Source organism: Ictalurus punctatus, unplaced genomic scaffold (assembly GCF_001660625.3).
Source record: "Ictalurus punctatus breed USDA103 unplaced genomic scaffold, Coco_2.0 Super-Scaffold_100046, whole genome shotgun sequence".
Lineage (NCBI taxonomy): Eukaryota > Metazoa > Chordata > Actinopteri > Siluriformes > Ictaluridae > Ictalurus > Ictalurus punctatus.
Window position 1 is genome coordinate 5,860,352 of NW_026521087.1, and position 71,927 is coordinate 5,932,278.

Consider the following 71,927-nt stretch of genomic DNA (forward strand, 5'->3'; position numbering starts at 1 on the left):
AAAACACACTGTGACTGTAAACACACACACACACACACATGCGTACATGTTCACATACACTATACATACATTTACAGTCACAGGTTTGGATTTAAAAATGCATTTTATTTCATTTCTGTGTGTGAGTTAATGAATGACCTCATGCTGTGGTTAATGGGAGGAAAATCTCTCTTCTCTTTTATCTCTGGGGTGTGTGTACTGGAGAAACACATAGTTCACCAGCTCCCTCTGCTGGACATGTGTTGCATTACCTCTCTCTTTCTCGCACACACAGTCAGTATATACTGAATTTGCCATGTGACAGGTGTTCCTGGTTCAGTATGGGTGGAGCTTATGTGAATTTTTTTTCAACTTAATCATGTGACATCCGTTAGCTTTTCTTTCCACTTGTTCAGCTTGATCATCTATTTAATGCTGTATAGCGACTGCTGGGTAGATAATGTTAATGTTCGCTATGTTAACTAGTGCTGTGGGTAGGTGACGGGCTAGCACAGCTGATATCACTAAACTATTATACTGTTTAATTATAGGCAGGCTTTTATGCCCACAAATACTAAAGAAATAAAAACAGAAGCTAGTGGTTATACAGTTCAGATTATACTTAAGCTCCGCCCTCACTGACTCAGACACGCCTGTCAATTGGCACAAAAAGCTTGCTATTTAAAAATAAATAAATAAATAAAAAATTCTTAAAATTATTCTAATTTTACTAACTATTTTACAAAATATCAAAATGTGTCCTTTTATGTGTGTGTGCTTCACAATGTGGCCTTATTGGTATCTTCTGTACTCTATGAACTACTGATCTGAACTGTTAAATAAGAGGTGTAATTTTAATCAAATTATAGTGATATGAAAATGTAAACTGTAAATAAAGTCTCTTTTTATCATGAATGTGTGTGTCCACTTGGTCCCTTGGCATGAGCGGGGATATTTATCAAGAGTATCAATTACTATACGAAGTCTTTAGTAACAGCATTTCTCTGAATATGATTTAATGGAGCTTGTGTTTAGAGTGTAACTTGTACTTTAGTTTTCTTCATTTTCCCAAAATTTAACACCAGATACTTCACAGTACACGAATACCACATGGAGATACAAACTTTATAGTTGACGTGAGGGTAACATTGTTTACACAAGGGTAACAGGCTTGACACTGAGGTAACACTGGTTACACAAGGGTAACAGGCTTGACACTGAGGTAACGGGGTTTACGACCTTTAAGTGTAGAGATCTGATTAATTTTATGTACATATGCGTGTTCATGGATAAAAAAACGTACTGTTGTGTCTGCTCAACTTTTTTTTTGATGAGGGATATGCAAATTGAATTTAAATTCACTAGTCTTACTTAAATTTCCTATATTAACTTGTAGATTTTAATTATAAATATATTTTCTAATTATTATAGTCTCTATTGTATCACTGGAACAATGGCCCATATACACTCAGCTAATCATGTGACAGCAGCACTGTACATGAAATCATGCAGCTACAGGTCAATAGCTTTATTAATGTTCACATCAAACATGTATTATTGTGTATGGGGAGGACCGGGTGGGTGTGAGACCCAGTTTCTGTCCCAGTCTGGCCCGGCTCCTTCAGGAAATACTTTATCTGATGTGTATATCAGCTGCTTATTTCTTCTTGGCCTTTACACACAGTAAAGGTTTACTGTGCTGCAGTTCTACATGTCTTTATACTTTTGACCATTAGGGGGTCTCCAATGTAAACCCTTGAGAAATTAAACATTTTCAACACATCTGTAATAAAGCTGCAACTTTTGGGGTTTTGAGGGGGTTTTTTTTTTGGAGAGTTTTTTCAGGTTTGGAGGGTTTGAGGGGTTTTTGGACTGTTTTGGCGTGTTTTGGGGGTTTTGAGTTTTTTAGCATTTCGGAGGGTTTCAGAGGTTTTCTGAGTTTTTTTGGGGGTTTTGTAGGGCATTGGAGTGTGATGATCATGGTGACAATGTTGACGATGTTGATGACGACGACGATGTTGACGATGATGATCATGATGACGATGATGGTGACGATGATGATGATAATAGATGATGACTATGACCATGATGATGACAATGTTGATGACGTGATTATTATGATGATGACAATGACGATGATATGACGGCGATGATGGTGACGATGATGATGATGATGATGATGATGATTGCGATGATGGTGACGACGATGATGGTGATTATGATTACGATGATCAGAACGATTATGATGATGGTGACGACGATGATGACTGTGACTATGATGATGACGGCAATGAGGGTGACAATGATGGCAATGATGACAATGACGATGATTATGAGGACGATGATGGTGATGGTGATAATGGTGGTGATGATGGTGATGATCTGAAGTCTTTATTTTCTCCTACAGAGTGTATGAAGCAGTGCTGCACGGAGCAGATGACGGAATGTCTGGACTGGATTATGGCTGAATGTAAGAATTTGTATTCAAAATTTCTGCAGAGTATGGCGATCTCCTTCATACAGAAGTCAGATGGTTGAGTAGGAGTAAGGTACTTCACCGTTTTATTTCCTTGGTGAGTGAAATTAAGGCTTTAATGGAACTTGGGGGGGGGGGGACACTAACCTGTTGTCTGATGGCTGCTTGATCTTGCATTCTTGGCTGATGTGACAGAGAAACTGAATCAGCTCAATCTTCAGTTACAAGGTAAAGACAAAACCATATGTGATATGATCAGTGCTGTGAAGGTATTTAAAGCAAAACTGTCATTTTACCTTCAGCAATTGAAAAACAAAAGATTGCAACACTTCCCCTCATTGGTAAAGATAGAAAGAAAGCCATGCAAATGCAACCAAAGTTTTGGATGTACTCGAGTATTGTGACCTCCTGTCCAGGCTTGGGCAGGAATCTGAGGAAAGGTTCAGTGATTTTGAAAATCTTGAGATATGTGTGGCATTTGTTGCCAAGTCTTTCATGGAGATAGACATGGATCACATTTCAAAGCAGATGGCTGAACAAAAGTTTAACTATGTGCTCTTCTCATCAGCAGACCATAGGCAACAGCTAAAGGGTGTTTCTGTCGTGGTTTCTGTAATGTAGTGGTTGTCACGTTTGCTTCACACGCAAAAGGTCCCTGGTTCGAGACTGGGCAGAAACAAGCTAGCAATTTTGAACTTTGCTTTAATAACTGACCGGTTGTCATCACCGTAGGATCAGGTCCTCTAGGAACAGCCGGAAAGCGAGACCTTGGACAGAGCAGATTTCCTTCTTTTGTGCCTTTGTAGCAAAGCAGTTAACATTTGCTTACAAAATGAAAGGGAGTCTCTGGTTTTCTACAGAAAGTGGAAGCCTGGCTCTTTCGTTGCTCAGTAAGACTCTGTGCGTGACTGGAAAATTTTCCATAAAGTACTGGTCGCCAAGTTCACCTATCAGCGAGAGGTCTACGCCCGAAAAAGGCTGGGAGCGGTTTCCCTTCCATTGAGCTTTTGGTACAAGGCAGATAACAGCTGCTTGCAAAATCACAGGCAGTTTCTGCTTTTCCACTGAATGTGGAAGCCTGGCTCTTTCCTTCAACAAGAAGACAAGAGTAATGATGCGCTTGATTCGAGGGGTAGGGGTAGACATGGCCAGGGAAGAAGAGAAACAATACAGAGCAGCAAGTAGTTACACAGACTCCTGAATGTTCTCAATAACCATACATTTCATGTAAACATCAACCAGAAAAACTGAAAATATATGTACACACTGTATTTCACAATAATTAACAATGGTCAAGTCCATCAATAACGCAAATGTCCAAGTCTGTTAAGTTCAGTACCCCAACTAAACTTTCTAAATCTTATGGTTCGGTCCCCATTTGGGCGCCACTCTGTAGCATGGTACCTTATGGGGTTTGGACGCCAGACAGTTCAAATTAACAGTCATTTATAACTTATAATTTGGACATCACTCAGAATAAGGCTACTCAATTCTTACAAAATAAGTTTATTATTATTTATGCAATAAACATAAGAAAATACAGATCGTTTCAGTCATAGAAACTGAAATAATGAAAACCAAAAAGTTCCCCTACGTGGGATTAATAAACACACCCATAAGGAAACAAGGCTCTATTCATAAAAGAAAATTTTCACACACAAAAGGCAGAAAATAAAACATTTAACCCCAAAATAATTCTTAACCAAAACAAAAAAGTTGTTCACTTTAAAAGTTGCACTTCAATGGCGGTGATTTAGGCGTACGGGAGTTTGTGAACCCGAAAGCATGGGAAAGAGCAGTCAGATTCCGCTTAACACTCGGAGTTCTTTACAGACAGTAACATCCAACGATTTAAACATACTGGTTCTCCACAAAAGTATTAAAGAAAGGATCTCAAACCCGTGATGTGCCTCCGAACCCTCAAAACTCCGCTCGCTCGTTTATTCACCTTGGCAGAATATTCCCGAAGTGTTCACCAGCCTCCTGAATCAATATCCACAAGGTTATAATCCACAGTAAGAGCATTAGCATGGTCCTTGGCAAACACACACCATCAGTTCCGCCATTCTCACCTGGCTTTCATTTCCGCGTCCCGCTTTCTCTCACCTAGTCACCTGTTCTTTTTATTGCTTCCTAAGACCACACCCTTATCTTCATCTCTTTTTTTACTTCCGTTAATTAAAACACCATGGAATGGAATGGACTCCGCTTCTGTGTCAATAAATGGTAAAATGGTAAATGGCGCACTTATATAGCACTTTACAGTGTGTCTCATTCACCCATTCACACACCAATGGTATCAGAGCTGCCATGCAAGGCGCTAACTTGCCATCGGGAGCAACTTGGGGTTCAGTGTCTTGCCCAAGGACACTTTGGCATGTGGAGTCCTGCTGGCCGGAAATAAAACAGCCAACCCTACGATTAGTGGACAACCCGCTCTACCACCTGATCCACAGCCGCCCCTGTCACTGTGCAGCTATCTGTTACAAATGAATGGGAAAATATCCTTGGCATCCATGCAATTCAAGGATGTTGTAATTGGTAAGTTGTGATGTCAAAAGTATCTGTACCAAGTTGATACTAAAATTTTAAAAAGAATGATACAATAAGTTTTTTTTTTCAGTATCGGCTGTACCAAGTATTCTTCTGCTTTCTGATTGACTTTCTTTTGTAAGTATTAATTAACCGTGATTTCCACTCAGCCATCTTACTGGAATTTGTGTAGGTTAGGAATAAGACTGAGGATGGAGTTGTACAGTTTTGTAGTGTGTATCGTTTGTAAATATTGTTAACTTCTTTACCATAGCCATGCTGAGGGAGGTGTTGACTAAATTAGAGATGGTGCTGGACCAACAAACCAATGAGATTGCTTCAACTACAGGTGTTCCAGGTGCAGTCTTTGGATATTGATGAAGATTTACTGCCCTGCAAGATCTTCCTCAACTGCATAGTCTGGAACAAAGGATGCAACAGAGCCCAGATTGCAAGCAAAAACTGTGAGAATTTTTTTCCTTTTTTTGTTAACAATTGCTTGCACAATTACACAGCTACTGAGAGTGTTTGTTTTCTCAAGGTGACACACTTTGATATGAGGGAACAGTTATGACCTAATCTTTGGTAGAGGAGCAAAACATGGAAAGCACACAGGGCAGGGTAACTGCAGGAGTAGTGAGAAGCACTGACACAGTTGACAAGGCAATACATGCTTATTAATTATTTATATTTTATATTATATTATTGTTTTAAAAATCATCGGTTTCGGGTAAACTGGTTGGCGCTTATTGACGGGGTGTATGTGCGTGACTGCACCTGGCGCATATTGAAGAGAGTGATTGCTAACTCCCTGGCAAAGAATCTCAATTGGAGGGGAGTCGATGGAAAGACTTCACTGGCCACTCTCCAACTCGGAGAGGTCGTGATTGGTAAGTATATCTGTTTACATACAGAATTAGCTGTCTCTCTCAGATGATATGTAAGGGGTAATCCACAGCTAGATGTGCATTAAACGATTTTAGTGCATGATGTGGAGGAGAAGAACCACTCGTTCAAATCGTCACCTAGCCATGGATTACCCCGCTTATACCATGGTCTTTCCACAATTAATAAAGTTAAAGCTGTCATTGATATTAGAAGTTTAAAATGACAGTTAATTTCTATTAGTTAGGTCGTTAGATCTGGAATTTTGCCCGATATAAATCAGACACAGAGATAAAGTAGTGATGAGATTACATTTATTTGAATGAATTGACAGATATCTATCAGAGACAGAGAGATTAATCATGTATGAATTTCCTGCATCATGTGCCTCTCAGCAGTCAGTCAGTCAGTGAGTTTACATGGACCACAATAATCCACTGTTAACCCGATTTAGACGATACTTTGATTAAGAAACTACCATGTAAACAGCAATTTTTAATTACCTTAATCTGATTAAAGTCATTACTGGAAGTAAGCACTAATCGAATTAAGACATGTAGTACTCCTGTTTTAGTCGCATTATCAACGTGTATTACAGACATGTAAACACCTGAATCACATTATTAACGTTGTGTGATTTTTCACCGCATTTTGCGACAGGACACGTACACACATGGCAGTGCTCAACATTTTATGGCGAACAAGAGAGCACGGCTGCGTCCCAATCCGCATACTTGCCTACTATAGGCCTGTAGTGGGGAAAATACATCTATCTCGGCTACTATATAGACGCTAAGTGCACGGTTTGTGATGCAGCTCACGGCTTCAAGCAGTTGTCTATTTGCACGTACAGCATGACAAATAAATAACTGCGCTTAAAGCGTTCATAAAAAAATTAAATAAAAACACCCAAAACTGTATACTATACCATAACGAAGACGAACTGTATGTTGATATGTGAAATTCTGGAGGGACGTCGGACGGCGTGGCGCGACACATGTAAACACCTTATTCACGTTATTATCTTACTCAGAGTAAGGTCAATAATTAGATTACTGCTGTCCATGTAAACATAGTCAGTGTTGCGCAGCAGTAGTGTAGTAAAACTGAGAGTTGAATTACTTCACAAACAGTGATGGTAACACCTCATTGCTGAGAAATATAATGTAACTTTTTACCAGCAAAGTTATTTTTTTTGTTGCAGACAAAGTTGCAGACAGCGCCGGCAAGAAGTGTCTGTGTGTACGAATGTGTGTTCACGAATGTCTCTGTATGCTCGAGTGTCTGTGCGTGTGTGTGTGTTTGTGTGTGCATGTAGGCTGCGCGTTGATTTAGAAATGCTCACAGTGATCAAACTGACTGGAACTACCTGTGCAATAAACGGTTATAATGCACACCTTCCAGCCATTCAGAATCCAATATTCACACTGACCATGGTATAAACGTAATTAATGCTTAGGATTCATAATAAGCTTACGATATGCATTGCTTTCTTCCAATGTTCATAGAAACCTCTTCACGGCTAAAGCTGCAGAGATGGAGGTTGAGGGGACCATGAAGAGGTGGCTCCAGCTGGCATCAGATCGAGAGTGCGGGCGCAAGAGAAGACTTTTGAAAACTTTTGCAAAAAGAAGGTATTTAGAGTGTTTTAACTGTGGTGTCTTTGTTAATTTGTTAAAATGTACATATTGTAGTCTATTTTTGATTGTTTATAAAAGTCCTTGCTGTTTTTAAATGGTTGAATTTTTGTGTGTGTGTGTGTGTGTGTGTGTGTGTGTGTGTGTGTGTGTGTGTTGGTAGCTGGGTGGGTATACAGTTGCGGTCGGAAGTTTACATACCACTTGCAGTATCTACAAAATCTTAATACTCTTTACAAAATAAGATTGATCATAAAAATCCTAAGTTTCTAATTTAGTAACGCCATGAATAAGCTATTTCACATAACAGATGTTTACATATAGTCCACAAGATAATAGCTGAATTAATCAAAATTACCCCATTCAAAAGTTTACACACGTTTGATTCTTAATACTGTGTGTCGTTACCTGAATGATCCAGGACTCTTTTTATGTGTTATGATAGTTGTTCATGAGTCCCTTGATTGTCCTGAGCAGTTAAACTGCCCACTGTTCTTCAGAAAAATCCTCCAGGTCCTTCACATACTTTGCTTTTCCTGCATATTTTAGCCCTTTCCAGTAGAGGTTATATGATGTTCCGATCCATCTTTTCACACTGAGGACAACCGAGGGACTCGTACACGACTATTCCAAAAGGTGCAAACATTCACTGATGCTCAAGAAGGTAACAGCATGCATTAAGAGCTTGGCTGTAAACGTTGTAAACAGGATGATCATGTAAATTGTTTTGTCTTCTGGGATACTTCTTCTATGCTGTATTAACCATCTTTTTGTAATAAACCTTTTTCACCTCAGAGGACGAGTCTGCGAGTGTTATCTAATTTCACAACTAATCACAACTCAGTTTTTATATTTTTTTATTTTATTTTTAAGAAAATAATTAAAATTCAATAACCTTTTGACTGTATGAGGTACCCGTAAATGAGAAAAAACATAGTACTACTTTCATAAAATGTCATGTGCAGCTTGATGGTAATTATAGTAATGTATAGTAATTCTGAGTCTTGAACAGTAAACTCTCAAGTGTCATTGTCATGTCACAGCAAACCAGCGACTCCGTTTCCCAGAATGCACCTCAGACTACAAACATGGCAAACACAAACTACAACTCCAAACCAACACACCGACATTGTTAACAGAATACTAATCAGACAAACCTGTTACCAATGAAGCTACTACATTAGAGAAGGAAATACTGGATGTGAAGTGTATTAGTGCTAGTGTGTGTGAATAGACTGTCAGTTTAGATACTGACCCAGAACACTACTAACATGCAGTGCTTTCTTGGGGTGGTGATGAAGTTGGAGTTGAACCGGTAAGAAAGATATTAGAGAGAGGCTTCCTTACACTCCTGAGGATGTTCAATTAGAGCCTGCACCAAACTCCCCTGATTCAAGTCATCAGCTAATTAAGCGGCCTGCACGAGCTCAGGTGGGTGCTTTAGAGCAGATAAAACACCAAATGTGTTAGATAAGAGTTCAGAGCCTGTGTTCTAGACACATGATTTAGAGTGGAGACTTAGGCTTAGACCTGAGCTTTGGAGTTATTCTGATTATAGGTTTCAGTGAGGAAGTGACTGAAGTTAAGGAGAGGAACTGTAAATAAAGTTATAGTCTTTCTGAGTAATCAGAATAAGGCTATATTATTGTTACCGGGGGGGGGGAGAAACTCATAGTAGCGCTGATGAAATACATATACATGACAAAAACTGCTAGGAAAAAGATCTCAGAACATTTGCTTAGCCTAATACGTTTTTTTAAGAAGAAGAAGAAGAAAGATAGATTAAAGGGTGAGGAGTAAAATCAGTATAAAGTGGGGCTGTTTTGTCTTCAGCAATAATATCTAGTGCCAATAAATAATTTGTCAACTACATTGTATATACCTAGTGCCTGGTAATCAACCTCCTCACCTGGTGAGAGGACAGTCCACTCATCCTGACATTTCACACAGTATGAATAATAATGATAACAAAAGGAAGTAAAGCTAAATGAATGTTTTAACTGAGAGTAATACTTTGTACCCATATTTCCAATTGTATAGTAGATTGCACACAGTTTTTGCTTGTTACGTTTAGACCCGAGGGGATTACAAACTTCAAAAGCACCATCGTCATTGCACCATCGCAAATGCTGAGGATCATCAGCCATAGTCCGTTGTAATACAGTGTCTTTATGCTTTTGGTAAATATGACATCTAAAGGACTCATACTTTGAAAAGGTCCTCTGACAGTCATTAAGACCACAAGTTATTGAAAAATTTGCCTCGTGCATGAATGAGACCAATGTGCTGGATTAATTTGACAATCGTTCTCCGAGAGCATTTAGGACAACAGAATAGACGAGGCATTTTTGGCAGATATTACTGTAAGAGGTTGATTACTCTGGTAACTGGAGTAGGTAGAGGCTTGTCACCATCCACAGTAAGTTTCAAAATATATTGCTGAAGAAAAATCAGAGTAGTGTTCAAATTAGATTGATATGTTGAATTGAAGACAAAATAAGCACAAAATGAAGTAAGAGCCCTTTCATCCACACCGCTAGCCCAGCAGATCTCTATGCCATCGACTTTGATGACTGCAGTGACTCTTCTTGTAAACACAGTTTTGCAGTCAGTGACTTCTGGTACTTGCAGTGGTAACAGCAGACTTTCTATGCCAGCGACCTGCCTTCGAGCCTCAGCTTCATTAACTGTTTTTTAAAGGATTGGGTTTTTTTCACTGTAGAAGTTCACTACAACTGTAGAAGTTGTAGAATAAATTCCCCATGAACAACACTGACTGGAGCACATGCCAATTAAGTTGATGGACTATTAGCAAGTTATTGTCATGCATTCATATAAATCCAACAATTATGTTTTTCACTATTTAGCTGTCTTTTTACTTTAAGGATCTAATAAACTGCATATATGACATGATTTTATTTACAAGTATCATGTTTGTGATTTTAGGTTATTCGTCAAATAGTACAGCTTCTGACCATTAAATCAAAACAGACTTGTGATTTGATGACATAATGCTTATTTATTTAGAAACAGAAGTACCTAAATACAAACATGCTAAATACTTTATATTTTTATATATAAATAACCAGGTGAAAAAGAAGACAACCTTCCAATTGTGAAACTGGTTATTAAAGCCCTTAATTAAGTGTATTGTCCATGCAGTGTGCACAGATGTCCTTCTCATCTAGGGATAAAATGTTCCGCTGGCCCTTTAAAAAGCAGGAATGTGAGTTCCCGTTCTGCCCAGGAGTATCGCGAGAGTTCACCTGCGAGCAGCGCGATTTACAACGCGATGCAGGTGTTTCTTATGAAGTGTGAGAACCGGGAAGTTCTTGTGCATGAAGCAAGACTTTAAGTTTAAAGTCACAGTGGAGCCACTGAGCAGTGAGATTAAGCGTACTCGTCAGGCTTACATCTGAAGACCAAACATCTGTGGTGAAGTTCATCGCGGAGTGGTTATGAAGAAGTTCGTGAATATGATCCGTCATACGGTTGTATAACTCCGGTAAGTAGACGAATGTGAAATAACGCCGCCTCGGTAAAGTGTAGCGAGACTCAAGGTGTTTTTCCAGTCGCTGAAATTCCATGTCCTTCACTACAGAGCATGGTTGATCATCAAGCGCCATAAACGCCAATACTTTCTGAGTAATTTCTAGAGTTTTTGTGCTGTCGGATTATCAGATATTTTTAAATTATGGATAGATGAAGAATAGCCTTTCGGTATCGGCCGATACATCGGTGCATCTCTAGTTAAAACAAGAATATAATGGGTAATTGCATATTTCATTTTAATTTACCCCCCCCCTTTTTTTTTTTTACTGAAGCAGCCTTATATGGTCTTGCATGTGTACAAATATTATATTTGTATGTGTATGTTGCATTTCCTACTGTCGATAAGGAAAGGGAAAAGGAGACAGACTTATATTCTTGGTTGTACAAAACCACGGTGTAACTTCAATTCAGTTCCATTTTATTTGTATAGCGTTTTTTAACAATAGACGTTGCCTCAAAGCAGCTTTACAGAAACATATAAACACGGGATACAGATTTTAAATGTGCGACAGTCAACACTGGAACCAGCACCAGACGGGTCATTACAAAAATATGGATAGACAGAATGTTAGAAAAAGAGCAGTAAAAAAGTCAATGTAATGCTCACTTCATTTGGAAGTCATTTAGGAGAAAATGATCTTGGTGCTGCAGTGCAAGATGACGAGATAACTTCATCTAATATCCAAAGTGTTGCTGGTGGCACATATCATTATTTTGGTATTCTTAAAGCTTTGTCCAAAACCATGGAAAGAATCTGGTCTATTGTTCTAGAGAAGTATGAATTCGAACTTCAACTGAACATGGATGTCTTACCACTGTTTAAAAGTTCGTCTTTGTAGTTTTGGCCAATTATAGGGTTACTGCAGGGTTATACTAAGAAACCAGTTGTCATTGCTCTGTTCTGTGGTAAATCAAAGCCAACATCACAAACTGATGAATTTGAAAGATCTAGTCAGTGAACTGCAAGGGTTAAGCAAGGGATTTGCCATAAATGGGAAGCAATTTTTCCTAAATGTCACATCTATCCTGTGTGATGCTCCAGCTAGAGCTTTTATAAAGGGAATTAAATCACATACTGGTTATTCAGGTTGTGACAAGTGCATCCAGTCTGGTGTGTACATCAACCATAGAATGACCTTTCCTGAGATCAACAGCCCACGTAGGACTGATGAGTCTTTTATCAACATGTCTGATGAAGACCATCATACTGAAACATCTCTTTTAAAAGCTGCAGGAATTGGCATGGTATCATGCTTTCCACATGATTACATGCACCTTGTATGTCTTGGTGTTATGTGAAAACTGCTGGACTTATGGCTTGCTTCAGGGCCTTTATGTTGTCATTTGTCTGCTCGCCAAAGTGTTATAATCTCAGACACACTTGTTAGCTTGAGACGTTATATTCCTGAGGACTTTGCTAGGAAACCCAGGCAATTCTCAGAAAGACTGAGGTGGAAAGCAACAAAATTGCGACAGTTTCTGTTATACACAAGTCCAGTGGTTCTTCTTGATGTGCTGTCATAACCAATGTACAGCAATTTTAATTATCTGTTGCTATCTTTATACTCTCCAATCCACTCTTTGTATAATTCTTAATGACTTTGCTCACAGTTTGCTAGTGTCATTTGTAAAGCATTTTAGTGAGTTGTATGGTCCTGAATTTGTTAGCTACAATGTACATGGGCTAACCCATCTTTCTGAGGATGTCAAAAAACATGGAAGCCTTGACTTCTTGTCTGGGTTTCTGTTCGAAAACTTCCTGGGATAAATAAAAAAATTTTTTTGAGAACTCCACACCATCTCCTATAACAGGTTATACGGAGACTTTCAGAAATGGACTGTTTCATGGTAATTGCTGAACATTTGGATATGAAAATTGTCTTGAAAAACAACATGAAAATGGCCCAATTCCACCGGATTTTAATAAAGTTGATCAGTTCCAGGAGGTTGTTCTAGGTAGCACTAGAGTTCATCTATCATGTATGGGAGAAAACTGTAGGAATTGGAGGCTGCTTTGGTGTAGTAATGAATATTCTTCAATGTCAGGAGAAAGTAAAGTGCTTAAAACACTTATCTAAATGAAAAGCTTACAGCACCTAGTAGTCCCATTCAGTCTCCCAACCAAGAACTAACCAGGCCCAACTTTGCTTTGCTTCTGAGATCAGGCTTTGTCAGAGTGGTATGGCTGTAAGCAACAGATGCCACCAAATGGGGCCTATTTAAATAGTATAAGCAAACATCTGACTGACTGATTGACTGATTGATTTATTGATTGATTTTCCTTCATTTCTACACAATCAGTCTGACTGTGAATTGGTGGAGTCCATGCACTTCTTCAAATAAGACAGGGTGCCAGACATTGCTGGAAAGAGGAGGCAACGTGAGAAGTTTGCGACGAGGATGGGATTCGAACCCACGCATGCAGAGCACAATGGATTAGCAGTCCATCGCCTTAACCTCTCGGCCACCTCGTCCGAGGCCCGCCCCGTTTAACGAAAACTATGCAAATGAGGGTTTCATGTTCGCCGACTAGATGACTGCTTCTCAAATAGATTTGATTCAAGTCTTGGGGTATGAGCTGTGCCGTCATATAAACTGAAGGGTGACGATGCGGCGAGACGGCCCAAAGGTCTCACAGAACGGGACAACTCCATAGTCGAGCCGTCGCAATGCAATCCAATCCTTGGGCGGCTAGGTACCGACTACCTATGGACTGCCCGTCCCAGCGAGTTAAAATTTCTTTGGAAAATGTAACTTTTACCCGTGACCCTGAGTAGGATTACGCGGTATAGAAGATGGATGGATGGAAATGCAACTTTTATCCTTACCTGGATATACACAACGACTGTGGAGAAGGGGGGCATGAATTGCAACGTTCGTGAGGCAGCATGCTACGTGGTGTATAGCATGAAAGCGTGGGAGAAAAACCTGCGCAAAGCCTTTGGAGACGAGACATCACCCACCGTAAGCTAACGACCGTGGCAGCGGTGGGATTTGAACCCACGCCCCCGAAGAGACTGGAGCCTAAATCCAGCGCCTTGGACCACTCGGCCATGCTACCCGCAGGCCGGCGTGGTGGTAAACCCGTTCGTGGTAAGAAGGTGACCGGGTCATTCCGCCGGACAACAAGAAATCTGGCATGGGCGCGACAAATGGGCTGTTGCGAGACTCAAGTGCCTTTCGCTTAACCGGCTCTGGCGGAGACATCTAACCATTTCCAGCTGAAGACAGAGCTAAGGCCTGGTCTTTTGGACGCGATTCGTCTAGGCTTAAGACCCCATGCTCCACGGTCACATCGGTAGTGTTTGCGGAAGAGCTCTTCTGCCATGACCTTACATCCCACTTACGGTGGTGCTTGAAAGTTTGTGAACCCTTTAGAGCTTTCTATACATCTTCATTACCGGGACCTAAAACATCGTAAGATTTTCACACAAGTATCAAAAGTAGATAAAGAGAACCTAATTACAGAAACCAGACAAAAACATTACAGATGGTCAGTTATTTATTGATGAAAATGATCCAGTATTGCATACCTGTGAGTGGCAAAAGTATGAGAACCTTTGCTTTCAGTATCTGGTGTGACCTCGGTGTGCAGCAACCACTGCAAACAAACGTTTCCGGTAACTGTTGAACAGTCCTGCACGTCAGCTTGGAGGAATTTTAGCCCATCCCTCATTACAGTACAGTTTCATCTCTAGGATGTGGGTGGGTTTCCTCACATGAGCTGCTTGCTTCAGGTCCTTCCGCAGCATTTCTACTGGATCAAGGTCAGGACCTTGACTTGGCCATTCCAAAACATTGACTTTATTCTTCTTTAACCATCCTTTGGTAGAACGACTTGTGTGCTTAGGGTTGTTGTCTTGCTGCGCGGCCCACTTTCCTCTTGAGATCCAGTTTACGGACAGATGTGCTGACATTTTCTTTTAGAATTTGCTGGTATTATTCAGAATGCATTGTTCCATCAATGATGGCAAGCCGTCCTGGCCCAGATGCAGCGAAACAGGCCCAAACTGCAACGCTACCACCACCATTTTTCAGAAATGGGATACGGGTCTTATGCTGGAATGCGGTGTTTTCCTTCCCCCAAACATAACCCTTCTCATTTAAACCAAAAAGTTCTAGTTTGGTCTCACCTGTCCACAAAACGTTTTTTCGAGTAGCCTTGTGTCTTGTCCATGTGATCTTTAGCAAACTGCATGCAGGAAGCAATGTTCTTTATGGAAAGCAGTGGCTTTCTCCTTGCCATCCTGCCATGCACACCACCGTTGTTCAGTGTACTCATTATGGTGGACTCAGGAACATTGACATTTGCCTACGCGAGAGAGGCCTTTAGTGGCTTAGAAGTTACCCTGGGATCCGTTGTGACCTCGTGGACAATTACATGTCTTGCTCTTGGAGTGATCTTTGCTGGCTCACCACGCCTGGGGAGGGTAACCATGCTCGTGAATTTCCTTCATTTGTACACAATCTGTCTGACTGGGGATTGGTGGAGTCCAGGCGCTTTAGAGATTTTTTTTTTTTTTTTGGAACTTTTCCAGCCTGATGAGCATCAACAACTCTTTTTCTGAGATCCTCACAAACTTCCTTTTTTCATACCATGATACACTTCCACAAACATGTGTTGCGAAGATCAGACTTTGATAGATCCCCGTTCTTCAAATAAGACAGGGTGCTCACTCACACCTGATTGTCATCCCGTTGATTGAAAACACCTGACCCTAATTTCCCCTTCAGACTAACTGCTCATGCAGACGCCAACAGTGTCTGCACCATGCACGCTTCCTTTACAGAATGCGCTTAAGCAAGGTCTTTACAAGAAAAATAGGGTCCAAACCCACATGGGCTGTGCACAGCGGATTGGCAGCTCATCACCTTAACCTCTTGCTGACATAGCTCACGCGTATGAAATTACATCCCGGTGTGTGGAGCAAAAAAGAGGTTTCGGTGCAGGTTCTTTGCCCCTGTCGTCTGGACTGCGGAATGCGTTCTGCGTTGACGGACCTCCAGAGACGCAAGAGCCTTACACAAGCTGTGGCCAAAAAGCATTGAAATACAGCTCACGGTCGCCACAGTGCTAGCTCTTCACATTTCTCCACCCTCTCTAGTGCTAGCTCAGGGACCTGTACAAAGCTTCCCAGTTGTAGGCCTTGTAGGTGTGAGACAGACTGCAACAAAGCCAGACATTGCTGGAAAGAGGAGGCAAAGTGAGAAGCTTGCGACGAGGATGGGATTCGAACCCACGCATGCAGAGCACAACGGATTAGCAGTCCATCACCTTAACCTCTCGGCCACCTCGTCCAAGGCCCGCCCCGTTTAAGGAAAACTATGCAAATGAGGGTTTCATATTCGCCAACTAGTTGACTGCTTCTCAAATAGATTTGATTCAAGTCTTGGGGTATGAGCTGTGCCGTGTTGGCTCGAATTTAGCCTATTACCCAAAAACATTTAAAATTCAACTTAGAAGCCAATACTCACATCTACCTCTGAGACCAGTTGGAGATAGAAAAAATACACCAGCCGTGAGTGAGAAGAAGCAAGGGTCCAGCTTTATTGTTTCATTCCACCACACGAGATCCACACCGATGAGAATTCTCAGAAGTGATCCCCATACCCTGAGCTTAAGCTCCAGTATTTATACTGTATTTACACACTAGATAACCCATAGGTTTCCAGAAAAGGCCTATTTCACTTACCCATAGAATTGAAACCAGGGGTTTTAATTTACACATAAAATCAGAACCCAGGCATTTCCAACAACCCAGGAAACAAAAACCCAGAGTTTCTAGTTACCTAGGTTGTCAAAAACCAGGATTCTCATTTACCTAGGTTCTCAAAAACCAGGATTCTCATTTACCTAGGTTCTCAAAAACCAGGATTCTCATTTACCTAGGTTCTCAAAAACCAGGATTCTCAATTCCCTAGGTTAAAAAAATGACGTAAGCAAGACGACTAAACAACCGGGAGGGACCTTGGTCTTATCGTTATCTCGAGGGGGGGGGCAGCCACCCTTATAACTGGCTTTCTTCATGGTTCTCTAAAAATTAAGGCTTTCCTTGCGAGACGAGAATCTTCACCATCTGAATCATGAGTAAGTTATATTTTCCTTTTTTTTCCTGTATTTCTCGTTTATAATTTATTTTCATATTTGCACTATATTTCTTAGTTTATATATATTTATACTACTTGAAAAGCGGTTTACTGTACTTCCAACTTCTTAATATCATTACAGGTCTACTGTCCTGCATATCCTACTATTCTGTTTTTTTATAGAGTTTCTCTATTACTATAAGATATTATTAAAGTTATTCATGTGTGTTTATGTATGTTGTGTCTACTTGCCCGCCCTTGACTGCACGAGTGTGTGTGTGTGTGTGTTTTTAGCGCTCCTCAGCTCGTACACTTCTTTTTGACTTTTTTTGACTATTACTGCTCTTAAATTGCTCGTAATTCCAATCTGTCAATGTCCGCCTAATCCCGCTTCTACGTGTCTAGGTGCCCGTTTTTCCTTCTTCTCCCTTATGTTTATTTTATGACATTTTTTATCCACAACAGTTTCCTTCACGTGTTTCCTGGAGGATGCAGTAGAGGTGCGTGTGTGATTTCCTGTATACATATATACACTTATATAAAATATACATATATACACACGGTTGTGTAGTTTTAGAAACATCTGGGACTTGAATTTTCAGTGTGCACATGATAGATGTGCTATATAATGTAATTTAGAAACAGGTGGATTACACTAATATTTTACACTAAATATGAAACTTATTCACTTCGACTGAACATTAAATGAATCTCAGAACTGAGACAGTGTTAAACAGTCAGTAACAGAGGCCCCTGTGAGAATCAGAACCTCAGGTTTAATCAGTGTTGTGGAATGTGATATGATCAAATCAACAAGTTAGTATATTTTACTTGTAATCTAAACCGGTTATCTAGGAATCATTGTAGGGGAAAAAACTACTTGAGTCCAGCACTTTCCTTTAACTGGAGCTGAAACTTGTTGTTAAAGCGTTTTTGGCCTTTTGTCAACCCTACAGTGCACGTCCCCGAGGCGCGTTCACTATTCACGTTTTCCTACAAAATGTCACCTCCTGTAATAACACGAGCACTGCTTTTTATTTATTTAAATATTTTACATATACGGATTATATACTTTCTGTACATTTACAAAAGGCTGGTGCAGATTTAAAACGCTCTGAAAGTTTTCACCAAAGGCACAGAAATTATCATTATTAATTTTTTAAACTGGTTTATGATGCTCGTGAGTGTGGCTCTGTGACATTTAACACCTTCAGCAAGACTTTAATGCGAACACGCTTTAAACCGGTATTTCCCGTCACAGCACACGCACAGGTTTGTTTAAGATTAGCACACGCACACTTATAATATAGTCACTACAGAGCCCATGGAAATTAATGCTACTTTTAAATGGTTTTACTCTTCACCTTATAAATCTGAATTTCCTGCAGACGATACTAAAGTGAATGCATTTCTTCAAGACCTTTGTACCCCTGTTATTGATTCGAATACTGCCATGCAACTGGACTCCCCACTCTCTTGAAGAAATTTGAATTCAGTTAAAACTATGCAGTGTAACAAAGCTCCTGGCCCGGACGGGTTCCAATTGAATTGTTTAAAGCATCTATTGGAAAATTAGCTCCATTGCTTTTATCTGTGTTCAACGAATCCTTGGAATGTGGGTCTTTGCCTCCTGCTCTGACACAAGCCACTATAGCTCTCCTTCTTAAGGAGGGTAAGGATCCGTCCTCCTGTGGTTCTTATAGGCCGCTGTCTCTGCTTAATGCAGATGTAAAGGTGTTGGTGAAAGTAATGGCATCTCGTTTAGAGAACGTTATCCCTTATATCTGAAGAGCAAACCGGTTTTATGCGCAAAAAAAGGAATCCACAATGGATTGTCCACCAATCGTAGGGTTGGCGGTTCAATTCCCGGCCCGGGTGACTCCACATTTCGAAGTGTCCTTGGGCAAGACACTGAACCCCAAGTTGCTCCCGATGGTAAGTTATCCCCTTGCATGGCAGCTCTGCTACCATGTGTGTGTGAATGGGTGAATGAGAGACAGTGTAAAGCGCTTTGGATAAAAGCGCTATAAGTGCGACATTTACCATTTACATGTATTTTCTAGTATTTTCCCCCAGAAGTTTATGTAAATACTAATAAAAGCTTCTCATTGTTGCCAGATTGAACAATCGAGTGCAATTTGAAACATGTTTTTTTTTTTCTTCTGTGCATTAATTAGTTCATTATGAATTTAGTCACAGTTTGCTATGATTTATTACTAAAATATATTTATTACTAAAATAAAAAAGGAAATCCAGTAGGCAATGATGTCAATAATTAATACATTTAAATCAAATAAAACTATTTTAGTATTTTCCTCCAGTACACTTAAAAAAATAAAAAATAAAAATAAAAAAGTAAAAGACAAAGAAAAACACAGCTTCTCATTGTTGCCAGATTGAGAGACTGAATGCAAATTACATATAAATAATTTTATTAGCTCATTATTTGGTTACACTTTGTTCAGATTTATTCCCAAAATGGAAATAGGAATTTCCCTGCTGAAAAAAACAAAACAAAAAACAATCACAACAGAAACCCCCATAGAATCTGTAATGTCCCTGTAGGTCTACTGGTAATTTGTTGCTTTGGTGGCATGTTGTGTCTAGTGGATACCATTAAGAACCAATAATGGCACTGGTTTTAATGGTTAACAAATTAACACGCGTTCTCCGTTTTTGATCACACGATGCGGATACTTTAATGATAGACGTGCGATTAAAGAAAATGACCACATCCTCAATCCTTACATCATCAATCAGCATGATCCGGGGTTGTGTAGAAAGCGGGCTTGTATGAACACAGGTGTGTGTGTGTGTAGTGAGTGGGGGCCACGCTGCTGAAGCGCACTTTGTGACTCACGATGAGGGTTGCTCAGTCAACGATTTTCATTATCGATTATCATCAACTATTATGGATTAGTTGTTGCAGCTCTATTTGCAACACATTATACTAAGCATTGTGTGGTATTTGAAGATGTTTGTTCAAGGTAATGCAGTTAATACCCATTGCAGTTCATTATACTTCGGGTTATTACTCAGATTATAAATGTATTTGAGTGAGGACATTTATCACCTGTGTGCTTTTTCTGCATTGTTATTAGCATATGTACTGTATGATTTAGTAAAATAATTATTAGAAATTACGTTGTTATTCTGATTACTCTGGGTGTGTGTGTGAGTGAGTTCATGCTCTTGGGTGTGTGTGCTGTGTGCTGCACTTCCTCTTTTTGGTCAGGCCCTAGGGCTTGCTGTAGTTAACTTTTAAGAGACATTGTCTATAAGGAAGAGAGCGTGACTCTGTTCTTTCCCTTATTCTCAATAAATTCTCATTCTCCAGATTTTATTGCCCTTGTGTTTTATTTCTATCAAAAATCTTCTCCAACATTTTCTAATCTATCTAGCGCAGAGGTGCCCAAACTTTTTCCTGTGAAGGGCCAAGTTTGGCCCGCAGACCCTAGTTTGGGCACCTCTGATCTAGCGTGTAGCGGAGCGTTGATTCGGTTGCCTGATTGAGTTCTATCGGATCAGACGGTGATCCAAATCTAACTGATGTCTGTGCGAGGTTATTGATGAAGCTCGGTGCAGTAGCTGATGTGAAAGTACATTTTATGCGGTGGCGAGGTGGAAATATGATCCATACGTATCATGAACGAGATAATGATCGGAGACAACTTCAGACTGTGGAAGTGTTACAATGTTTTCTATATTTAATCCGTACGTATGAGGTCAAGAGTGTGACCATTATGAGTAGGTCCGATTACGTTCTGATTGACCTCTACTGAATCTAAGATGGACACAACCGCTGTTCTCAGAGGGTCTTCTGGGTTATCTAAAATGAATATTAAAGTCTCAGACGATTAATGCTTTATCCACAGACACAACCAGGTTTGAGATAAAGTCTGCAAATTCACTAGGAAATTCAGTATATGGCCCTGGGGGTCTGTAAATAATAATTAGAGGAATTGACTTATTTTTTGTGGCTACATAAGTTATGCTGGTATAAAGAATTTCAAAAGAATTAAATTTATGACTAGGTTTTTGTGTCACGCCTAGATTTTTACTATGGATGAGACCAACACCTCCTCCTCTACCAGTTGAACGAGGCTGATGTACGTAACTGTATCCAGGAGGACTTGCTTCATTTCATGCTATGTACTCGTTTGGTTTAATCCAAGTTTCCGTTAAACACATTAAATTACATTCCTGATCAGTAATGATGTCGTTAACAATAAGAGCCTTAGACGCAAGAGATCTAATGTTTAATAGTCCTAGCTTCAGATTAAAGGTGCTGGATGTATGATCTAATTTTAGGTTAACTAGGTTACTAAAACAAACATTCTGAAATTGTCTATGTATTTGTATAGCTCGGGGAACAGACACAGTCTCTATAGAATGTACTACAGGTGTTGGACTATTAATTGAACATTGCTTATGATGAACATTGTTATTGTAGATGATGTGCTTACGGTAGACAGTCACTTGGAGTGTAGTGTCTTGGAGATGTTGTCAGACAGCAGTTCCGCTCCGAGGCTGCTGGGGTGCAGGACATCAGGACGAAACAACCTAGGACGCTCCCAGAACAGATTCCAGTTATTGACAAACAGCAGATTCTGTTCATTACACTGTGAGGGAAATTATTCATTTTTACTTTGTAATAAGTTTGTTCTTGTTCTGTTTCATTCTCATGTGAGGATAACGACTCAGAAGGCCATGTGATGTCACTGAGATCAGAATGTTTATCTGCTTACAGAGACACAAACATGTTCTTCTGTTCAATGTTCGTCTAAACATCATCTAAGATCCTAAAACAAAGCCTGTTTGAACTGCCTCAAACTGCTTCTTATCGGTACACAGAATGATGTCATGCTCTGAGTTTCATATATTTAGTAGTGGTTTAGTACAAGGGCTTCAGAGCGCTCTCATTATTCTGTCCTGCTTTAATCTATAAAAAAAAATGAATAAATTGCACTTACACCTCTACTCTGCACTTTGCTTCTTCTGGAATTCAATTAATGGATCTCGTATGGTAGCACTTATTGTATTGTTCTCTGCTTGATATCGCTTTGCTTGTATCTTTCTCATTTGTAAGTCGCTTTGGATAAAAGCGTCTGCTAAGTGCATAAATGTAAATGTATTCTATCCTGTATTAACCATCTTCCTGTAATAAACCTTTTTACCTTCAGAGGACGAATCTGTGAGTGTTGTCTAATTTCCATGACAGGAACAACGCACTACAATGCACACAATGAACACCTAAAGCCCTGTTCACACGGGGACGGTTCAAAATGGTCTGTTTAACACCCCCTGTCGCTGTCAATGAGTTTTCACACTCAGGCATAAAACACGTGGCGGAAAAGCAGCAGAAACTGGCCGCCCAATGAGTTTCGCGCTTTTGTTCACGTGCCCGGAGCCGGTGAAGTTACATAAAAGTACCACTTGATGGCGCTCAAGTACACCACTGTATTACAGACGAAGAAGAAGCTGAACAAGAAGACGCAAGCACCCGCCATTTTAATGAGCAAGTATGTGCATAAGTGACCTATCAAAAGTCAAGTTATTGAATTTAGTAAAGGCACATGCAAACCCTTCTGCTCTATATGTACATTTTACACAATATTTTAAAACAAATAACTACTAATTACAGATTTAAATATAATAAATGTTGTTGTTTTTATAATTATTATTATTTAAATATAATAAAAACGTTGTTGGGTTTTTTTTGTTTTGTATGGAGAGCAGAAATGAGAAATGCTAACTCTCCAAACACTCGTTTTAGAGGAAAAGCCAAACATACACACAGATTTGAACTGATATTAAAGTGTAAAGTTCAAACAAATAGACAAATAAAACCATTGAGCAGTACCTTCTAACCCCCTGCGGAAAGATGGCGGTGACTCTCCAGATGAGCAGTAAACACCATTAACACTCTTCTTCCTTGCTTTTTCTCCCCCAGCTCCTCCTCCTCTTCTTCTTCTGTGCTGAGTTGTACATTACCGCCACCTAGGGATCAGGTGTTGCAATGATGATTGATGGAAGTGCAATATAATACAATACAATACAATATAATAACATACAATTCCCTGTGTAGGCTGTTGCTATAGAAACGATAAAGTATTAGAGCATGTTCTGGAGAATTCGAAGGCGGTGTGGTATAACGTGAATCAGCAATAAAGTTCTCAGCTTGAGTTGTTTTGTTTGCGTGTAAAGTAAACAGACAGAAGATATTTCACTGAGATTGTGTTAATGAAAAGGATGTGCCTATTGTACAGGATTGTTGTGATTGTCGTGCAGCTCTTGTAAGATGTGGTAAGGAAATTTGTGAAATACAAACACAAAGAAGTGGTGGTTGCTTCGGATTAAGAAGAAAAAAACCTGCCAAATTGATACGAGTGTAATATAAACAAATGTTTGTGATGCCTGTGAAAGTCTTTCAAAAGTGAATCTGTAGGTCGTTTCCCTTCTGAAGACTGGAGCGAGTAAACACTCCTCAGGCACTGCAGAGTTTTTGTGGAGTGTGTGTACATTTTTGGACCAAGTGTGCCCTTTCGTAGCTGACGGGTTTCTCCCTTTCTCAGATTGTTTGCAGTTCCTCCGGTGTAAACTATAACACGTTAAAGACTTAACGATCCTTGCTATTCAGTAGACGTGTGCCAGTAATCAATTCCTCAACATATCACACTGTTTAACACGCACAATAAAAAAATAATAAAAATCATCAATACTCCTGCTTTCAGTTCAGAAAGGGGCGGTCTCCACAGCAGCGGTGGAAGATCACAGCAAAAAGATATCACACGTGTGTGTGTGTGTGATAAAATTATTACCTAACTTGGAATAAAAATAAGTTGGAATGAACTGAATGTAGCAATACTTGGTCTAGCATTAGTGCCATGTTTACATATCTGATTATTAAACTATGATTTAAGACTTTTGGCACTTCCAAAATGAAATTAAACAAAATCCAGACACGTAAAAAAAATCCACTGGTATAAAATAGCTCAAATAAAAACAGAGTGTATAGTCGAATAATTTAAAAACAAAACCACGATCTGACTGGCTCAAAATTATGAAACAAACATCACTTATTATGAAATTCACAGTTGTGCCTAGTTTTAGTTGATCCCTAACGACACCATACCGACTTAGAATTGGCTAAATTCATTCAAATAACGAGAAGATATTATTATAATCGCCTACTACCTAGGCAGCATTTTTAAATTTGTTTTTCAAGCTGAGCTTCTAAGTAATTGTCACATTTGTAAAGTTAAGGAAAAAGTCCACAATGTCACGTCAATCTACTAAATAGATTTTTAAAAGTTTTGCGCTGTTTGATATAATGTACCATATACATTAGCGATATGAAAACTGAATATTCGCACACGCCCACTGTGCGGTTCTAACCAATCCCATTAATGTACAAACATAAAATGGTTAAAATGACCTCACATGAGCCATTTGAGAGAGTAACAGAAACACAGACAGCAGACTCAAAGGAAGGGCCTCAAATGTAAAGCCTTGAACTCAGAGCCTCAGACGGACCGCCCCCACACCTCAGACGTGCACAGCCACACACGTAGGTCCTCAGACGCAGAGCCACAAATGTACAGTTCTAGACAAACAGCCTCAGAGGGAGATCCTCAGATGTACAGCCACAGATGTACAGCTTCGGATATACAGCCTCAGATGCAGAGACCCGGACATAGAACCTCAGAGGTAGAGCCACAGATGAGAAGCCTCAGACGTAAAAACCTCAGAACCTCACATTCTGCTCTGGATTTGAGAGTTAAGAGTTTGTCCTACACTAGTGTGACTCTCCACTTCCCATCAGATTTAGGGACACGCATGTCAAAGTTCCAGTAATGTATTTTGTTTGGTCCCATAAGGCGAGGCAGAGTGTAAATCTACGTTACTGAAGTACACTAGTGACTGTAACTCGTCTGATGCTAGGCACAATTCGTTAGCCGTTCTCTACACCATCCATTAATGGGAAGGAAAACTGATTAGACCATTAGGGTTCATTAGGGTGGTGGAGCGTTCTCAGAACCACAGTGACACTAAGATGGCAGCGTGTGAGGTGCTGAGGATACAGTATTTTTCTGGGATTTTCTCTGACTCTCCACTGACCCTTAATTGACCTCTCGGAGTTTCTTCCTGTAGGGAATAATGAAATACAAGTTTGCAAATTTGCAACATACACCCCCCATTATAGTCAAGGCATGTTTGGTGTCTGACTTTCAAGTGAAAAACTAAAGAAACAAAAACCAGAAACAAAACACATCTTGGGTGCCTCTGGGGTGAATTGCCTCTGGGGTGAACTGTGTAAATTTGATCTGAAGACAAATCATTTGTTTAAGAGTGATTAAATGCATAAATTGTCACAGGTTAAGAACCAACATGGGTTATGCAAAAACCAAACCCCTGCTCTAACTCAAATGAATGTAAAAATAATGTAAATATTTCTCCGCTTCCTGTTCCTCCTAACCACCAGGTGGCGACAGTGAGCGAGTTACAAGTACGCGTCCTCTGAGCTGTTAATGCTCTGTCTGGAGTTGCGCAGTGTGTTGTTTTTGTACTCGGGAGCAGCAGGAGAGTCGTGGGTGGCAGGTGCGTTGTGCGTAAGCAGAGGGCTTGAGTCTGTAGATGGATCCAAAATGGTGGCTGAGTTTTCTGTATTATTAGGGAGCTCATCATGGTCAGCTTCTCTGGATTGGACAGAAGGACATTTCAACAGGTGAGGACGCCACGCTGAAGGTGATCCGTGTACAGGAGCAGTTAGGAGGGACAGATGTTGCTGAGGGATAGATTCCGCCAGTTTCTTATCGATGGGGGAATTCGAGGACACTGCACGGGTCGCTCTGTAGAAGTGCTCGTCTCTTTGACCTGATTTTCCTGCATTGTAGGGAGCCGTGGTACATGTGATGGTGGATTTGGAAGTGCAAGATTTCGATTTTCCTGGTTCAGAAGCTGTATGTCCAATATCTGACTAGGTTTAGACTCACCAGGTAGCGCGTAGGGGTTAGTAATGAGGGCTTGGTTTTTCTTCAGGCTCCCTCTCTTCTTCCCGAGGTTCGGCTCAGACTTCTCCTCAGGGACCGATGGGTACTGGACCATAATGGTGGGTTTCTGGCGGAGGTCTTGGTCTGTATGAGGCTCGGTGGCCATGATGGCGCGAGCACTGTGCATTCTCTGAGGGAGTTTGCTACCGGGCTCGCCGTGCTTCTTCTTCCAGCGCTTCAGCTGCGTGCGTTGCTCACGTTCCACGTCCTGTGCCGATACCTGCAACTCCAGAACCTACAGCAAAAATCAGCAGTCAAAAAAACGTACTGGAATAGAATGTCATTCTACTGTACTTAATGTGTTAGAATGGGCTTCATTACAACGTCATGTAAAAGACGATGATAAATATTTATGAACGCTAATTTTGTAGAAATACGAAGGTGATGATGGATAAAACATGCTTGATCACCATGGCATGGACTCGCATAGTTACAGTAATGACAGGAAATGTTACAGTAGTGAGAGACCCATCCTCCTCCTCCTCCTCCTCCTCCTCCTCCTCCTCCTCCTTCTCTCTGTTGTGTTACCTGGAGCACTAAGAAGCCCTCCTGCATGTATCTGGACTCAATCGCTCTGAGGACCTCCATGGTCTCATACTGACCCGGACAGGCGTTGAGCTTATCCCGAGTACCCAGCATGGACGTCAACAACTCCAAGCCCACACGGAATATCATTTTCACTCCTACACAAAGAAAGAACGAGAGAGAGAATATACATTTCAACAGGAACGACTCAACACAGAAAGAAAAGAAGGACAAGTGTGTGTTTGTGTCTGACCGTCACACAGGAACATGTCCCACACTCGGAGGTCCGAGGCCCAGGGCAGAGTTCTGGAGAAGGCGCACATGAACCACTCCATCATGTAGAGCACCGGCTCGATCTTGTGCTTGTCCAGGTGCCGATACGCCACAGAACACACTCGCTTCAACAGCGCATGCAGGATCTCTCCGTCCAGCTGAACCACCTCCTGCACACATAACAGTTCACAATAAGCGATATAACTTGCTGTTAAAAACACAAAACAACTGTTCTCCTACACAGAGAAGCCCTGTTTCTAATAATACACTGTGCAATGCAGAAATCTGGGAGGAAGAAATAAAACACGTAAAATTACAAAACAAAACTACAGCTCACACTAAAATACATAAACACACACTCACAATAATATAGAACATTAAACCTTAAAGAAAAAACTAAGCAAAACTGCCTCATGAACACAGCAACACATACACACAAACACCAGATGGCAGTGTTGAGTCGCCTCGTACAGCGGAGCAGGGTGGGGTTTGTAGCTCCGATATATAATTTCTAACAGAGCTTATGATCTGTGTGGCGTTACAAAACTAAATTACCGAGTGCGAATGTTTCCTCTACAACTTCAGACTGAACTGAACTACATTCGCTTCAGTCAGATTTCAGTTTTTCACTTTTTCACGCCTGCAATCCACGGATACACAACTATAGTCGTTTTAAAAACGTGCATTCAGTCCGGTTTCTCGTTTCTACTGTACTTCTATAATCCAATTTATTTAACTAGGCCTGTAAAAAAAAAAAAAAAAAAAAAAACACTTGGCAAATGGTACTTCTCAGCTTAATTTGATTGGTGAACAAATACAGTGATCTCAGTTGATCCTAAATGTTTCTTTCCCAACAAAATAGAAGGTTTAACAAAGAAAAAATTTAGTTCTCAGGAAGTTATTCAATAAACTAACAATGAACTATTTTGGCCCTTCAAAGCTATTCAGTGATGAATGTAGCCACCCTTCTTTTCAATAACCGCCATGAGCCTTCCATCCGTTGAATGTCAGTTTCTTGATCTGATCATGATCAATTTTAGCTGAATGGAGCATTGCCCTGCATAAAGATCATGGTCTTCTTGAACGTTGCTGACTTCTTCCTGTACCATTGTTGAAGAAAGGATCTTCTACAAACTGGCAGTAGATTTGGGAGTTCATTTTCAGTCCATCTTTAAACAGATGGAAAAGGTCCATCTGCTCCATCTATAGCCACTCTTATTTCATCGGTCCATGAAACCTATAAGGAACGGTCTTCAGGTATTTCTTGGCCCAGTCATGATGCTTCAGCTTGTAAGTCTCATGCAGTGGCGGTTGTATTTCAGCCTTCCTTACTGTAGCCATGTCTCTTAGCACTTGCCACCTTGTATTTCTGGACACTCGTGGAAGGTTGCAGTTCTGAAACATGGTGGCAGTGCTGGCTAATGGGTTCTCTCACGTTTTATTCTTCTTAGTCTTTTGCAGTCAACTAGCGCCTTTTCTTCTCTGCGTTTTTTTGCCCCCTGTCGAGTATTCATCACAAAGCATTTTTGTTGGGAGGTCACACCTCAATAATTTTGCGATCGTCAGTGTGCTGCAGCCCCCTGATTTTACAATTTCTTACCTTTTTTTTGGCCCATTTTCATGAATTGGAGAAGCTAATAATAATGCAAACCTTATATAGGATGTTAATCACTTTAAGGTGTAATGTTTCTATGTGGTGTTCTCCCAACAGGTTATTTTGTAGACCTCGATTTTGTTTGATAACAAGCTTTGCTTTCATTGGTTGGCTTAAAGGAGGGCGGGATCATGAGTATTCTACTTTTTTCCCCTTCTTCGCACTCTTTTTGATTATACTGTTCTATCTGCTTTTCATGCACAAGTATGTCCCTGTACTATTAAGGGGAAAAAGTGCATGTGCAAGGAGATGTACTACAAATATAATCTAGAATATAAACTTACACACATTTTTAACCAGACAACACCACAGGCTGTCAAAATGGCTGACGTGGCCAGTTTTCTCCATGTTGGGCAGAAGGATAGACTGTTATCGTAACCATAATGCAAAGTGTGAATGAGCGAGCAAAAAAACACTGATAAGACCGATTTGAAAACTTTCCAGGCTGATATTCTAACGAGCACGCTTGACCTTTGTTGATGTGAGAATCTCAGCCTGCTATGGTACTATTTGATTATATCTTTTCATGTGACAACACTGAAGAAATGACACTGTGCTACAATGTAAAGTAGTGAGTGTACAGCTTGTGTAACAGTGTAAATTTGCTGTCCCCTCAAAATAACTCGACACACAGCCATTAATGTCTAAACCGCTGGCAACAAAAGTGAGTACACCCCTAAGTGAAAATGTCATTTTACAGTTCAAACTCTCCTCCAGCCCCCCAGTGCTGAGCCGCCCACAGAAGACAACGTGATGTAACCTGTGATACATCTCCCAGCCTGAAGAGGGAGCACTGCTCAACGCATACATGCTCTCAGTGGGGGGAGGGGAGGGACATCTGCTTTGACTAAGTCAAACTTTCTGTGAATATTTAACCGTTTGTCCTCATTCTCACTAATACGACTGTTTACAATATTATTCATATGAAGTTGGAAACTGTGCAGAGGTTTAATGTGTTTCTAACTGAAAGTACAAACTCTGAGACAAACTATTCATGCATTAGTGCTGCTCCAGCTTTTTAGTGTCCATCACACTTTTGTGTGAAAGCATCGCTGTGTGCACCGTTAATCCAGAGTCTGTGATTAGATTATCCACATCATGTTCAAATAAATATTTCTGTAGGAAACGCTTTAGAGCGGGGAAGCCTTACTGTGGTCCTGTAAGACTACAGTGCAGTACAGTTTGGGAATTTTCCTGAATCACACCCGATTTAAGTCCTCGGGTCATTAGGTAGGAGTGTTAGATGAGAAATCATCACACTGTGCATGATTACAGGAATTCAGGACCAGAGCCAGGCTCCCCTGATTTATAAATTAATTGTTGATGACCTTAAAGTAATTCCCAGTGAAGATTTTTCATCTTTGTACAAGCATCCTTTTCACATTTAAGAAAAATAGAAATCGCAGTGATTTGTACATTTGTGCTCTGCATTTCTTTCAGAGCCGTGGGACTGAATTGTCGTGTATATAGGCAGTTTTTTTGTGCTCTGAAATTGAACAGGACTTTTGAGAAGATAGCTGCTCATGGTTTAATTCACTTTTAAAAAGGTTCTGTCAATATGAAGTGAGCGTACGTGTATAAAAAGGTGGTTGTGTTGAAGAAACCTTGTTGACTAATCTTTGCTAACTTGCTCTGTCTGTGTGTGTGTGTTTACTGGTACAACAGTGGTAGCAGATTTGCAGAGCCGAGCTTACAGTAACGAAGACGCTCAAGTGTACTTGTTTGGAAGATGTAGAAACTCAAGTCTTACATGTTAGCACAAACATGTCTTTTTCCTTTATTAGGGAATTTGTGCTTTTGGACATTTTTGAAAGATATCGTGCTTGTGAAATGTGCTTTGCGTGTTATTCATGTTCAACTGGTTGTATCGGTGTATCTTTATATACACTTGTAGCAGTGTAGCTACAGTACAATAGATTTCGTTAGCAGTCATATCAATGGTCATATGAAGTGTTTGGACTTAGATTTGTGTCTTTTTCTAGCTTCGGGCCCAGAGGTTTTTGGGGTTTGAAGAGGAGGCGATAAAAGATTTGGAACACAGCCCTGTTTTCCTTTCCGAGGTTCCCCGGCTTTTTTCCGTCACCCGTCACCTCCTAACCGAGCTCAATTCTGCTGCAGTTTTTTAGCCACAAGCTGCTGGTGCTTGACTTCTGAGGCCTTATCCTGTTAAGCGGCCGCACTATGGCAAAAAGGAGAGTTCAGTATGCTGACTGTATAAGCTTCAGTTGAATGTGTATGTGGTCGAACTCTTGGTAGGACAGTCCTGTATATTACAGACGATCACAGACAAAAACATCCACAAGGCTTCTACTAAATATTGTTGAATGTCCACTCGTATGCAACTCTCCAACAATGTCACGTCCTATCGAGAGTTTCAGTCGATGTTTATAATCTAACCCAATGGGATTTTTTTACTCTGGTGTAATTTTCTTGACCACTTTAACGCAGCATCTCTGGTGTTACTTTCGTCAAAAATGTAGAACACCAGAGACGAGGCAATGACGATGTGATCTCGTTCCTTCGTGTGTTTAAATCAACTGGTCCATTTCCGCTGCACGGTGGATTTGAAGGATGCACTGTGATCAGTGTGGTGACGTCTGGGAATCGAGTTTCTGAAAAGGCCACGAGTTGGAGGGTACATTTAGTTTCTAAGGACATCTGGGCTCTTGGTGTCTTTTGGATAGGAACTGCAAAACTTTTTCTATAAGGGTGAAAACAGATGCATGCTTAGATTCTTTAGCTGTAGACAGTTTATCTTGCTTACTACATTGACGTATGAAGTTTGGATGGGTTCTGTAGAAAGAGATTAACATGAAGGGGGAAAAAACAATAAAAAAAAAAGACTGAAAGTGAATTTGTCCTGGATTGTTTTATTTATTTTTTTCCATTGGGATGTCAAAAGCTTCTTCAACTTGGCCACAAATCTAACAAAGTCAGGTACATTGTCAAGTATTGCCTCAAAATACCTCTATGGTAGATGGATGTGCTCACTGATCACTTGTACATGTGCTCATTCATACAATTATCCAATCAGCCAATCATATGGCAACACCACAGTGTACAACATCAAGCAGGATCAGATGAAGAGCTTCAGTCAATATTCACATCAAACACCAGAATGTAATCCAGTGATTTTATCCGTGGCATGGTTGTAGATTCTAAATGGTCTGGTTTGAGTATTCCAGAAACTGTGGCTCTCCTAGGATTTCCACACACACACACACACTTGTGTGAAAAACATCCGGTAAGTGGCAGTTCTCGGGGTGGAAACACCTTGTTGATGAAAGGAGAATGGCCAGACTGGGTCCAGTTAATAGGACGGCCATGGTAACGTCAAATCACCTCTCTTTACATACATGGTGAGCAGAAAAGCATCTCAGGATGCACAGCATGCCAAACCTTGAGAACAGTAGAAAACCTCATTGGATTCCACCCGTGTCACCCAATAACAGCAATGGGAGGCTACACAGACTGGGAAAAGAGCCGGTTATTCGAGTCTTCAATAATCCCGTTTCGGTGAACCCCGTATGTCGTGCTGATGTTACATGCTTTCAAAAAAAGAAATGAAAAGTTTTTCAGTGTTCATTAAATCAGAGATTCCATCGATCTTACACAGGGTCACCCTGGAGTCTATCTCAGGGGACTCGGGGCACAAGGCGGGGTCCATGGTGGACGAGGTGTAAGCCCATCATAATTGTCATGGACAATTTACAACGCATGTCTTTGGACTAGGGGAGGAAACCAGAGTACAACCTGGGGTTTGAAGCAAAGAAGCTAACTACTAAGCCACTGCGACGACCCTGATACTCCAAAAACTGCATTTTTATTACAGCCTCTCTTTAAACTTGATTTTGCCCATTTTCTAAAATGTAAAAGCGTAAAAACAAAAAGATTTATAGGATTATAAAGAATTATTGACTGGTTTAACTGCAGTTAATATTTTTGCAGTCTTCTCTGAGGGTTACACATTTGGCTCCCTTAAACAGTACGAATCTCCCCATGCTCTTCAGCAAAAAACTAAACAAATAAACCAAAATAAAAACACCTTTATCCAGCACAACACGTGAAGAAACCAATAACTTCCGGGTCATAGTCAATCGAAAAAAATGAATGAAATGTTCAAATGAAACCTGGACATTTGACCCGTTTTCTAATGGCTTATTTTTTACTTGAGCGTGAGATTGAAAGAACGGAAAATGACTTGTTTGTTTTTTTTCTCTCTGTTTCCTTTTGGATCTGTAAATGAATAATAAAATAACAAGCCATTTTTCCATTTTCGGATAAGTGGATAATTGAATATGAAAAGAACGAATGATATGATACATGGATTCTATTAATTCAATGGTGTCGTCAATCAGTAACGACACTTCATTTCCAGTTTGATTTATTCAAACGATACCGGTGAAAAGTCCACGGGGCAGGAAAGGCCGTACAACTCAACATTTTAACACCTTCATACAAAAACATGACAAATTGACTGTTTATTCAGTGCTTCCATATATTAGCAAGGTGAAAGGCAGGTCTGTGAGAAATGAATAATACTGACATAACTATCACGCTTCAGTGTGATGACAGAGCGGACATAAAATGGAAAGTAACTAATAAAATACAAAAATAGATGGATGATTCACTTTGGGGGGAAAAACAAACAAAAACCTTCAAGTATCTAAAAACTGTATTGAAATGTTAAAAGATGAAAGGGAGTTGGCACAGAGGAGCAAATGAGGCCACAGGGAAAGATGAACATGACGTGTAAGGACAAATATATGAATACTTCTCTTTTTTACATATTTACAGGTCAAATACTAGATCGTAAATACTATGAGTTCATGCTGCAGACATGCTGACTATCATTCCAAGATCCATTTTTAATTATTAATTATTTATAAAATGTGACACTAGGTTACTTCTCTATAGTTAAAAAAAATTGCAAACAGGAATGTGTGTGTGTGTGTGTGCGCGCGTGTGTGTGCGCTTGTGTATTTAGACGGCAGTGTGAAGTGGTGTACCACTATGTGAGGAGGGAGAAGTATGCTCTGAGGATGAGGAGATGGAGCAGGATGACGTGGCCTCTCTCTGGAGCTCCTCCACGTTCTTCACCAAAAACAGTAACTCTCTCAGATTCTGATGGAGCGGCATCTACATAAGAATCAACAAAGCACACAAACATCAGTTTCGTTTTGGGACACCGATTTTCTAAATCATTCCATTCGCATTCTATTTATTTATGTATCATTATTAAAAGATCAATCATCAAGCCGGTGTAACCTTAATCTTTATCGCTAGCTGCTCCTGAAGTGTTTTGGAAATCGTTTCAGCCACATCATGTTCACTCACCGTCCACTTTATTAGGAACACCTGTACGTTCATGTAGTTTTCTAACCAGCCAATCATGAAATATACAGGAATATAGAGGAATCACAAGAAAACTCCATTTCAACACATTTAAAAATAAATAAACCTCACAATGTTGGATTTGAGTTTGTAATGCAGTGAGCACAACCAAGGAGTGCATTTTAAAAAGAAAACTACAATGTTGTTGAAGACTGAAACCTGTACCTACAAACTAGAACTGAAAATGGAACCACTGAAGAGTCAACAGTGTCAGAGATCCTCGTGTGTCCAGTTCCACTGTGTACGCCACTTCTAATGCTTACCGACCCATTACTCCAGCTTTTGTGTTTTTTTAGCTGTGTGCTGATACAAATGGTTTAGTTTTTTTAAACCAAACTTGGTGTTAAAACCCAGAAACATCTAGTAATAAAAAGGGACATTCATCATGTGTCTGAAGTGACACTGTTCAGTTATACAAGTAACTGGGTATTTTGGTATATATTGGAAGCACTATTTTTGAGCATTTCCCCATAATTTCATAGAGTGTGGTTTGCAGTATAAGCACCAGTGGTCTCATGCGTGGGTTCCAGCGCACATAATAACCCACCCAGAGCTCCAGATGTGTGAGACTGGCCAGTGGATACAGCACCTGGTTTTTACAGTCCACATATAAAGGGTTAGTGAAGTCCTCCGGCTGACCTTTTCCCTTCTCTCCTGCTCACTGCTGCAGAGGAATGTACCAAACAGGCAGCTGTAGGGGTGATCCAGGATGGGGATGAGAAAAAGCTCTTTGAACTCAGAAGCAGAAGGAAACTGAAAGAAAGAACACAAACACTGGGTTTAACAGTGTATAGTAAGATGCTTAAATGTGGATCTGCACAATAACGCCTGAACAGATAATCAGTCTTTTGTTCAGTACGGAAATTATATTTAATTCTTACAATTAGAGTCCTCTTCAAAAGTATTGGAACATCAAGGACAATTCTATTGCTTTTGCTATAAGAGATAAAAGACGAATGTGAGACGATAGATCAGAATTTCAGCTTTCATTTCCTCATATTTACATCTAGACGTGTTAAACAGATTAAAACATGGCAACCTTTTTGAAGCCATCCTATTCATTAACTGTTCAAAAATACTGGAACGAGTGACTGATGGGTTTTTCTCGCTGCCCTGGTGTACCTTGTTAAATGGACTTTAAAGAATGAATAGCTCTGAATGTCTTCTCTTGGTTTGAGCCCTGGGTTTCACCTGTGGAGACAGCATTTGTTGTTAAAAAGAATAAACCGACATGAAGACCAGAGAGCTGTCTATGGGAGAAAAGCAAGCCATTTTGAAGCTGAGAAAAGAGGAAAAACCGGTCTGAGCCATTGCACAAACATGGGGCATAGCCAATACAACAATTTGGAAAAGGGCTCCAGGCAAAAAAAAATAATCTAGGAACCGTTGGCTCCTAAACCCAAAATATTTTGGCGCCAAATCAAATTTTCAGGATCCAAAATATAGTGATGTCATATGACATATGATGATATCATTGTTAAATGGCTACCTCATGCTGCCTTTTCTTTCCCCTCTGTACTGTCTGCCTTTGTTTACTCTGCCTCCCATAGTTTACACAATGTATTCTTTACATACACAATATGTGCAATGTTCAGTACATCATATTGAATCATATTACCATAAATACTTAAATGTCCAGTCATTTGATTATTTTTTTTCACTTTCTTATTCTACTATGTACAATTAGTTGTTTCCTGCTTATTCAGGCTCAGAATCATGTAGGCTGCATTGAATTTTATTTTCAATTCCCTCATCTCTTTTTCAGTGACTTTATCACTAGCACGTTGCACTGCTTTCACGATTGGGGTGGCACGAGGGGCAGACCTAGCAATGACACAATCCCTGGCGTTCTTATATTTTTTAATGTCAGCATGCTTCTTTACGGTTTCTTTTTTAAAATGACTCGAACTGGTAATGAACTCTGTTTTACCAGCAATATCTTGTCCTGCTTTAGCACAAATGGTGCAGTACATTTTCCCTTTGTCATAACGTAACCAGGCGAACTCTTGTAGCAAAGCTGATTTAAACTGTCTTGTCGGGATGAGAGCCGCAGGGACGGGAGAAGACTCAACTCGCTGCGCTTGGCTGTTATCATCTATAAAAGATTGCACACCGATTGAAACGGGCTGGGATGACTCAAATGTCACTTGAGAACTTTCACTGGTCGAGTTGGTCTCAACATCGTCGGCATCTGATGTAGAGGAGGCAGGGTTTGGACAGGCAGGGAATGAGGAAAAGTCTGATATTTTTCTTCTCAGCTGGCCAACGTTAGTTAACTACGCAGTTAGCTAGCCTACATATAACAGATACAGTCAAATTCCAATGAACCAAACCACATCAAACTAAATTAAACACCTTTAATAAAGTTCACTTCCAACTTTTTAAGCCGATAAACGCGACGTTAAACCTGTTTCTGTTCATCTATGGAAACCATACAGGAGTGCAGGCGCTGGGGCAGGTACACGCATGCGCAAGAGGGGATGTGAGTTCAGTAGCCTAACACAACAAGACGTATAGTCATTTCTATTTAATTCGTTTTTTTAATTTTGTTTGAGGGTAACGATGGCCACTGGCGACTGGCAGAAAAAACATGGTCACAAAATTAAAAAGTTGGTCGCATAGCGACCATTTTAGTCGCCATCTGGAGCCCTGTGGAATGTCCTGGAAAAGAGAGTTACTTAATTATGATCTCTTACTTTATAACATTAAAATAAAACAATAGTTCCCTCACAAACCTCTCTTATTTCCCCGCCCTAACTCTTGAAATTAATAAGACTTGCAATGTTACTGAGAAACTGGAAAGTGCAATGTCCTCTCTGCCGTGACACTGGAGACTACTTCCATAAAACTTCCATAAATAGATAACTTATAAATCTTAACTAGATCACAATGATCATACGTTTTTTTCTTTAAGTAACATGTTTATAATATGTTTACGATTAAACTTAGACTATGTATTGTGTACGCCATACTAGACCCTGTCAATGAGCTGTTACTATAGGAACGAGAACGAGCACATCACTATAAAGCTGTAATTTCCCTTGCAGCTGGAATCAGAATCTTGCTGTTCCAGAAATGTCTCCAACGCCTTCTGACCAATCAGATTGGAGAATTCAACAGTGTTGTGGTGTAAAGCATCAGTAGCTGACCTGTCTCATCATCTGCCACACATAGTCGATGAACTGCACAAAGAGAGGGGATCGTTCCGAGTTGGCGTGATTCTCATCCCCAAGGCCGAAACATTGGTTTGATGTTGTTGTGCATGCGGAGATGCTTTTCTGCTAACCACGGTTATAAAGAGTGATGATATGAGTTACTACAGTATATCCTTCCTGGCAGCTCTGACCAATCTGGTCACTTTCCTCTGATCTCTCTTATCAATTGATGTGAACATTATGTAAATTATGGTGAATGATCTGTATTTTACACTTTATCACCCCATACAGAAGCAAAACAGATTCTATAAGGCTAATTTCCTATGAGGTTCATATATATATATATATATATATATATATATATATATATATATATATATATATATGTGTGTGTGTGTGTGTGTGTGTGTGTGTGTGTGTGTGTGTGTGTGTATGTTTACCCTGATATACTCCAGCCAGTGAGAGTGGCATCTGTGTCAGAGTACCAGTGAAGTTCTTCTGTGGTGGGGTAGACTGACACAATTTACCCCATTTAAATGCATTTTGTAAATTGTTCCACATGGCCTTAAAGTGTGAATATTCACTGTACGCCAAATAAGTATACAATTATAAAAGATGATGCATCAGGTACAAAGTATCAGCCCCCCCCCCCCCCCCCCCCCCCCCCCCCCCCGCTTAATCCCCCCCCCCACCCCACCACGGTTGCATGACTTTTGCTACACCATTTCCACTGTGTGTGTTACAAAGCATTTGAGGTAAAGTACTGCTGCTGTGAAGCCCTATTGGATCTGCTCCGTTCTCTGGCAACGAAGGGGTGTGTGTGTGTAAAAGAATAACATGCATGATGTATATTATGATCAGATCGTATACGTGATTATAAGCAGATTATACCTCTAATCTTATAAGGGATTAAAAATGGAAACCGAGCTTCGGCACGGTTTCCATCAGTATCAGTATCAGTAATAATAATAATAAGTGGTATGACGTGATCAGTGGATCGATGAGGCTCTCTCTGAGTCACTCAGCGTTTCGTCTTCTCTCCACACCGTCATGTGTCTTTCCTTTTCTCCCGTCCGTGGCTCCGAGACGTGTTGACGTTCAGGTTTGGCAGGATGTTCCATGATGGACACCTCCAGGGGAGTCAGGCTGATCGAGTACAAAGTGTTTGTGTGCTAAAGGAAAGAGATCTGTGTGTACATAATACGGGAACGCTTTAAGTGACCATTCCCGTAATATGGTTTCTGAGGCCCTCATTGTATCTGCATTATTATAAAGTATTGCACTGGGGAGCTGTTTACCAAACAGTCAGTAAACCCTGCTGGAAGGGTTTTTTTGTTTTTTTGTTTTTTATAATTTTTTTTTAATTTTTTTGCCCCCTATCACTTTCTGTGCGAGGGTGGAGTGAGTGTTTTCAGTCCTGTCTCGGGCTAAACCATCACAGCTCTATTAAAATTGTCATCAAGTCTGAACATTAGAACCCAGCTTCCTTTTTTTCCAAGAACACACTATGGCCAAAAGTTTGTGGACACCTGACCATCACACATGTACAGTATACGCTTGTTGAACATCCCATATCATGCTTATGCTGCAATGAAGATTCACTGAACTGCAGGCTGGTGACTGATTTCAGCACCAAGGACAGCACCAGCTGAGGCCTGAGTCACTATGAGAGCCTGAGAGAAACAAGTCACTCTCTCTCTCTCTCCATTTCTTTCTCTTTCTGTCTGTCTGATTGTCTTTCCGTCTCTCTCTTGATCGGTCTCTGTCTCACTCTGTGTATGTGTGTCTCACTGTCGTCTCTATCTTCGGTCTCTCACTTTCTGTCTGTTATTCTCTCTCAATTTCTATTCTCTCTCACTTTCTTTCTGTCTGACTGCCTGTCTCTATTGATCTGTCTCTCTCTCTCTCTCTCTCTCTCTCTCTCTCTCTCTCTCTTTCTCTCTCTGGGAGTGCGTGCGTGGGGAGGACAGAGCGCGGTTCTGAGACAAAATCTTTTCAAAATGTTTGGTAAACAGAGCAAATGATGTACTGCACACAATCATATACAAAGACCAATCATACTGTATAAAAGACATCTATTACAGAGAATCTGCATCTAGTAAGGCACTTGTATGACCATGCTATGACAACAAGATTGAAATGGGGTTTTTACCATTAGATCAGGAGAAAGCTTTTGACCGTGTCAAACATGTTTTTCTTTTTAACACCCTAAAGGCTTTTGGTTTTGGTGAAAATTTTATCTCAATGATGAGGCTATTATACTCTGAAGCTACATTTATGATAAAAGTGGCCGGAAGCTTAAGTACTGCTGTGAAGGCTCAGAGGGGTATCAGGCAGGGCTGCCCCCTGTCGGGCCGACTTTACAGCATAATTATTTAACCCCTGCTATATAAGCTTAGGAAAGAATTAACAGGTCTACAAATCGACACTCTAAACTGTCAACAACCCACCAAGTTATCTGCATATGTGGATGATCTCACAGTTTTAATTAGATGTTAAGGTGGTAAAGTACGCTCTGGAATGTTATGGAAAAGCTTCATCTGCAAAAGTCAACTGGCATAAGAGCGATGTGGTGTGGTCAATTTGTTAAAAGTCCATCACTTCCTGGCATCATGGACTCTTGGATCTTCCAGCATGGACAACGATCCAAAACATACCTCAAAATCAACACACAAATGGTTTACTGACCACAAAATCAACAAATGAATAAAACACCACAGAGTTGTTCTAGGAAAATATATTTACTGATGGGGTGGCATGTTCTTCAGCTCAACGTGGAGTTAACAGAACATCCCAAAGTGTTTTATTCCACTTGCAACACCGCAGCTTGGCAGCACTAACAATTTGTTAAAAAAAATAAATAATCAGCCATAACATTAAAACCACCTGACTAATGTGCAGGTCCTCCTTGTGCTGCTAAAACAGCTCTTACTCGTCGAGGCATGGACGCCACAAGACCTCTGAAGGTGTGCTGTGGTTTCTGGCACCAAGACCATAGTTCCTTTAAGTCCTGTAAGATGCAAGGTGGGCCTCCGTGGATCAGACTTGTTTGTCCAGAACATCCCACAGATGCTCAATTGCTCAAAGAATTTGGTGGCAGTCAACACCTTGAACTCTGTCATGTTCCTCAAACCATTCCTGAACCATTTTTTGTAGTGTGTCAGGGAACATTATTCGGCTGAAGGAGACCACTGCCATTAGGGAATTTTGTTGCCATGAAGAGGTGTACATGGTCTGCAACAGTGTTGGGTAGGTGGTACGTGTCAAAGTATATTAACATCCACACAAAAACCAGGACCCAAGGTTTCCCAGCAGAACATTGCCCGGAACATCACACTGCCTCTGCTAGCTTTTGCTCCCCACTCGCATCAGTGAGCCTTGGGTGCCCTTGACCCTGTCACCAGTTCACCAGTTGTCCTTCCATGGGCCACTTTTGGTAGGTACAAGACCTGCCGTTTTGGCAATGCTCAGACCCAGTTATCTAGACGTCACAGTTTGGCCCTTATCGAAGTTGCTTAGATCCTTACACTTGCACATTTTTCCCCATCCATTCGCTTGGTGCCTGATATACCCCACCCCTTCACTGGTGCTGTTGTATTCGAGATAATCAGTGTTCTTCACTTCACCTGTCAGTGGTTTTACTGTTGTAGCTGATCAGTGTATAGTTGCATTTAATGCTGTAGAATGAAAACACATTCCTGTTCTCACTTGTGTTAGCATGTTGTAACAGCTGTTCTTCCCTCACCTATTGTGTGGTGTGTTTGTTTATTTATTTTTATTTATTTATTTTATTTAAAAAAAACAAAACTTTTTTTATATATAAAACAAAGCAAAATGCTGCTTGTCATGTTACCGATAGGGCCACAGAAATGTCCTCTGTGCTGATGTCTTGGCTGTATCTGAAAACTTATAGCTTTACCCCTGACTTTTACTGTGTTGACACTGGAGATTCCTTTCAGAAATGCTCCATTAATGTCTCCTAACATAAACCCACTAGGACTAAGATGATTTATGCATTGTAGCACCAAACAAAGGTTTCAGTCACTTTTCTGTCTGTAGATTGTCCATCACTGTGTATGGGGCCATAGTCTTGTGTCCTTTATTCATCTCCGTAAATAGTCATCATATTAACCTGTTGACTGGTGTTTATCAGACAGGAGCCTGTGGTTTCCTACTCTGAACGCTGTTCGAGCCATGTCGACTTCAGGAGGTCCCACTCCACCCTTCACCACCCTGTCGGTCACCTACTCAGCCAATCACATCACTCCTGTAGAGCTGCACCGACCAGAGAAACACAACGCCATGAACAAGGCCTACTGGAGGTATGTTTTTTCATCAAATAAAGGTGACCAGTACCAGGTCGGTTGTGCCTTCGTCAGTGGACGTGCACTTCTTGGTTGGTCTGCAACACTTGCAGTCTTTTTAATTTGTTAATAAGTTTGGAAACTGTGTTGTATGTTTGCTGTGTTCGCCATGTTTCCTGTTAGTCCATCGCAACCTTGCCACAGCTTCCTGATCTAGGCATGAGAATGATTTCAATATGTTCTTCTCTTGTCAAAAGCGTTCTTAAAGGCTATCTGGGGGGGGGGAATTAAAGTATGAAAAAAAAAAAATTTGGAAGACATTTAGGTAAAAAAAAAAAAGTGTTAATTTCCCCCATGTATAATTCTGCTTTGTTGCATTGGATGTCTTTGTTTTGTTATATAAGGTGTTGGCTTTATACTCCGTTATAGGCAGCTTTTTTTCCCTACAGTGAAATGATCGAATGCTTTAATCAGATTGCTGAAGACTCAGAGTGCCGTGTGGTCTCGGGTGCAGGGAAAATCTTCACTGCAGGTACAGCAGTATGTCATTTTTTTTCAGAATTGGGAATATGCTTTAATTTTTATGTGGGTTTGCAGTGCTTTTACTCTCATAGCTGTTCATTATTATAATAAGCAATGGCTCCATGAGCTAAAACCACAACACTAAGTGAAGTTCATTTAACAAGCATCCTTATTCTTTCCTAGTGCAGAATGTATTAATCTTCAAGTTTAGTAGTTAATAGTTTTTCTAATTAGGGATGTGCCAGGTATTCGAATACACATTTAACCTTTTGAGGTGCCATTAGTTAAGTCAAGTAGGTTTTTATTGTCATTCCTCTATATAGCTTGTATACACTGGAACAAAGTGACATTCCTTCCAGACCATGCTGCAACACACTTTATGTAGTCTTGCGTACTGTTCTGTGTGAGACGAGTGCAACACAATAAAAACACAAAACAGCAAATACACAGGACAATAGATACACAGGACATGGACTGTACACTGTAAGCTACTGTGTAATGTAGCAGCACATGTATTGCAGCAATACTGGCAGCAGAAATAGTTCCCTAGTATAAAGTGACTGATGCAGCTATGTAGTCTTACTGGGTTAGTGCGGTGTGCAGTGGTATGAGTCTTACTGGGTGAGGTGTTTGACTAGCCCAGGTGAGCACTGTAATCTGACTGTCTCAGGGAAGAAACTGTTGCAGAGTGTGCTGGTGGTGGCACGGACACTCCTGTACCTTCTGCCAGATGGCAGGAGGGTGAATGGTCTGTGAAAGGGATCGTCCACAATACTGGTGGCTTTGCGGATGCACCGGTAGTTGAAGGAGGTGTGTGGTGAGTAGAGAGACCGGATGATCTTTCCAGCTGTCCTCACAATTCGCTGTAGGGTCTTGCAGTTGGAGGCAGTGCAGTTTCTGTACTACACCGTGAGACAGCTGGTCAGGACGCTCTCGCTTGTCCCACTGTCGAAGGAGCATATTACTCGAATATTCAGTTGTCTGGGTATTGATTGTACCCTTTATTGACATGAAGTCAATGAGAAAATCTGGTCAGGTCTAGCAGAACAGTTACCCCAGACATTGTGTAAGTTATAGGTGTTCATGTGCACTAGGGCTGCATGATTATGGCCAAAATGATAATCCCGATTATTTTGATCAATATTGAGATCTCAATTATTTATCACGATTATTAATTGATTTTAGTGACAACATATTTTTTATTGCACTTTCACATTTAAGTTTTCTCATGCCACAATACAACACAAGTAGGCATGAGAACTTGAGCTGGTCAATTATGACAGAATTTAGGAACATCGTGTGAGCGGTGACATTAATTTACCTTCTGATAAACTAAATGTAATATTTTCAGTTAATTTTACAGACTGTATGCACAAAACAACTGTGGACCTGTTTGAAGTCTGCTCCTCTTAAATATATTTAAAGCTGCACTATTAGACTTTTCCACTCTCCTGGTTCTGGGCTGGAGTCAGTTCTCGAACCGCTCTGTGTGTATTGTGTAGATATCTGAATAATCTCATATAGGATATGATTGGGTGAGTTCATTTACCTGTCAGATGCAAAGCGCTTTAGTTTAATGGTGTTCATTAGGGACACTCCGATCAGGATTTTTACAGCTGATACGATCCAGATACCAATCTTTTTTTATTTAAACTTTAATCAGGAATTCTGTCATAAAGAGTTAAATGTAATCTCTCTGCTCATGGTCACTGTTAACTGAATAAAATAATGGCAATGAGAAATACTGTTGGTTAATTGATAAATATACAGCATAAAATATTTATTTTAAAATATCTTGAACAATAAAGAGTCCTAATTAAGAGTAGACTAAGAACACAAAAATGATCCATATTAGGAAAAAGGCTGATAGCTTTCTAAGGAAGTAGTGATCTAAGGTTAAGGTCAAATTGATATTAAATGCAACCCATAGTAATTAAACATTATTTCATGTCTCGTTTTATTTATATTTTATGAAGTTATTATAATATCTATTTTTTTATATATAAAATGATTTATTTACCTGCACATTTATGTAACTAAGCACATTTTCTGTCTTTACATTTTAGTAGTTTTATTTTTGTTTATCAGTTTTAGATCGGTTCCCCAGTGTCCATGTCTGCTGATAATATTGTGTTTTGGGGGGATAAATTAAAACATGGAAACTGGAGTTGACTTTTCTAGTGATATCTGGCAACCGTGAGTTTAAATGAAGTGAATTAGAGTTAGTGAAGGAGAGCTGCAGTGTACTGTATGTTTACAGACAGAACAGTTCTACTCTTGATTGTGATTGGTGAGGAATTATTTAATAAAGAAGTCTGAATTAAACCCACCTTGTAGCGTTATTATTAATTTACTCCGCCTGAAGCCGCTGTGTCTACACGAGCAGGTGAAAGTTCAGGTCATTTTGCGGGATCTATAAAAGATGGCGGTTGTGAGATCGGAGAGTTGAGAGAAGCAGATAATGTAGAGTCACTTCATCATAATGGCTTCTTTGCAGTATTTCCACACTTGTACAGTGGACTGAGGAGATGAAAAGCAGTGTGAAAGTAACTGTTGCGCGGTGTAGATGTATTTTGGACTTCCTGTAGTTTTAATTCCGATTGTATTATACAACTCCGAACAGGTCACTTGCACCGGTGTGAATAAATATTTATTCACAGTCGCACAAAGTACTTTTCAGTCACAAATACGAGTGAAATGGTTGCACCGTAGAGCCCCGAGTTTATCTGCAAAGTTTGTTTCCCACTCAGCGTGATTAGGTTTAATGACCCCGACAATCTCTGAAGTGCTATTTAGCATCGTGCTAATTTCATGATTACCCCTCGCTCTGGAGCTCGAAGCGAAGCTAGCAACTCGAGGGCTGAAATGCTAATTCCGTTTCGGGGTTTTGGCACTACAAAATGACTTCATCCAGGCGCCACTCTATGGTGATTGGCTGTAGTGTAGGAGCCGCTTGATTTGATCTGCAGTGGAGTTTTCTGTGAGCGGAGGACGGAATTTAAATGTCAATATCGCAGTCGATCATGTTCATTTAATCGTGGGCAGTCAAAATCCTAATCGCGATCGATATTCCATTAATTGTGCAGCCCTAATCTGCACTAAAGAAGTTTTGGGAGCAAGCAGTTCACATTTTCAACTATGAAGTCTGCAGGACAGACAAGTGCTACAGTGCATTTACAATAGCTCTCAGTATAGCTCCATTCAAATATTCAGCAACAATGGACACATCAGCCACCTTGCGTTTGCAGATTGAGCTCATTTTAAACCAGACACTAGAGAGAGACATTAGCTGAGAGACATGCTCCCTGGTTTTTGTGGTGCGTTGTGGGGATTTTTTAGGGAGTGAACGTTCCAGTGCACTGGAAGGATTTTGCAATTGAGACAACACTTAAAATGGCTGACTCCCTGGTCTCTTGAACCCATACCCTAAACTTAACAGGAAGTCAGCATTTTGATTTTTCTCTGAATTTTTTCCTCCGTTTTTTGCCATTTCCAGGCCTCGTACTTTAACGTACTCCTCCTGGAGCTTTCATCAGATCGGCATCACATTCGGTCAGTCTCATCTACAGGCATTGACGATGCTAAATTGCGAAGCTTTTGAATTTTTGCTGCTCGCCGTGGGCGTGGCGCTCTCACAAATTTAGAAGTTTCACCATGAAAAAGGAAGTTGTTATAACTCAAACATAGAATGTCCAATCTAGGGATGTCACGATACCAAAAATCTAGTAGTCGGTACCAGCAAAAATACACGATACTCGATACCACTTTGTGTATAAATAAATAATACTTTTAACTCCTTTATTTAAACATGAGCATTATAAAAAACAACAGTCACATAATATAAAAAAAGCAATTACAAAATAGATATATAATAAATATGTAGGCATAAAATGTTTTTTCTTCGAGATGTTCTGAAATGAGGTCTGGTTTCGGTGTATAGTTTGGGGATCTCTGTATACATGAAGTAATTTTTGCCTGGTACCTGGGGTTGAACCGCTGAAGCAGAGAGAGAGAGAGAGAGAGAGAGAGAGAGAGAGAGAGAGAGAGAGAGAGAGAGAGAGAGAGAGAGAGAGAGAGAGAGAGAGAGAGAGAGAGAGAGAGAGAGAGAGAGAGAGAGAGAGAGAGAGAGAGAGAGAGAGAGAGAGAGAGAGAGAGAGAGAGAGAGAGAGAGAAGAAATCACATTTTAGCCCAGAACCTTTAGCTTGCCTTTGCCAGGAGGTTCAGACTTGGCTTTCAACAAGATAAAGAGCCAAGCATACTTCCAAATGAACACCAAAATGCTTTAAGAAACTCAAAATCAGTGTTTTACAATGAGCTTAAAATGTCCTCCATGGTGGCATGGACCAGGACCCCTCGGTCTGCAGCATTACAGGAAGATTTCAGGTTAGACATTACGGGAAGAGTCTCGGTGCTGTTATTGTCTCTGGGGCAGACATCAGTTAATCCTGTGACCCCTTCCCTGGAGAGAACAGCATTACAATTCTGAAAACAGTTTTTGTAAATAATAATTCACTACTTAAAGAATGTACCCGAGCTCCTGCTACACAGTAACTAAAACTGTCTTCAACTCACGTGTTACTTCATTCTTTAGTTCCTTCTCTTAAGTGTAGAGCCTCTGTCAGATTGTGTGATTGATAAAGAAAAGCACATAAATGACAAAATACCGGTTTGAGTGCCTAGTGGTCTAATCAGGAAATGCTCTTTGGAAGCTCAATATATGCACTTAACCATTTGCATTTTGATTCGGCTGTTAGTGCTGAGGATGTCCTTAAGGTGATGTGCTGCTTTTGGCAGATTTAGTAATTCTCTTTAGTCACATGAGCACTAATGTTTTTTCTAAATTTTTATGTAGTTTATATTGGATACAGGCAGAGGAAGCTCAGCGAAAGCTTAAGAGACAGAATGGAGAGGACCAGGTAAGCTATTTCTTCAGTGATTGTAGTCATATCTGAAAATGATTGGTCAGTTGAATGCAGATTGCTGAAGTGTGAGTGTCTGTGTGTGTCGTAGCCCTGCCTCCATTCTGCCCACTGTTTGCCAGCTTGGGAAACATTCTGCAGTGTGACGTGCTGCTTGGCATGCTGGGAGCTGTGCTGCAGTGGGCTATGGAGCCCAGTGGAGGACACTGGTCTGAGTCCATGCTGCAGAGGGTAAATGTTTGGATGTTTTGTTAAAATGACATGATAGTGTAGTAAATTCAACAAAATTCCACTTGCTATGCTGTGTTCATGAGCATCACTTTTTAATGACTGAGTAGTGTTCACAATTCTGTATGTGTGTGTTGGTACAGGTGCTGCACTTGATAGGCATGGCTCTGCTGGAGGAGCAGCAACAGCTAGAGAACATTGGGGATGACGATGGAGTTACTTTCAACTTCACCCTCAAAATCTCCTGTAAGTTTTGTACATCATCTCACACAATCTCAAAACCTCAAGCCTGTAGTTAGATCTGTGGTTCTTGTATCACAGGTCCCGGTGAAGCCCCCGGCAACACTCCAAGCATCCTGGCTCTGTTAGAGACCTTGCAGTGCACGCCTCACTTGGAAGTGCACAAAGACATGATTCGCTGGATCCTTAAAGTGAAATTACATCTTGAATATGTTTGCAATTTGCCTTACTCTCTCTATGCGTGCACCTAATATGTCCACCAGGTGGCAGCCTAGCATGTTTTACAATTCGCTCACTGAAGGTAGGCACAACATACAAAAGATGAGCGTTTTTACCATGAAGTTTAAAGCAGTGCTGCATCATCAAGACCTGTTTGAAATCCAAGCAGTGCAACACCGCTCAAGGTGGCGTGGCTGGTAGGCAAAGCAGCACCTCTCACCACGGAGAAGCACAAATGCTTCACTGTCACAAAGCGGTTTTGCTGCTGATCATCTGTAGGTGGCCCTTGGGGTGTTTTGATGTGGCTTATTGTGCGTATTATTTAAAAGCTGTATGTCAACATGAATATTTAAATGACATGTAAGGATTGCTTACTACACAAACTGAACTTCCATGCACTGTGATGTGTGCATTTTATCTTCCATATAGTGAAAACTGTCAGGACACCTGCACCAGGCAGAACATGTACATATGAAGGCCATGGTGTAGGCCAAGGCTAATGATGTATTGTAGTATGTACTTTGAAGAGAAACGGGCAAATGAAATGTTAGTAAAATTGTAATGCATCTTCAGTATTTAATGGTATGGTGTGTGTGTATACGTTTTAGTGCACAAATGTGTTCTATTGAACATCTGCTTAGTTTTGCAGACTTTGATTGTGTGTGCATGTAGTTCTAACTGCACTGCTGTATCGTTTTCTTGTAAAAGTATTTTCTTAAATTATGTGTCTTTTTCTACACAGATGGTGGTTAGCATTAAAACGATGCGTGAGTGCACAGCTGCTGCACCTCCCTGTGAAGGAACAGGGCACTGTCACAAGGAGGTCAGAGTTTGAGCAACTTTCTATTCCGCGCACATATTAACCATTACCCTTTAAAGTGTTGAAGAGCTTAAATCTACGTGTGTGTGTGTGTGTGTGTGTGTGTGTGTGTGTGTGTGTGTGTGTGTGTGTGTGTGTGTGTGTGTGTGTGTGTGTGTGTGTGTGTGTGTGTGTGTGTGTGTGTGTGTGTGTGTGTGTGTGTGTGTGTGTGTGTGTGTGTGTGTGTGTGTGTGTGTGTGTGTGTGTGTGTCAGACTGTGTGGGACAAAGACAAAGCGGAGAGAAAAAGGAAAGCTGAACTGTGCTGGAAAAAGACCATGACTCAAACATTAGAGAGCCAGAGTCATTTTATCAATAAGTAGATCTGCTCACGCAGGATTCAGAGGATCTGGATGCCTCAGCCTCTACATCAGCAGAGCATAGGTACCTAAGCATGCTCGTAGTGACGCAGCGTTCTTAATAAGTCAACTTGTATTGTATTCTCAATATCCAGTCAGTACATTTATGTCAGTAAATGCATGCATCAACACTTCCTTGACTTTGCTGAGTAGTTGTCTGTTCTTTGTCCTAAAAGTTCTTGCATATAATGGTGGTCTTCACATAACATAAGTAAATTCCCATCCTTAAACTCTTTATCTTGCATATTCATTTAGAGCATTTTCTGTTGGGGTAAATGAGTAGAGAGGATCCTAGGCCATTTTTAGCAATTTCCTGGTGAGTAAAAAAAGATGAACCCATTTATTCAACATTGATTATTTTAACAAATTCAGAGGTACCTTAACATAAAATTAAGGTTATAGTGTACTTGTAACCATCCATCTCTGCTTGGTACAGCCCCAGTTCATGTGACGGTGCTCTGGTGTGTGTGGGACCTCGTCGTTGGCGTGCCAGAGGAGGAGAGAGGAGGCAGATGGAGATGTGTATCCTGTGTCACGAAGCGCAGGAGATCCTACCTGATGGCACCGCCATGGTGCTCGCTGCCTTTGTCCAACGCTCTACGGTCATGTCCAAGAACCGCAAAAGACCCCCTCACAATCCAGGTAAGGTTATGGTTTACAGTGTGCAAGTCAAGTAATTGGATAGGTTTGAGTAGCCAGTGTGCTTATTTCTGGAGGATACATGTGTGTTCCAGAGAGCTATAATCCCCTCTTCATCCATCCTGACCTGTCCTTTGGTACCCATACCGGCAGCTGTGGCCACATCATGCACTTTCACTGCTGGCAGAGGTGAGGAGTTGGGCAAAATGTTACTTCTAGACAGCCTTCTACTTAATCCCAAATAAAAAGTTTTGCTGCTTTCAAATGTTTGTGGATATAGGCAATAGAATCAGCAGCTAACAGTAAATAGTTTGTCTAGAAAATAATATGACCTCTATATGAGCAATCACAATAAATTAGCTAATATTAATCAGTCAGTCTGGATGTTTTGTGACTGAAAAGTCAAAAATGTAATCTGTGATGTACAGGAAAGTCTTCATGGATGTGTGGTGATCGATAAGATGTAGATCCAAATTGGATGTGTTTGGCTTAAATATGCGATCTGCAGATATTTATTTGTTTTTTGACCCAATACAGTGAGCTGATCATCGACACAAAGCATGAATCAAAGCTTGCTATGTGCACTTGACTGTTTTTTAATTATTTTACCCCCCAATGCATGCAACCCACACCACACACACAGTTCTGCCAGTTTCACATCCACCTATTTATACATCGTGTTTAATTTCTGTTCATTTAGAATCTACAACCATGCCACGGATAAAATCACTGGATTACATTCTGGTGTTTGGTGTGAATATTGACTGAAGCTCTTCATCTGATCCTGCTTGATGTTGTACATTGTGGTGTTGCCATATGATTGGCTGATTGGATAATTGTATGAATGAGCACATGTACAAGTGATCAGTGAGCACATCCATCTACCACAGAGGTATTTTGGGGCAATACTTGACAATGTACCTGGCTTTGTTAGATTTGTGGCCAAGTTGAAGAAGCTTTTGACATCCCAATGGAAAAAAATAAATAAAACAATCCAGGACAAGTTCACTATCAGTCTTTTTGTTTTGTTTTTTTCCCCCTTCATTTTAATCTCTTTCTACAGAACCCGTCCAAACTTCATGCGTCAATGCAGTAAGCAAGATAAACTGTCTAGAGCTGAAGAATCTAAGCATGCATCTGTTTTCACCCTTATAGAAAAAGTTTTGCAGTTCCTATCCAACAGACACCAAGAGCCCAGATGTCCTTACAAACTAAATGTAACCTCCAACTCGTGGCCTTTTCAGTAACTCGATTCCCAGACGTCGCCACACTGATCACAGTGCATCCTTCAAATCCACCGTGCAGAGGAAATGGACCAGTCGATTTAAACGGATTTTTGAAAATGTACATTGTTCAAGGCATTTGTGAATTTGAAATTTCGCTACAAACAGAGTCTGAACAGTCGCCAGAATCTGAGGCAAAAACACACGAAGGAACGAGATCACGTCGTCATTGCCTCGTCTCTGGTGTTCTACATTTTTGACAAAAGTAACACCAGAGATGCTGCGTTAAAGTGGTCAAGAAAATTACACCAGAGTAAAAAAATCCCATTGGGTTAGATTATAAACATCGACTGAAACTCTCGATAGGATGCGACATTGTTGGAGAGTTACATACGAGCGGACATTCAACAATATTTAGTAGAAGCCTTGTGGATGTTTTCGTCTGTGTTCGTCTGTAATATACTGGACTGTCCTACCAAGAGTTCGACCACATACACATTCAACTGAAGCTCATACAGTCAGCAAACCGAACTCTCCTTTTTGCCATAGTGCGGCCGCTTAACAGGATAAGGCCTCAGAAGTCAAGCACCAGCAGCTTGTGGCTAAAAAGCTGCAGCAGAATTGAGCTTGGCTAGGAGGTGACGGGTGACGGAAAAAAGCCGGGGAACCTCGGAAAGGAAAACAGGGCTGTGTTCCAAATCTTTTATCGCCTCCTCTTCAAACTCCAAAAACCTCTGGGCCCTACAGCTAAATCCAGAGCTGAGGAAAACAACCGTTCAACTAAGAAGGCCTTCTCAAACACAACGTTTGAGCGAAGGGAGGAAATGATCAAACACAGATCAATTGGAACATAGCCCATACAGCAAAACCGTAAAAAGGTGCCATAGAGTGTAAATGATTCAAAAAGACACAAATCTAAGCCGAAACACTTCATATGACCATTGATATGACTGCTAACGAAATCTATTGTACTGTAGCTGCACTGCTACAAGTGTACATAAAGATACATCGATACAACCAGTTGAACATGAATAACACGCAAAACACATTTCACAAGCATGATATCTTTCAAAAATGTCCAAAAGCACAAATTCCCTAATAAAGGAAAAAGACGTTTGTGCTAACATGTAAGACTTGAGTTTCTACATCTTCCAAACAAGTACACTTGAGCGTCTTCGTTACTGTAAGCTCGGCTCTGAAAATCTGCTACCACTGTTGTACCAGTAAACACACACACACACAGAGCAAGTTAGCAAAGATTGGTCAACAAGGTTTCTTCAACACAACCACCTTTTGATAGACGTACGCTCACTTCATATTGACAGTCCTTTTTTAAAAGTGAATTAAACCATGAGCAGCTATCTTCTCAAAAGTCCGGTCAATTTCAGAGCACAAAAAAACTGCCTATATACACAATAATTCAGTCCCACGGCTCTGAAAGAAATGCAGAGCACAAATGTACAAATCACTGCGATTTCTATTTTTCTTAAATGTGAAAAGGATGCTTGTACAAAGATGATAAATCTTCACTGGGAATTACTTTAAGGTCATCAACAATTAATTTATAAATCAGGGGAGCCTGGCTCTGGTCCTGAATTCCTGTGATCATGCACAGTGTGATGATTTCTCATCTAACGCTTCTACCTAATGACCCGAGGACTTAAATCGGGTGTGATTCAGGAAAATTCCCAAACTGTACTGGACTGTAATCTTACAGGACCACAGTAAGGCTTCCCCGCTCTAAAGCGTTTACTATAGAAATATTTATTTGAACATGATGTGGATAATCTAATCACAGACTCTGGATTAATGGTGCACACAGCGATGCTTTCACACAAAAGTGTGATGGACACTAAAAAGCTGGAGCAGCACTAATGCATGAATAGTTTGTCTCAGAGTTTGTACTTTCAATTAGAAACAAATTAAACCTCTGCACAGTTTCCAACTTCATATGAAGGGCTCTTTGTTATGGCAACCTGAAGTGTCACTGAGGAAGCAGCACCCTTCGAGCTAATGCTATTACATTAATTTCTTCTAATCTCTATACTTTAAAATTATTTACCTTACATTATACAAATACAACTGACACCACTTTAGATAAAACAATCGTAACGTTGCGCTGTCGCAAATTTGATCTGTATTTTTTATTTTTATTTATTTATTTATTTATTTTTATTTTAAATTTTTTACAAAACATCCGCGACTAGCTTGTAGCCCGTAGCCCGCTAGCATCACCTACCGCTAGCCTTGTTTACGTTTCACATTTCTCACTTACCGCTGTTCTGTTTAGAAAAAAAAAAACACAAAAAAAAAAAAAAAAAGTCTGCTGTCTCTCCGGTTTTGGGTGCAGATGAGGACTCGCTCGAGCTTCACATGGTGCGGCTGGAACTGGAGGATGTGGAGAAGCAGATCCACGGCCTACTCGACAAGCAGGCCCAGCTGCTGGAGCGACAAACTGCGCTGGAAACATCTTGTGCCTCTGCCCACATATCCAAGGTAAGCACACAGCATGGTATTTCCACTCCCAGCCCCTCTACGTCGTGTGTTTCTCTGTGCAGGGACCGTGCACCTAGGACTTTCCCAGCCGTGGTCTCCGTCACGCCGGCGCCAACACACCTCGGGCCTTGGGTGAACCAGCGGCGAAAGGCGCGGGCTGGACCCTCTCCACCTCCGGTGTTCGAGATTCCAACCAGGAACCGCTTCGCCCCTCTCCGCCAGACCAGACCCAACGCTGTGATCGTCGGGGACTCCATTGTGCGGAACGTCCGTGTAGCCTCATCTAAAGGTAAGGTGCGCACACACTGTTTTTCTGGTGCTTGTGTTCTTCATGTCGCTGCGCAGGTATCCGGGATCCTGAAGAGGGACGAGCGCATTGGAGCGGTTGTGCTGCACGCGGGGATGAACGACACCAGGCTGCGGCAGACGGAGGTTCTGAAGAGGGACTTCTCCAGCCTGATCGAGACGGTACGAGGCAGATCACCCACCGCAAAGATCATTGTCTCTGGACCTCTTCCCACATACAGACGCGGAGCAGAAAAGTTCAGTAGACTTCTAGCATTAAATGATTGGTTAGTCTCTTGGTGTAATGAGCAGAATCTGGTGTTTGTCAATAACTGGAATCTGTTCTGGGAGCGTCCTAGGTTGTTTCGTCCTGATGGCCTGCACCCCAGCAGCCATGGAGTGGAACTGCTTTCAGACAACATTTCCAAGGCGCTACACTCCAAGTGACTGCTTACCGTAAGTACATCATCCAATAATAACAACATTCAGTATAATCAATTTTCAACTAAAAATCCGGCAACGGTAATACATACTATAGAGACTGTGTCTGTTCCCCGAGCTATACAAATATATAGAAAATCTCGGAAAGTCTATCTTTGTAACCAAATTAACATAAAATTAAATCATATTGAATGCACAGCCAGCACTTTTGATCTGAGGCTAGGACTATTAAACATTAGATCTCTTGCGTCTAAGGCTCTTATTGTTAACGACATCATTATTGATCAGGAATGTAATTTAATGTGTTTAACAGAAACTTGGATTAAACCAAATGAGTACATAGCATTAAATGAAGCCAGTCCTCCTGGATACAGTTATGTACATCAGCCTCGTTCAACTGGTAGAGGAGGAGGTGTTGGTCTCATCCATAGTCAAAATCTAGTCGTCACACACAAACCTAGTCATAAATTTAATTCTTTTGAAATTCTTTATACCAGTACAAGTTATGTAGCCACTAAAAATAAGTAAATTCCTCTAATTATTATTTACAGACCCCCAGGGCCATATACTGAATTTCTTAGTGAATTTGCAGACTTTATCTCAAACCTGGTTGTGTCTGTAGATAAAGCATTAATCGTCTGACACTTTAATATTCATTTTGATAACCTGGAAGACCCTCTAAGATTAGCGGTTGTGTCCATCTTAGATTCAGTAGGGATTAATCAGAACGTAATCGGACCTATTCATAATGGTGGTCACACTTTTGAACTCATACTAACATACGGACTAAGTATAGAAAATATTATCATTTTTCCGCAGTCTGAAGTTGTCTCAGACCATTATCTTATCTCGTTCATAATACGTATTGATCATAATATTTCCAGCTCGCCTCGCTACCGCATAAAACGTACCTACACATCAGCTACTGCACCGAGCTTCATAAATAACCTCGCAGAAACATCAATTAGATTTGGATCACCGTCAGATCACACAGAACTCGATCAGGCGACTGAAAGCTTGGAGTCCGCGGCATGATAGATAGAGTGGCTCCACTCAAAAGGAAAATAATTAGAGAAAAACAATTAGCACCCTGGTATAACGATCAAACGCGAACCTTAAAACAGACAACTGGACAATTAGAACGTAAATGGCGTCAAACCAAACTGGTGATATTTCAAACATCATGGAAGGAGAGCCTACTGAAATATAGGAAATCTCTTGGCGATGCTAGAAAAATCTATTTCTCCACCTTAATAGGAGACAACAAAAACAATTCTAGATTCCTTTTCAACACAGTAGCAAAATTAACTAGGAATAAAACCACTACAGAGAGAAATACTCAATCATTACATAGCAGTGAAGATTTCATGAAATTTTTCAATGATAAGGTTGAAAATATTAGACGTTAAATACAGGAAATTAAATTAAAACTGGACAGTACTGTAACAAACCCTTCACATGACAATGTAGCAATATCAGATCAATGTTTACAGTGTTTTGCTCCGCTTAGAGAGACCGAACTAGCTACATTAATCTCTTCTGCGAATTCATCAACTTGCATACTAGATCCCGTACCTACATGTTTGTTTAAACAGATTTGTCCAGGAGTAATTGAACCACTTCTAAATATAATCAATTCTTCCCTAAGCACTGGCTGTGTACCTAAATCACTTAAATTAGCAGTTATTAAACCCTTGATTAAAAAACCTGATCTTGACCCGTCTCAATTGTCCAACTATAGACCAATATCAAATCTCCCCTTAATCTCTAAGATTTTAGAAAAGGTTGTAGCAAAGCAGTTATGCTCGTACTTAGATAGGAACAACATTCATGAAATGTATCAGTCAGGATTTAGACCTCATCATAGCACAGAGACAGCGTTAGTTAAAGTAGTAAATGACCTTCTACTGACTTACGATCATAGTTGTGTCTCGCTGCTTGTGTTACTCGACCTTAGTGCAGCTTTTGATACTATAGATCACACTATTCTCCTTGATAGATTAGAAAATGTTGTTGGTATTAAGGGAACAGTCCTCTCCTGGCTCAGGTCTTATCTGACCGATCGTTATCAGTTCGTAGATGTAAATGGTGAATTCTCCATGCGTACTGAGGTTACTTTTGGAGTTCCGCAGGGTTCTGTTTTAGGCCCACTGCTCTTTACTTTATATATGCTACCCCTAGGTCAAATTATTCGTAAACATGGAATTAGCTTCCACTGTTATGCTGATGATACACAGTTGTATGTTTCAGCGAAGCCAGAGGACAGACAGAAGCTTAGTAAAGTTGAGGATTGTGTAAAGGACATTAGACATTGGATGTTAATTAACTTCCTTCTACTTAATTCTGATAAAACAGAAATACTTTTATTAGGCCCACGTGTAGCTAGAAGTATTCTTTCTGATCACATGGTTACTCTGGATGGTCTTTCTGTTTCATGATGTGCAGCAGTTAAAGACCTTGGAGTGATTATTGACTCCAGCCTATCATTTGATGCTCATGTAGATAATATTACTAGGATAGCCTTCTTTCATCTCAGAAATATTTCTAAAATAAGAAACATATTGTCACTACATGATGCGGAAATACTAGTTCATGCATTCGTCACCTCTAGATTAGATTACTGTAATGCCATACTGTCTGGATGTTCCAGTAGGAATATAAATAAGCTCCAATTAGTCCAGAATGCAGCTACTAGAGTCCTAACTAGAACTAGAAGATACGACCATATCACACCGATATTATCAATACTGCATTGGCTCCCAGTAAAATCTCGCATTAATTATAAAATACTTTTATTAACCTATAAAGCACTAAACGGTCTCGCGCCACAATATCTAAGCGACCTTTTGGTTTTATATGAATCGCCACGCCTACTTAGATCAAAAGATGCCGGCTATCTGACGGTACCTCGAATAGTGAAGGCTACAGCAGGGGGAAGAGCTTTCTCTTATAGAGCCCGACAGTTATGGAACAGTCTTCCTATTAGTGTTCGGGACTCAGACACAGTCTCAGTGTTTAAGTCTAAGCTTAAAACGTATTTGTTTACTCAAGCCTACCCTGACTAGATTCTGTTCTACTACTTCGCAGTCATAATTATCTTTTTTCTCCCTCTCTCCTTTCGCCGAGCCCCACACGAATTTATGGAGATACTAGAGATCCAGATCCTTTCTGCCTATGGATGGAGCTCAAATCTTCTCTAATTCCAGACTGCTGGGACTACGGCTGCTCTTAACGCCATACAGACTTCATATAAATCCATAATGAACTTTTTCACACTAACTGTTGTTACCCAGATGAGGACGGGTTCCCTTCTGAGTCGGGTTCCTCTCAAGGACTAAGTCAAACTTTCTGTGAATATTTAACCGTTTGTCCTCATTCTCACTAATACGACTGTTTACAATATTATTCATATTCAATTCAATTCAATTTTATTTGTATAGCGCTTTTTACAATAGACATTGTCTCAAAGCAGCTTTATAGAAATATCAACATGGTATACAGATATTAAAGGTGTGAATTTATCCCAACTGAGCAAGCCACTGAGTGGCGACGGTGGCAAGGAAAAACTCCCTAAGATGTTTTAAGAGGAAGAAACCTTGAGAGGAACCCGACTCAGAAGGGAACCCGTCCTCATCTGGGTAACAACAGTTAGTGTGAAAAAGTTCATTATGGATTTATATGAAGTCTGTATGGCATTAGGAGCAGCCGTAGTCCCAGCAGTCTGGAATTAGAGAAGATTTGAGCTCCATCCAGAGGCAGAAAGGATCTGGATCTCTAGTATCTCCATAAGCGCTGGAAGAAGCAGCGTGGCGAGCCCGGCCCCAAACTCCCTCAGAGAATACACAGTGCTCCCTCCATCATGGCCACCGAGCCTCATACACACCAAGACCTCCGCCAGAAACCCACCATTATGGTCCAGTACCCATCGATCCCTGAGGAGAAGTCCGAGCCGTACCTCAAGAAGAAGAGAGGGAGCCTGAAGAAAAACCAAGCCCTCATTCCTAACCCCTACGCGCTACCTGGCTAGTCTAAACCTAGTCAGATATTGGACATACAGCTTCTGAACCAGGAAAATCTAAATCTTGTACTTCCAAATCCACCATCGCATCCACCGGCTCCGGGCACGTGAACAAAAGTGCGAATCTCATTGGGCGGCCGGTTTTTGCTGCTTTTCCGCCACGTGTTTTATGCCCGAGTGTGAAAACTCATTGACAGCGACAGGAGGCGTTAAACAGACCGTTTTGAACCATCCCCGTGTGAACAGGGCTTTAGGTGTTCATTGTGTGCATTGTAGTGCGTTGTTCCTGTCGTGGAAATTAGACAACACTCACAGACTCGTCCTCTGAAGGTAAAAAGGTTTATTACAGAAAGATGGTTAATACAGGATAGAATAAAGCAGGACAGAATAATGAGAGCGCTCTGAAATCCTTGTACTAAACCACTACTATATATATGAAACGCAGAGCATGACATCATTCTGTGTACCGATAAGAAGCAGTTTGAGGCAGTTCAAACAGGCTTTGTTTTAGGATCTTAGATGATGTTTAGATGAGCCTAGAACAGAAGAACATGTTTGTGTCTCTGTAAGCAGATAAACATTCTGATCTCAGTGACATCACATGGCCTTCTGAGTCGTTATCCTCACATGAGAATGAAACAGAACAAGAATAAAACTATTTCAAAGTAAAAATGAATAATTTCCCTCAGAGTGTAATGAACAGAATCTGCTGTTTGTTAATAACTGGAATCTGTTCTGGGAGCGTCCTAGGTTGTTTCGTCCTGATGGCCTGCACCCTAGCAGCCTCGGAGCGGAACTGCTGTCTGACAACATCTCCAAGACGCTACACTCCAAGTGACTGTCTACCGTAAGCACATCATCTACAATAACAATGTTCATCATAAGCAATGTTCAATTAATAGTCCAACACCTGTAGTACATTCTATAGAGACTGTGTCTGTTCCCCGAGCTATACAAATACATAGACAATTTCAGAATGTGTGTTTTAGTAACCTAATTAACCTAAAATTAGATCATACTGAATGCACATCCAGCACCCTTAATCTGAAACTAGGACTATTAAACATTAGATCTCTTGCGTCTAAGGCTCTTATTGTTAACGACATCATTACTGATCAGGAATGTAATTTAATGTGTTTAACGGAAACTTGGATTAAACCAAACGAGTACATAACATTAAATGAAGACCCTCTGAGAACAGCGGTTGTGTCCATCTTAGATTCAGCAGAGGTCAATCAGAACGTAATTGGGCCTACTCATAATGGTGGTCACACTCTTTTGTATTGTATACAAATTATATTTGTAACACTTCCACAGTCTGAAGTTGTCTCCGATCATTCTTATCTCACTCATAATATGTATGGATCATATTTCCACCTCGCCACCGCATAAAACGTACTTTCACATCAGCTACTGCACCGAGCTTCATCAATAACCTCGCACAGACATCAGTTAGATTTGGATCACCGTCTGATCCGATAGAACTCGTTCAGGCGACTGAATCAACGCTCCGCTACATGCTAGATCAGAGGTGCCCAAACTAGGGCCTGTGGGCCAAACTTGGCCCTTCACAGGAAAAGGTTTGGGCACCTGAGCTAGATAGATTAGAAAATGTTGTTGGCATTAAGGGAACGGTCCTCTCCTGGCTCAGGTCTCATCAGACCGATCGTTATCAGTGTTGGATAAGATTTTTGATAGAAATAAGGACAATAAAGGACAATAAAATATGGAGAATGAGAATTTATTGAGAATAAGGGAAAGAACAGAGTCACGCTCTCTTCCTTATAGACAATGTCTCTTAAAAGTTAACTACAGCAGGTAGGGCCTGACCAAAAAGAGGAAGTGCAGCACACAGCACACACACCCAAGAGCATGAACACACTCACACACACACCCAGAGCAATCAGAATAACAACATAATGGCTAATGATTATTTTACTAAATCATACAGTACATATGCTAATACAATGCAGAAAAAGCACACAGGTGATAAATGTCCTCACTCAAATATATTTATTATCTGAGTAATAACCCCGAAGTATAAAGAACTGCAATGGGTATTAACTGCATTACCTTGAGCAAACATCTTCAAATACCACACAATTCTTAGTGCAGCGAGGGAAAAAAAGTATTTGATCCCCTGCTGATTTTGTACGTTTGCCCACTGACAAAGAAATGATCATTCTATAATTTTAATGGTAGTTGTATTTGAACAGTGAGAGACAGAATAACAACAAAAAAATCCAGAAAAACGCATGTCAAAAATGTTATAAATTGATTTGCATTTTAATGAGGGAAATAAGTATTTGACCCCTCTGCAAAACATGACTTAGTATTTGGTTTAAAAACCCTTGTTGGCAATCACAGAGGTCAGACGTTTCTTGTAGTTGGACACCAGGTTTGCACACATCTCAGGAGGGATTTTGTCCCACTCCTCTTTGCAGATCTTCTCCAAGTCATTAAGGTATCGAGGCTGACGTTTGGCAACTCGAACCTTCAGCTCCCTTTGTATGGGATTAAGGTCTGGAGACTGGCTAGGCCACTCCAGGACCTTAATGTGCTTCTTCTTGAGCCACTCCTTTGTTGCCTTGGCCGTGTGTTTTGGGTCATTGTCATGCTGGAATACCCATCTACGACCCATTTTCAATGCCCTGTCTGAGGGAAGGAGGTTCTCACCCAAGATTTGACGGTACATGGCCCCGTCCATCGTCCCTTTGATGTGGTGAAGTTGTCCTGTCCCCTTAGCAGAAAAACACCCCCAAAGCATAATGTTTCCACCTCCATGTTTGATGGTGGGGATGGTGTTCTTGGGGTCATGGGCAGCATTGCTCCTCCTCCAAACATGGCGAGTTGAGTTGATGTCAAAGAGCTCCATTTTGGTCTCATCTGACCACAACACTTTCACCCAGTTGTCCTCTGAATCATTCAGATGTTCACTAGCAAACTTCAGTGGGCATATATATGTGCTTTCTTGAGCAGTGGGACCTTGCGGGCGCTGCAGGATTTCAGTCCTTCACGGCGTAGTGTGTTACCAATTGTTTTCTTGGTGACTATGGTCCCAGCTGCCTTGAGATCATTGACAAGATCCTCCCGTGTAGTTCTGGGCTGATTCCTCACTGTTCTCATGATCATTGCAACTCCACGAGGTGAGATCTTGCATGGAGCCCCAGGCCGAGGGAGATTGACAGTTCTTTTGTGCTTCTTCCATTTGCGAATAATCGCACCAACTGTTGTCACCTTCTCACCAGGCTGCTTGGCAATGGTCTTGTAGCCCATTCCAGACTTGTTAGGTCTACAATCTTGTCCCTGACATCCTTGGAGAGCTCTTTGGTCTTGGCCATGGTGGAGAGTTTGGAATCTGATTGATTGATTGCTTCTGTGGACAGGTGTCTTTTATACAGGTAACAAACTGATATTAGGAGCACTCCCTTTAAGAGTGTGCTCCTAATCTCAGCTCGTTACCTGTATAAAGGACACCTGGGAGCCAGAAATCTTTCTGATAGAGAGGGGGTCAAATACTTATTTCCCTCATTAAAATGCAAATCAATTTATAACATTTTTGACATGCGTTTTTCTGGATTTTTTTGTTGTTATTCTGTCTCTCACTGTTCAAATAAATTTACCATTAAAATTGTAGACTGATCATTTCTTTGTCAGTGGGCAAACATACAAAATCAGCAGGGGATCAAATACTTTTTTCCCCTCACTGTATAATGTGTTGCAAATAGAGCTGCAACAACCAATCGATAATGAAAATCGTTGACTGAGCAACCCTCCTCCCGGAACGGTCATCGACGCCGAAGTCACGTGACCCGAGTGCAGTCTTCAGGCATAGTTCATCCATCTTTTTCTCTTTCTCTGGTGGTCTTTCTGATCGCAGCTTCAGGTTGCGTTCGGTGTGTTTTAAACGCTGACGGCTTGATTTGTCAGGTACGACTTCATCGTGAGTCACAAAGTGCGGCAGTGTGGCCCCCACTCACTACAACGTGGTGTACGACAGCAGTGGCCTCAAACCAGACCACATGCAGAGACTCACCTACAAACTCTGCCACATGTATTACAACTGGCAGGTAAAAGCCACACACACACACACACACACACACACACACACACACACACACACGTTCATACAAGCCCGCTTTCTACACAACCCCAGATCATGCTGATTGATGATGTAAGGATTGAGGATGTGGTCATTTTCTTTAATCGCACGTCTATCATTAGAGAATCCGCATCGTGTGATCAAAAACAGAGAACGCGTGTTAATTTGTTAACCATTAAAACCAGTGCCATTATTGGTTCTTAATGGTATCCACTAGACACAACATGCCACCAAAGCAACAAATTACCAGCAGACCTACAGGGACATTACAGATTCTATGAGGGTTTCTGTTGTGATTGATTTTTGTTTTGTTTTTTTCAGCAGGGAAATTCCTATTTCCATTTTGGGAATAAATCAGAACAAAGTGTAACCAAATAATGAGCTAATAAAATTATTTATATGTAATTTGCATTCAGTCTCTCAATCTGGCAACAATGAGAAGCTGTGTTTTTCTTTGTCTACTTGACTTTTTTACTGACTTTTTTTTTTTTAAGTGTACAATATCTGGAGGAAAATACTAAAATAGTTTTATTCGATTTAAATGTATTAATTATTGACATCATTGCCTACTGGATTTCCTTTTTTATTTTAGTAATAAATATATAAATATTTTAGGAATAAATCATAGCAAACTGTGATTAAATTCATAATGAACTAATTAATGCACAGAAGAAAAAAACGTTTCAAATTGCACTCGATTGTTCAATCTGGCAACAATGACAAGCTTTTATTAGTATTTACATAAACTTCTGGGGGGAAATACTAGAAAATACATGTATTCGATTTAAAGTGGTTAATCATTAATTGCATTGTGGATTCCTTTTTTTGCGCCTTTAACCAACAGTTGAATAATTTAATAATAATATAAAATATTATTTATTTGTTTACTTGTTTGTTCAGTCAATGGTGCAACAAGGTATCTGGACTAGATGACCTATCTGGCCTTTGATTAGGCCTACTGCATCTTCTGATGGAGATGTACAACGAAGTGCGTGAGTTTAAAAGACCTGTGTTCCTGTAGGTGTTGAGAGGATAGTGTGGAGGATACGTTTGGCTCGGATCAGGAGGATCCTTAGGCTCTTGCCAGAGTTTCTGCGCATGTGGTAAGTGCAGGAGTCAACACCTGTTTCAGTGTTTATTTACAGTCACAGCGTTTAACCTCACACTTTCTACCTCGCCAGGCAGATCATGTCCGAGGTCAAGGCACTCAGATCACAGATGCGTTAAAGTAACGTCTGAACTTATTCACTCTTATTCGCTGTCTCTCTCTACACGTTCATTACGCACCAGTTTCACTGACTGTGTTTAGCGTGCAGCCTAGGAGCAGGACAGGGTGATGGCGGAATGGCTAACCCTGGCATAGGGCACGGCCAACAGGCTGCAGCTCCAGACCCGGAGATGCGGATGCACAGTTCATCTAATGATTCGACTCGATCACTTGAGTTTTATTCCAACACATTCCTGTTTTATTTTACTGTGTTTCTATTGGTTTGCAGACAGTGTGTGTTCTGTCCATGGATGACGGTTTGCATGTAAAACAACGTGCGTGAGTTTAAAAGACCTGTGTTCCTGTAGGTGTGGGCGAGACGTAACCATCTGATCAATAGGATCAATATGTTATTCCAGCAGTTGTGTTCCTGTAGGTGTTGGCAGTTCAGGAGCAGAGACGAGCGACTCTGATCGCAATCATCCGTGATCTAAGGTGGCAACTTCAGCGCATAGGGTAAGCGCACACTCGTCAACACCTCTTCAAGTGTTTATTTACAATCACAGCATTTAACCTCACAGTTCCTACCTCGCAGGCAGATCATGTCCGAGGTCAAGGCACTCAGATCACAGATGTGTTCAAGTGACATCTGAACTTATTCACTGTCTCTCTCTCTCTACAGGTTCATTACGCACCGGTTTCACTGATCGCATTTAACGTGCAGCCGAGAAGCTGACGGAAGGTGAGCTGCATGATGGCAGGCTGATCGCCGATCAGAAGGTACTACACTGAAATACTCCACCCCGGTCAGAGTAACTCTTCTGCACTGGAGCTTTGAAGATAGAAGTTGTTTTAGTTAGAGATGGCGTCGTCACCCTCAGGTTCGAGTTTAAAGCAGAAGAAGCGTTACATGAACTTGTCATTAATGTCTCACTGTGACCCGAAAGCTGCTTGTTGGATGTTTACTGTAAGATTAGAAAGTTCAGCTGGTTTATCTCCTCTCAGGTGTGTGTAAAAGAGAACCTGGCTGTGTCCTTGCAGCGTGTGATTTCTATTTCATCTGTGTTTTCAGAAGGAGGTGGAAGATTGAGGAGCTGATTTTTATTTTGTTTTTTTTTTGTTAAATAAAAGGTTTCTTTAAACAACCAACACCTGCCTGACTGTACGAGTTATTTACATGAACCAGTCGCAGGAACGTCTTGCTATTAGGGATGTGAAAGTGATAATATCTTTTTGTACACAGCGTAATAGAACTGAGGCATCAGGAATCCCAAATCTAGTAATGAATGGGCAAGGTTTTAAATCTACTCTGACAATAGTGGACATGACAGTAAAGAAACCAGTCCAAAAACCATGGAGATCAGGGCAGAAGAAAAACATATGGCCAAGATGACAGGGAGAGCCATGGCATTTATCACACTTGTCCTCTACTTCTGGATATATTACAGAAAGTCTCGACTTAGACAAATGGACGCTGTAAAACTTTGAACCGGATGAGTCCAAGACGAGCACAGGAAGTGGTAGACTGTATCCTCCCTATAGCATGTTCCCAACACTTTTCACTTATCTGTACTCCTAACTCCATTTCCCACGCATTCTTAATTTTGGTACTCGCCTCACTACCTAACGCCAGAATAAAATCATAAATCCTAGAAATCATTCCTCTCTGATGTGGATTGAACCCACTCAACCCTGTCAAATGCTTTTTCAGCATCTAAAGAAGTCCCAGTCTCAGCCGAATGCTTTGAATAATTTATAGAGTGTATGGGTATTGAAAAACAACTGATTTCCCTTTATAAAACCGGTTTGCTCTTCAGATATAAGGGATAACGTTCTCTAAACGAGATGCCATTACTTTCGCCAACACCTTTACATCTGCATTAAGCAGAGACAGCAGTCTATAAGAACCGCAGGAGGTTGGATCCTTACCCTCCTTAAGAAGGAGAGCTGTAGTGGCCTGTGTCAGAGCTGGAGGCAAAGACCCACATTCCAAGGATTCGTTGAACACAGATAAAAGCAGTGGAGCTAATTTTCCAATAGATGCTTTAAACAATTCAACTGGAAACCCGTCCGGGCCAGGAGCTTTGTTACGCTGCGTAGTTTTAACTGAATTTCACATTTCTTCAAGAGAGAGTGGGGAGTCCAGATGCATGGCAGTATTCGAATCAATAACAGGGGTACAAAGGTCCTGAAGAAATGCATCCACTTTAGTATCATCTGCATGAAATTCAGATTTATAAGGTGGAGAGTAAAACCATTTAAAAGTAGCATTAATTTCCATGGGATCTGTAGTGACAATATTATAAGTGTGCGTGTGCTGCGACGGGAAATACCGGTTTAAAGCGTGTTGGCGTTAAAGTCTTGCTGAAGGTGTTAAATGTCACAGAGCCACACTCACGAGTGTCATAAACTGGTTAAAAAAATTAATAATGATAATTTCTGTGCCTTTGGTGAAAACTTTCAGAGCGTTTTAAATCTGCACCAGCCTTTTGTAAACGTACATAAAGTATATAATCCGTATATGTAAAATATTTAAATAAATAAAAAGCAGTGCTCGTGTTATTACAGGAGGTGACATTTTGTAGGAAAACGTGAATAGTGAACGCGCCTCGGGGACGTGCACTGTAGGGTTGACAAAAGGCCAAAAACGCTTTAACAAGTTTCAGCTCCAGTTAAAGAAAAGTGCTGATTAAACACTGATTAAAGCTGAGGTTCTGATTCTCACAGGGGCCTCTGTTACTGACTGTTTAATACTGTCTCAGGTCTGAGATTCATTTAATGTTCAGTCGGAGTGAATAAGTTTCACATTTAGTGTAAAATATTCGTGTAATCCACCTGTTTCTAAATTACATTATATAGCACATCTATCATGTGCACACTGAATATTCAAGTCCCAGATGTTTCTAAAACGACACACAACCGTGTGTATATATGTATATTTTATATAAGTGTATATATGTATACAGGAAATCTCACACACACACCTCTACTGCATCCTCCAGGAAACACGTGAAGGAAACATCACCTTTCCCGGCTTCTAATACACTCATTCATCTGCTTTAAATATACTTTTTTCCCCTGCACATCCTCAATTCACAGCACCTGTTAATTCTTTATTTCCTTTTTTCTACATCACTCACTCTCTCTCTTACTCTCTCTCTCTCTACTAAACTAATTATACACAACCTCAGCTCACCCTTAAGATATAACCGTTAAGTAAAATTTTCCTTCAGCCATCAGAACAATGCATTAACTCTGACGTGTTTGATAGCATTTTGCTTCCGTTCTTGCGGTTTTGTAAACATCGAGTATATGGACTCTCCGATCGCAGGCTTGATCTCGTATAGCTCGTATCTTTAACCCTGCAATTACATGGTTTTAAGCTAAATTAAGCTATTTAGATCGTCAACACTGTACAAAACATTCCCAATAAAATCTTGGACAAATTCTGTAACAAATTCATGCGCGTTCTCTGTTTTTGATCACGATGCGGATTCTCTAATGATAGACGTGCGATTAAAGAAAATGACCACATCCTCAATCCTTACATCATCAATCAGCATGATCTGGGGTTGTGTAGAAAGCGGGCTTGTATGAATGTGTGTGTGTGTGGCTTTTACCTGCCAGTTGTAATACATGTGGCAGAGTTTGTAGGTGAGTCTCTGCTTGTGGTCTGGTTTGAGGACACTGCTGTCATACACCACGTTGGAGTGAGTGGGGGCCACACTGCCGAAGCGCACTTTGTGACTCACGATGAAGTCGTACCTGACAAATCAAGCCATCAGCGTTTATAACGCCCCGAACGTAACCTGAAGCTGTGATCAGAAAGACCACCAGAGAAAGAGAAAAAGATCTATGAACTATGCCAGAACACAGCACTCGGGTCACGTGACTTCGGCGTCGATGACTGTTCCGGGAGGAGGGTTGCTCAGTCTGGCGTCGAGGAGAGCGAAGAATCTGGAAGAGATGCGTTTCTTCACCACCAACACGGTCAGTTTGGGCCTGTACACAGAAACACTGATGGCTGAGAGAAAACCCAAAAAGCGTGCGTCAAATCTGTTTCATCAAGATGTGTCGAGTCTCACGCGTAATCTTCACCCATGGCCTTGATGGACTGCGTGAACTGAGGCACTTCGTAGTCGACCACACTCAGCAGCATGCCGTCGCCCACACCACGATGCGTGACGGCAGACATTTGTTGTATTTGAAGTAGGTCTTCAGCGCAGCTGAGGAAAAGAAATCAAAACAAAAAGCCATGTCTTAATGCGCTTCTTAACTGAAGCGACAGTTCTAAAATCGCTCGCTTTTTCTCCCACGTTCCGTCAGACTGCAGTGTGAGTATTTCATCCTGAATGTAAAGTCGGAATTCAAAGAGACTGCAGTGTAACGAGGTCATTTATGAGCATGATGTTCCTCCCAGACTGCATTTCATACCCTGCACACTTTGAAAACCACCTGAGAGAAGGACGGTGCTCTCATGGTTACAGAGCAGTGGCACATAGTATACAGAGCACATAGCATACAGAGCACATAGCATACAGAGCACGGCCCAGACCCTTTATGAGGAGGATGAAGGTGGGGTAGCAGCGAGGAAAACAACGTTCAGAGGATTCAAGACTAAAAAAATTGTGATTCTGTCCTTCAACTGGAAGGAAATGGAAATACAGAGAAGAGTATGTGAGATTAAGAGAACCAGCTCAGGCCTGAGTAAAGAATCCTGAGATGCAGGAAGTAGTGTTAAAAGTCTCTGAAATTTCCCACCACTGAGCTGAAAATCTCGTGTTGGATTCATAATCTTTACTGATCGTTTGTAGTGGTAACAATATGCAGATATACGAGGGATTAAAAAACATCAACAAATAAAGAAACCATGAGCGTGCTGCTATATGCAGAAAGATTATCAGTCAACATCAGGATGGTGTAATGTGACGCACCACGAAGCTAAACAGGTCTTCCTGATGCTTTTTATTCCTTATACCACAGCAATTTGACAACTAAACATTTTATTCATTAAAAGAACGATATTGTACTTTTTCTCTCTCCTAAAGTTACGATGAACCACAAAGGGTAATGCCCTCTCTTCTGAAGACTGGTGGAAAAGTTCAAATCTAAAATCTAGTTCATCAAACACAAGCCTTCTTAAAGCTGTTTACAGAGTCCACACAAGTCATGCTTTAAGTACCTGGACATGCCCGGGTTGAGGCTGGCCACCAGTGCACCGATGGATCTCTTTCCTGCGGCACTGTCGTGGTAGCAGTCGATACCAACATCATCAGGTGCTTCAACTGAAAGAGCAGGAGAAGTCACTAAAACAATGTTTTAATAGAATAACATCAGGGTTAGGAGGTGCCACTGTTGATCAGTTACAAGATCAGATACGCTTTTAAGTGATGATTTTGGTTGTAGTTGAAATCCCAATGCCGGATATATTTCAGTTACTTGAAAAACTCCCAGTGCTTGAAGAACAGAACCGTACCGGGATCTCGACGCTCCACGGCTCTCCTTCCATCTTGCAGTTCACCTGCAAGGAGATCTTTGTGGCTATGGTCATGAGGGTCTGAGGTCTGCTGAGGGTGCGAGCCACCACACACTGGCTTGGAGTGGGACAGTCCACACACAGGTACTTCTTCACACAATCGTATTTATCCTTACGGTTGGCTGACAGGATCACAACCACCTTACACACATGATTTAAAGTGAGTGCTTCAGAACAAGAAGTAATGGTAATCTGTAGACTGAGGCTGTTAATCTGAAATTATCTTATGCCGTATGCTTAGACCCATAAAAGGATATACTGTGACAAAAATCACATAGAAGCAGCTGCACTGCACTGCGCGTGTCACATCACAAAAGGTGAAACGACTTCAACAAAGAAAATCAGACAGCAATATCCTTAAACATTCAATTTAAAAATTAAATAAATAAATAAAAACAGTTTCATTTGACTTATTTACTAGAAGTGTCATGATCCTAGCTTTTATTTTCCTTAATGGAAAGCTTGAGTATCAGCCGATACCCATCCGATATTGTTTTCTTTAAGATCTACAACGCTTGTTATTTTAACTGAAGCACTCGGTTTACCATTAAACTTTCATACAGAAACCCATACATAAAGTATGAATATAATGAATTCAATCCTAGCGAAAGAACAGTCACGTCTCTTTTACATGCATCAGTTATATGATTTGATTTCTGTTATCTCTGATAGCTGATCCACCGTTTTGTTTTGTTTTTTGCAGCTATCAGGTCCTGGATCAGTGCCATCTAGGGATGCACGATTATGGCCAAAATGATAATCCCGATTATTTTGATTAATACTGAGATCTTGATTATCATGATTATTCAGTGATAACATATTTTTTATTGCACTTTCACATTTATTAAGTTCTCTCATGCCACAATACAACACACAAGTAGGCATAAAAAAACATGAGCTGGTCAATTATGACAGAATTTAGGAACATAGTGTGATCCATGACACATTAATTTACCTTCTGATAAACTAAATCTAATATTTTCAGTTCATTTTACAGACTGTATGCACAAAACAACCGTTAACCTGTTTACCTTGTAAACAAATACAATACACCTCAATGTTCAGTGTTTGAAGTCTGCTCCTCTTAAATATATTTAAAGCTGCACTATTAGACATTTCCACTGTCATGGTTCTGGGCTGGAGTCAGTTCTCGAACTGCTCTGTGTGTATTGTGTAGATATCTGAATAATCTCATATAGGATGTGATTGGGTGAGTTCATTTACCCGTCAGATGCAAAGTGCTTTAGTTTAATGGTGTTCAAGATTTTTACAGACGATACTGATCCAGATACCAATCTTTATTTATTTAAACTTTAATCATACAGTCTATCATAAACAGTGAAATGTAAGCTCTCTGCTCATGGTCACTGTTAACTGAATTAAAATAATAGCAATGATACTGTTGGTTAATTGATAAATAAACATTAAATATTTATTTTTAGATATCTTAAAAACAATAGAGTCCTAATTAAGAGTAGACTAACACAAAAGTGATCCATATTAGGAAAAAGGCTAATGGCTTTCAATGAAATAGCGAACTAAGCTTAATGTCAAATTGATATTAAATGCAACCCATAGTAATTAAACATTATTTCATTTCTCATTTCATTTATATTTAATTAAGTTATTATATATATATATATATATATATATATATATATATATATATATATATATATATATATATATATATATATATATATATATATATACACATACACACACACACACACACACCCAACCTGGAGCCTATCCCAGGGAGCATCGGGCACAAGTCGGGGTACACCCTGGACAGTCCATCGCAGGGCACAATCACATACACACTCACACACCCACTCATACACTACGGACATTATGCTCCATGTAATGTTAGCAATATCCAGTTATTTGTTAAATGCTAACACATTGCAATGTTATAAACTACCTCCTAATGGGCCACCATGCACTGCCATTCAGCCCGTGTCCTGTCAACTAAATGTAGCCTCATGTCACTAATAATTATACACATGTTCATGCTTTTAATAAATCTTTTTATCCTGACACCATATCAGTGAATTTAAACTAATGCTTGCATTCAGAGTATAAGGGGTGTGTGTGCGTTTAGGAGTGCACCTTAGCACTTATTAGTCATGGTCAGACAGTGTTTGAACTAAAATATCCCTCTCTCTCTCTCTCTCTCTGCCAGTATCAGCCAGAGGAGGATGTCCTCCAGGAGTTTTTAATTTTATATATTTTTTTTATTCTCTCTTTTTAAAACAAATAAAAACCACACCATGGTATTGAGCATTGTGTACATTTGGTGGTATCAGTACCGACGACTAGATTTTTGGTATCGTGACATCCCTAATATGTAAGGAAATAGGATGAACTCTGCAGACAGGGCAGCTTTGTGTCATGGGGGACTCGTGTAGTGATTCCACCTCCGCGGCGTGCGGCTCTTACCAGTTACCATCAGTTACCATTTAGTGCTTAAGACAAACCTTTAGCCAGCACAGGATACAAGAAGTAGTGATGTCAGACCAGAGCAGTTTTTTTGTTTTTTACCAGTGCTGAATTCCAAGAGTTAATGGAAAGAAACGGCATCAAACTCAAGCACAGCACCCTACCATGCATCTTCCAGTGGTCTGGCTGAAAGGGCCGTTCAAATATTCAAAACCCTGAGGAAAGAGAGTGCTGGAGAGTCCGTTGAAAAAGCTAGCCAGAGTGCTGTTCAGTTACCGAACGACGCCACCGTCGACCACTGGCAAATCAGCCGCTAAACTGCTGTGTGGAAGGAAACTGGTCTACACAGGGTCTCATTGAGACACAAACAATTGAGACAAAAATGGTACCATGACCAACATGCAAAGGAAAGATCCAGTGTATACTAGGAACTTCAGCTCTGGACCTACTTTTATTCCAGGTACAGTTCAGAAAAAGACTGGTCCTGTATGGTGCACAGTAGCATTGGGAAGTGGGCAAGTAGTGCGGTGACATATTGATCAGGTGAGAGACAGGCACAATGCAACATCAATAGCACCAGAGTTGTTAGACACTTCACAGCCAGATGTTGACATTCCAGTGCCTTCTACAAAAGACTCAGGTTCTTCATTCTCTGAGGAAAGTCACAAACAAAAACTGGGAGGAAC

General features: G+C 40.6%; 2 protein-coding genes, 2 long non-coding RNA genes, 3 other non-coding genes and 1 pseudogene across 11 annotated transcripts; 2 read left to right on the plus strand and 6 right to left on the minus strand.

Moving 5' to 3' along the window:
• Nucleotides 1-13,453: 13,453 nt before the first annotated feature.
• On the minus strand, nt 13,454-13,535 carry trnas-gcu (transfer RNA serine (anticodon GCU)). Its single transcript has one exon. It is a non-coding gene; the product is annotated as a tRNA-Ser (tRNA).
• Nucleotides 13,536-14,040: 505 nt separating this feature from the next.
• Nucleotides 14,041-14,122, minus strand: trnal-uag (transfer RNA leucine (anticodon UAG)). Its single transcript has one exon. It is a non-coding gene; the product is annotated as a tRNA-Leu (tRNA).
• A 2,155-nt stretch (nt 14,123-16,277) lies between these two features.
• On the minus strand, nt 16,278-16,359 carry trnas-gcu (transfer RNA serine (anticodon GCU)). Its single transcript has one exon. It is a non-coding gene; the product is annotated as a tRNA-Ser (tRNA).
• A 603-nt stretch (nt 16,360-16,962) lies between these two features.
• LOC128630224 (uncharacterized) lies at nt 16,963-24,099 on the minus strand. 2 transcript variants are annotated; one of them, XR_008394610.1, is made up of 2 exons: nt 23,012-24,099; nt 16,963-21,711 (listed from the first exon to the last, which is right to left on the minus strand). It is a non-coding gene; the product is annotated as an uncharacterized LOC128630224 (long non-coding RNA). The 2 variants fall into 2 exon arrangements; XR_008394611.1 differs by having other exon boundaries at nt 16,963-21,770.
• Nucleotides 24,100-24,273: 174 nt separating this feature from the next.
• On the minus strand, nt 24,274-34,318 carry LOC108261147 (TBC1 domain family member 10A). Its single transcript, XM_053678528.1, has 5 exons — nt 34,311-34,318; nt 33,663-33,747; nt 26,980-27,169; nt 26,730-26,884; nt 24,274-26,436 (listed from the first exon to the last, which is right to left on the minus strand). The coding sequence occupies exons 1-5, from the start codon at nt 34,316-34,318 to the stop codon at nt 25,918-25,920; spliced, it is 957 nt and encodes a 318-aa protein (XP_053534503.1). The 3' UTR covers nt 24,274-25,917.
• A 7,041-nt stretch (nt 34,319-41,359) lies between these two features.
• On the plus strand, nt 41,360-48,789 carry LOC128630221 (delta(3,5)-Delta(2,4)-dienoyl-CoA isomerase, mitochondrial-like). 3 transcript variants are annotated; one of them, XR_008394604.1, is made up of 5 exons: nt 41,360-41,524; nt 41,956-42,038; nt 46,898-47,179; nt 48,378-48,458; nt 48,709-48,789. XR_008394604.1 is itself a non-coding variant. In XM_053678825.1 (4 exons), the coding sequence occupies exons 1-3, from the start codon at nt 41,397-41,399 to the stop codon at nt 46,947-46,949; spliced, it is 279 nt and encodes a 92-aa protein (XP_053534800.1). In that variant the 5' UTR covers nt 41,360-41,396; the 3' UTR covers nt 46,950-47,179; nt 48,378-48,705. The 3 variants fall into 3 exon arrangements, 2 of the variants coding, with proteins under 2 accessions (XP_053534800.1, XP_053534799.1); XM_053678825.1 differs by lacking the exon at nt 48,709-48,789 and having other exon boundaries at nt 46,882-47,179; nt 48,378-48,705; XM_053678824.1 differs by lacking the exons at nt 48,378-48,458; nt 48,709-48,789 and adding an exon at nt 47,320-47,399 and having other exon boundaries at nt 46,882-47,179.
• Nucleotides 48,790-58,055: 9,266 nt separating this feature from the next.
• On the plus strand, nt 58,056-64,412 carry LOC128630223 (uncharacterized). 2 transcript variants are annotated; one of them, XR_008394609.1, is made up of 5 exons: nt 58,056-58,801; nt 62,957-63,159; nt 63,700-63,779; nt 63,946-64,043; nt 64,336-64,412. It is a non-coding gene; the product is annotated as an uncharacterized LOC128630223 (long non-coding RNA). The 2 variants fall into 2 exon arrangements; XR_008394608.1 differs by lacking the exons at nt 58,056-58,801; nt 62,957-63,159 and having other exon boundaries at nt 63,613-63,779.
• Nucleotides 64,413-68,402: 3,990 nt separating this feature from the next.
• On the minus strand, nt 68,403-69,018 carry LOC128628695 (piwi-like protein 1; annotated as a pseudogene).
• Between the last annotated feature and the right edge of the window lie 2,909 nt (nt 69,019-71,927).

What these genes read in the sequence shown, in the direction of transcription:
- LOC128630221 (XM_053678825.1), top strand. Translation starts at nt 41,397, where the DNA reads ATGTCGACTTCAGGAGGTCCCACTCCACCCTTCACCACCCTGTCGGTC. An exon ending in ATGAACAAGGCCTACTGGAG is followed by an intron (nt 41,525 to 41,955) that starts GTATGTTTTTTC and finishes TTTTCCCTACAG; the next exon opens with TGAAATGATCGAATGCTTTA. An exon ending in AGGGAAAATCTTCACTGCAG is followed by an intron (nt 42,039 to 46,881) that starts GTACAGCAGTAT and finishes ATTTTTATGTAG; the next exon opens with TTTATATTGGATACAGGCAG.
- LOC108261147 (XM_053678528.1), bottom strand. An exon ending in GGACATGTTCCTGTGTGACG is followed by an intron (nt 26,885 to 26,979) that starts GTCAGACACAAA and finishes TTCTTTGTGTAG; the next exon opens with GAGTGAAAATGATATTCCGT. An exon ending in AGGGCTTCTTAGTGCTCCAG is followed by an intron (nt 26,437 to 26,729) that starts GTAACACAACAG and finishes TTTTTGCTGTAG; the next exon opens with GTTCTGGAGTTGCAGGTATC.